The sequence below is a fragment of the Oncorhynchus clarkii genome, unplaced genomic scaffold, assembly GCF_045791955.1.
Source record: "Oncorhynchus clarkii lewisi isolate Uvic-CL-2024 unplaced genomic scaffold, UVic_Ocla_1.0 unplaced_contig_9983_pilon_pilon, whole genome shotgun sequence".
NCBI lineage: Eukaryota > Metazoa > Chordata > Actinopteri > Salmoniformes > Salmonidae > Oncorhynchus > Oncorhynchus clarkii.
The window spans coordinates 3350-75438 of record NW_027258426.1 but is presented as its reverse complement, the minus strand read 5'-3'; the positions used below and the strand labels follow the sequence as shown (position 1 = coordinate 75438).

Sequence of the window (72089 nt, the reverse complement as noted above, 5' to 3'; positions counted from 1 at the left end):
TTGGGCGGTAAGCAAATTGGAGTGGGTCTAGGGTGTCAGGTAGGGTGGAGGTGATATGGTCCTTGACTAGTCTCTCAAAGCACTTCATGATGACGGATGTGAGTGCTACGGGGCGGTAGTCATTTAGCTCAGTTACCTTAGCTTTCTTGGGAACAGGAACAATGGTGGCCCTCTTGAAGCATGTGGGAACAGCAGACTGGTATAGGGATTGATTGAATATGTCCGTAAACACACCGGCCAGCTGGTCTGCGCATGCTCTGAGGGCGCGGCTGGGGATGCCATCTGGGCCTGCAGCCTTGCGAGGGTTAACACGTTTAAATGTCTTACTCACCTCGGCTGCAGTGAAGGAGAGACCGCATGTTTTCGTTGCAGGCCGTGTCAGTGGCACTGTATTGTCCTCAAAGCGGGCAAAAAAGTTATTTAGTCTGCCTGGGAGCAAGACATCCTGGTCCGTGACTGGGCTGGGTTTCTTCCTGTAGTCCGTGATTGACTGTAGACCCTGCCACATGCCTCTTGTGTCTGAGCCGTTGAATTGAGATTCTACTTTGTCTCTGTACTGGCGCTTAGCTTGTTTGATAGCCTTGCGGAGGGAATAGCTGCACTGTTTGTATTCGGTCATGTTACCAGACACCTTGCCCTGATTAAAAGCAGTGGTTCGCGCTTTCAGTTTCACACGAATGCTGCCATCAATCCACGGTTTCTGGTTAGGGAATGTTTTAATCGTTGCTATGGGAACGACATCTTCAACGCACGTTCTAATGAACTCGCACACCGAATCAGCGTATTCGTCAATGTTGTTATCTGACGCAATACGAAACATCTCCCAGTCCACGTGATGGAAGCAGTCTTGGAGTGTGGAGTCAGCTTGGTCGGACCAGCGTTGGACAGACCTCAGCGTGGGAGCCTCTTGTTTTAGTTTCTGTCTGTAGGCAGGGATCAACAAAATGGAGTCGTGGTCAGCTTTTCCGAAAGGGGGGCGGGGCAGGGCCTTATATGCGTCGCGGAAGTTAGAGTAACAATGGTCCAAGGTCTTTCCTCCCCTGGTTGCGCAATCGATATGCTGATAAAATTTGGGGAGTCTTGTTTTCAGATTAGCCTTGTTAAAATCCCCAGCTACAATGAATGCAGCCTCCGGATAAATTGTTTCCAGTTTGCAGAGAGTTAAATAAAGTTCGTTCAGAGCCATCGATGTGTCTGCTTGGGGGGGGATATATACGGCTGTGATTATAATCGAAGAGAATTCTCTTGGTAGATAATGCGGTCTACATTTGATTGTGAGGAATTCTAAATCAGGTGAACAGAAGGATTTGAGTTCCTGTATGTTTCTTTCATCGCACCATGTCACGTTAGTCATAAGGCATACGCCCCCGCCCCTCTTTTTACCAGAAAGATGTTTTTTCCTGTCTGCGCGATGCGTGGAGAAACCTGTTGGCTGCACCGCTTCGGATTGCGTCTCTCCAGTAAGCCACGTTTCCGTGAAGCAAAGAACGTTACAGTCTCTGATGTCCCTCTGGAATGCTACCCTTGCTCGGATTTCATCAACCTTGTTGTCAAGAGACTGGACATTGGCAAGAAGAATGCTAGGGAGTGGTGTGCGCTGTGCCCGTCTCCGGAGTCTGACCAGTAGACCGCCTCGTTTCCCTCTCTTTCGGAGTCGTTTTTTTGGGTCGCTGCATAGGATCCACTCCGTTGTCCTGTTTGTAAGGCAGAACACAGGATCCGCGTCGCGAAAAACATATTCTTGGTCGTACTGATGGTGAGTTGATGCTGATCTTATATTCAGTAGTTCTTCTCGACTGTATGTAATGAAACCTAAGATGAAAAAACCTATAGGCATATAGCAGGGGTCTCCAACCTTTTCTAGCATGAAAAATGTAACATGTCGCAAGCTATATTTTATATTTTCCCAAATTGTCAGTTTTGTACTCGATTACAATTGTTCATAGATTAAATTGGATATTCTGAGTCCATGTCAATGCTTAAATCACATCAGAATATATTGTTGGGGTCAGAAAGGAAATGAATCAATGAAGGAATGTGCCGGCCTATGCTGCTGCTGCTCATTTCAGGTGTTGTTAAGCCAGTAGGAACTAACCAGGGATGACGGGATTTAACTGGGATCTTTCAGGTGTCGAATGCTTGTTATACAGTATTTGTTCATGACGGTTTAGGCCTTGTTGTGGCTTGTAAGGCTCTGATTGTCCAAAAGGGTTCCAACAAGACTTCTACTGTTTTTCTCTGCAGTCATCCATCCGGTGACTTGTCGTGTCGTCCTGAACAGAACTGCAGAGTTTATTTTCCTTCCATTTGCTCTGGAAGATGCTTCTTTCAAGATAGGCTAGTCAGCCGTGTGGTTCCCAGTGGGGTGATGATGGTTCCCAGTGGGGTGATGATGGTTCCCAGTGGGGTGGTGATGGTTCCCAGTGGGGTGGTTATGGTTCCCAGTGGGGTGGTTATGGTTCCCAGTGGGGTGGTTATGGTTCCCAGTGGGGTGGTGATTGTTCCCAGTGGGGTGGTTATGGTTCCCAGTGGGGTGGTTATGGTTCCCAGTGGGGTGATGATGGTTCCCAGTGGGGTGATGATGGTTCCCAGTGGGGTGGTTATGGTTCCCAGTGGGGTGGTTATGGTTCCCAGTGGGGTGGTTATGGTTCCCAGTGGGGTGGTTATGGTTCCCAGTGGGGTGGTTATGGTTCCCAGTGGGGTGGTTATGGTTCCCAGTGGGGTGGTGATGGTTCCCAGTGGGGTGATGATGGTTCCCAGTGGGGTGATGATGGTTCCCAGTGGGGTGATGATGGTTCCCAGTGGGGTGATGATGGTTCCCAGTGGGGTGGTGATGGTTCCCAGTGGGGTGATTATGGTTCCCAGTGGGGTGATGATGGTTCCCAGTGGGGTGATGATGGTTCCCAGTGGGGTGGTTATGGTTCCCAGTGGGGTGGTTATGGTTCCCAGTGGGGTGGTTATGGTTCCCAGTGGGGTGGTTATGGTTCCCAGTGGGGTGATGATGGTTCCCAGTGGGGTGATGATGGTTCCCAGTGGGGTGATGATGGTTCCCAGTCGGGTGATGATGGTTCCCAGTCGGGTGATGATGGTTCCCAGTCAGGTGATGAGAGCAGTGTAATATGATGGTCCCACTTAATTTCGCTTTCTAGATACTTTACTGAGGACAGCTAATCAGCCGTACCAGTGATTGTCCGGGAGGTGAGTTTATCGTCTCTACCTTGTGTTGAGATTCAAAGTTCAAACCACTTTAAATGTGCAGCTTGATGCTTTTCTGGTCTGCTATGTTCATTTCTTAATTCTTCATTTATACAGCATGTTTGAAAGGGGCAATTCCGTCAGGCTGACACGCTCTCTGACCTCACGCGGAGTCGTGACTGTAACGGTTTTCTTCTGTTGAAGGAGAGGAGGACCAAAATGCAGCGTGGTTAGTGTTCAACATCTTTAATATAGACGATAAACGAGAACACTACAAAATACAAAACAACAAATGTGAAAACCGAAACAGTCCTATCTGGTGCAATGACACAAAGACAGAAGACAACCACCCACAAAACAGGCTACCTAAATATGGTTCCCAATCAGAGACAATGACTAACACCTGCCTCTGATTGAGAACCATATCAGGCCAAACATAGAAATAGACAAACTAGACATACAACATAGAATGCCCACTCAGCTCACGTCCTGACCAACACTAAAACAAAGAAAACACAAAAGAACTATGGTCAGAACGTGACACGTGACTTGTCACTTGTACAAAGTTATGTAAAACAATTCTCTTATTGTTTCTCAAATCACATCCCTCTCTTAACAAAAACACTTTCATAATTTTTCAAATTACATGTACAACGTATGGAAACTTGGTACATGTAGTGGGTATACTTTCCAAGTTACAGTATTTCCTTTGTTATATTTTTTAATGACATCACAAAATAATAAAATGACATTAGTGCTCTATAGATCGCCTCTGACCATTCCCCACGGTCTACGTTAGAAATATTGTTCCAGTAGTTGCTTTTGAGCGTGTTATAGTTTCGGCGGGAAAAAGTATCTTGGAAACAAATTACATTCCTTAGGTGAATATTGGAGAGGGAGACCTGAAAGCTCCACCCTTGATTTACGACAGGACGTGAGTTGTTAATCACCACTAGTTCGCCCCCCCCCCCCCCCCACCCCCCCCCCCCCCCCCCACCCTGCGGGGGTCTGATTGAAGTTATTCACCTGATCTGACCTATTTAGATTCTCGTGGTCAGTCATTGACAAATGATTCTGACCGTGTGGTCTAATGATTCTGACTGTGTGGTCCTCCAGAGATCCCTGACCCCAGCAGTTGGTCGTTGACCCCTGGATCGTCCTACGTGTATTACTGCTGCAACGAGACAGTGCACGGCGTGGAGTACAACTTCATCCCCGAAACCCACGGAGCCGTCCTGGTCTCTGACATGTCATCTAACTTCCTGTCCCGACCCGTCGATGTCTCCAAGGTAAGGTTGAGCTTTTCACTTGGTTACCACGACACAACCACGCTGCAAAGTCAAAATCGGCTACATCATTTCGTGTTTTACCTTTATTTAACCTTTATTTAACTAGGCAAGTCCCTTTTAAGAACAAATTCTTCTTTACAATGACGGCCTAGGAACAGTGGGTTAATTGCCTTGTTCAGGGGAACAGTGGGTTAACTGGTCTAGGAACAGTGGGTTAACTGGTCTAGGAACAGTGGGTTAACTGGTCTAGGAACAGTGGGTTAACTGCCTTGTTCAGGGGAACAGTGGGTTAACTGCCTTGTTCAGGGGAACAGTGGGTTAACTGCCTTGTTCAGGGGCAGAACGACAGATGTACATCATTAAAATGCATGGAAATGAGATTTGAGGTGCTGATTTGAGGTTATGGTTATGCAGCATAATGTATGGTAAAGGAAAGCTTACCAACTACTGCATGTTTTTGTTTTTTAGCATGTTATTTTACCCTGCAGAAATGACCTAAAACATTTGAAGGGTAATAACCCAGTAATAACTTCCTGTGTGTTGGTGTTTATTCCATGTGTTATTAATAGTTTGGGCTGATCTTCGCTGGGGCTCAGAAGAACGTGGGCTGTGCTGGTGTTGCTGTGGTGATCGTGAGAGAGGATCTCATTGACCACGCCCTGACGGAGTGTCCCATTGTCCTTAACTACCAAGTGCAGGCTAAGAACAACTCCCTGTACAACACACCAGCCTGCTTCAGGTAACACACACACAGTGCCCTGCTTCAGGTAACACACACACAGTGCCCTGCTTCAGGTAACACACACACACAGTGCCATGCTTCAGGTAACACACACACACAGTGCCCTGCTTCAGGTAACACACACACACACAGTGCCCTGCTTCAGGTAACACACACACACAGTGCCCTGCTTCAGGTAACACACACACACAGTGCCCTGCTTCAGGTAACACACACACACAGTGCCTTGCTTCAGGTAACACACACACAGTGCCCTGCTTCAGGTAACACACACACACACAGTGCCCTGCTTCAAGTAACACACACACACAGTGCCCTGCTTCAGGTAACACACACACACACAGTGCCCTGCTTCAGGTAACACACAGTGCCCTGCTTCAGGTAACACACACAGTGCCCTGCTTCAGGTAACACACACACACAGTGCCTTGCTTCAGGTAACACACACACACAGTGCCTTGCTTCAGGTAACACACACACACAGTGCCTTGCTTCAGGTAACACACACACACAGTGCCCTGCTTCAGGTAACACACACACACAGTGCCCTGCTTCAGGTAACACACACACACAGTGCCCTGCTTCAGGTAACACACACACACAGTGCCCTGCTTCAGGTAACACACACACACACAGTGCCCTGCTTCAGGTAACACACACACACAGTGCCCTGCTTCAGGTAACACACACACACAGTGCCCTGCTTCAGGTAACACACACACACAGTGCCCTGCTTCAGGTAACACACACACACAGTGCCCTGCTTCAGGTAACACACACACACAGTGCCTTGCTTCAGGTAACACACACACACAGTGCCTTGCTTCAGGTAACACACACACACAGTGCCCTGCTTCAGGTAACACACACACACAGTGCCTTGCTTCAGGTAACACACACACACAGTGCCTTGCTTCAGGTAACACACACACACAGTGCCCTGCTTCAGGTAACACACACACACAGTGCCTTGCTTCAGGTAACACACACACACAGTGCCTTGCTTCAGGTAACACACACACACAGTGCCCTGCTTCAAGTAACACACACACACAGTGCCTTGCTTCAATTACTGCAGGTTTACAGCAGGAATCGGTGTGCAGGCTTCTGGACCCCACCCTTCACTGCCATATAGTGGACCCATATAGTGGACCCCACCCTTCACTGCCATATAGTGGACCCATATAGTGGACCCATATAGTGGACCCCACCCTTCACTGCCATACAGTGGACCCATATAGTGGACCCCACCCTTCACTGCCATACAGTGGACCCATATAGTGGACCCCACCCTTCACTGCCATATAGTGGACCCATATAGTGGACACATACAGTGGACCTCACCCTTCACTGCCATACAGTGGACCCCACCCTTCACTGCCATACAGTGGACCCATATAGTGGACCCCACACTCCACTGCCATACAGTGGGCCCATATAGTGGACCCCACACTCCACTGCCATACAGTGGACCCATACAGTGGACCCATACAGTGGACCCATTCAGTGGACCCATATAGGGGACCCCACACTTCACTGCCATATAGTGCTATTGGTTTTATTATTGATTAGAATATGTTGAGCCAGATCCTAATTGGTAATTTAATAGATTATTTAATGGCATAGAAAGCCATGGAGTTCCCCGTGGAGCTGCAGGTTGGAGTTCCCCGTGGAGCTGCAGGTTGGAGTTCCCCGTGGAGCTGCAGGTTGGAGTTCCCCGTGGAGCTTCAGGTTGGAGTTCCCCGTGGAGCTGCAGGTTGGAGTTCCCCGTGGAGCTGCAGGTTGGAGTTCCCCGTGGAGCTGCAGGGGGAACTCCAACCTTATTTGCAAATTATGGTGGAAATTAAGTTTTTGGTCACCTACAAACAAGCAAGATTTCTGGCTCTCACAGACCTGTAACTTCTTCTTTAAGAGGCTCCTCTGTCCTCCACTCGTTACCTGTATTAATGGCACCTGTTTGAACTTGTTATCAGTATAAAAAACACCTGTCCACAACCTCAAACAGTCACACTCCAAACTTCACTATGGCCAAGACCAAAGAGCTGTCAAAGGACACCAGAAACAAAATTGTAGACCTGCACCAGGCTGGGAAGACTGAATCTGCAATAGGTAAGCAGCTTGGTTTGAATAAATCAACTGTGGGAGCCATTATTAGGAAATGGAAGACATACAAGACCACTGATAATCTCCCTCGATCTGGGGCTCCACGCAAGATCTCACCCCGTGGGGTCAAAATTATCACAAGAACGGTGAGCAAAAATCCCAGAACCACACGGGGGGACCTAGTGAATGACCTGCAGAGAGCTGGGACCAAAGTAACAAAGCCTACCATCAGTAACACACTACGCCACCAGGGACTCAGACGTGCCAGACGTGTCCCCCTGCTTAAGCCAGTACATGTCCAGGCCCGTCTGAAGTTTGCTAGAGAGCATTTGGATGATCCAGAAGAAGATTGGGAGAATGTCATATGGTCAGATGAAACCAAAATATAACTTTTTGGTAAAAACTCAACTCATCGTGTTTGGAGGACAAAGAATGCTGAGTTGCATCCAAAGAACACCATACCTACTGTGAAGCATGGGTGTGGAAACATCATGCTTTGGGGCTGTTTTTCTGCAAAGGGACCAGGACGACTGATCCGTGTAAAGGAAAGAATGAATGGGGCCATGTATCGTGAGATTTTGAGTGAAAACCTCCTTCCATCAGCAAGGGCATTGAAGATGAAACGTGGCTGGGTCTTTCAGCATGACAATGATCCCAAACACACCACCCGGGCAACGAAGGAGTGGCTTCGTAAGAAGCATTTCAAGGTCCTGGAGTGGCCTAGCCAGTCTCCAGATCTCAACCCCATAAAAAATCTTTGGAGGGAGTTGAAAGTCCGTGTTGCCCAGCAACAGCCCCAAAACATCACTGCTCTAGAGGAGATCTGCATGGAGGAATGGGCCAAAATACCAGCAACGGTGTGTGAAAACCTTGTGAAGACTTACAGAAAACGTTGGACCTCTGTCATTGCCAACAAAGGATATATAACAAAGTATTGAGAAACTTTTGTTATTGACCAAATACTTATTTTCCACCATAATTTGCAAATAAATTCATTAAAAATCCTACAATGTGATTTTCTGGATTTTTTTTCTCATTTTGTCTCATAGTTGAAGTGTACCTATGATGAAAATTACAGGCCTCTCTCATCTTTTTAAGTGGGAGAACTTGCACAATTGGTGGCTGACTAAATACTTTTTTGCCCCACTGTATGTCTCCACGACACCATGTTTCCAGTAGGATTATGATGTCCCTTGATGTTTTTTTCTGGATGTTTTAGAACCAAAATACAAAGAGTATAGGCCCTATAATACAACATATTAGGAACACCTGCTCTTTCCATGAGACTGACCAGGTGAATCCAGGTGGAAGCTATGATCCCTTATTGATCTCACTTGTTAAGTCAACTTCAATCTGTGTAGATGAAGGGGAGGAGACAGGTTTAAAGAAGGATTTTTAAGCCTTGAGACAATTGAGACATGGATTGTGTTCGTGTGCCATTCAGAGGGTGAATGGGGCAAGACCAATAGATTTAAGTGTCTTTGAACGGGGTATGGTAGAAGGTGCCAGGCGCACCGGTTTGTGTCAAGAACTGCAACGCTGCTGGGTCTTTTTTAGTTTCCTGTGTGTATCTAGAACGGTCCACTACCCAAAGGACATCCAGCCAACTTGACATAACTGTGGGAAGCATTGGACTCAACATGGGCCAGCATCCCTGTGGAACGCTTTCGACATCCTGTAGAGTCCATGACCTGACGAATTGAGGCTGTTCTGAGGGCAAAATGATAGGGTGAAACTCAATATTAGGAAGATGTTCCTAATGTTTTGTATACTCAGTGTATCTCTCTCTCTCTCTCTCTCTCTAGTATCTACATCATGAGTCTGGTTCTGGAGTGGATAAAGAACAACGGAGGTGTTGACGCCATGGAAACGCTCAACAAGAAGAAGTCCAGTATGATCTATGATATCATCAACTCCTCCAACCACTTCTACACGTTAGTATCCTTTCAGGGGGGGGGGGGGGGGGGGGGGGGAGAGGCGAGGGAGAAAGTGGAGAGGGAGAGAGAGTGGGGGGTGGGGGGGGGGAGAGGCGAGGGAGAAAGTGGAGAGGGAGAGAGAGTGGAGAGGGAGGGAGGGAGAGAGTGGAGAGGGAGGGAGGGGAAGAGAGTGGAGAGGGAGGGAGGGAGAGAGTGGAGAGGGAGGGAGGGGAAGAGAGTGGAGAGAGAGGGAGGGAGAGGGAGGGAGGGAGGGGGAGAGGGAGGGAGAGGGAGGGAGCGAGCGAGAGGAATTCTGAACAGAAAATAACATTCAGTAGGAGTAGGCTCAAACCTGTCTCCATGGTAACTGCCGTGTATTGGAAAGTGTTACAAGGTGTTCGGTATACGAGATGGAGTTTGTAAAGTGTATACCTGTGTAACATGCTGTGAGCGTGCCTGTCTCCATGGTAACTGGTGTGTGTGTTAGGTGTCCGGTGGACGTGGCGTGTCGTAGTCGTATGAACGTTCCGTTCCGCGTGGGGAAGAAACAGGGTGACGAAACTCTGGAGAAGGAGTTCCTGGATGGAGCCTCCAAACTGGGGATGATCTCACTGAAGGGGCACAGGTACACACACGCACGCATGCACGCACACACACACACACACAGGTACACACACACACACACAGGTACACAAACACAGGTACACACACACACACACAGGTACACACACACACACAGGTACACACACACACACACAGGTACACACACACACACACACACACAGGTACACACACAGTGTGCATGTGTGACTGATGGGTCAGGGGGGCCTTGCGTCTGTGTCTCTGCTCAAGGTGTGTTTGTGTCATTTAATAACCATGTAAACAGTGGTGGACAAAGTACCCAGCTGTCCTACTAGAGTAAAAGTAAAGACACCTTAATAGAAAATGACTCAAGTGGAACTTACCCAGTAAAATACTACTTGAGTAAAAGTCCAAAAGTATTTGGTTTTAAATATACTGAAGTATCAAAAGTAAATGTAATCGCTAACATGGACTCAAAAGTAAAAGTGTAAACCATTTCAAATTCCTTAAATGAAACAAACCAGACGACACCATGAAAATGATGGATAGCCAGGGTCACGCTCCAACAACAGTTGTGTGTCGCCCTATGGAACTCCCTGTCACGGCTGGGTGTGACACAGCCTGAGATCGAACCCGGGTCTGTAGTGACGCCTCAACACTGCGGATGCAGTGCCTTAGACCCCTTAAACGCTGCTGTTGGCTTTGATTGGCGGGTCCTTTTTAAAGGGGAGTTTTCTGATTTTCTTTAAATGTCCGTTCGCAAAGTTTCCTCAAGTAGACTGGACTCTCTTTAGTAATAATTACAACGCTCTTGACATGATGTCATCTTGTAAAGGGGCTGTTTTCACTTCCTTTGCATTACATCTCATTACGGCGGCATCTCTTAAGAACGGTGGAGTGACCGCAGCACGGTTTGTGATGTTATGTGACTATTTCTGGAAAAGTGTTAGAAAACCCAGCGACGGTGAAATAGGATCTGTGAGAAGTGTTTTGCAGGGATGTTCTCTGTTTAGTGAGTCTGCATAAAAGCCAACAGACAAGGACGGCAGATCTTCATGTTGACTCGGTTAATGTTGTCGATATGAAAATGTAACAGATCCTCTCCAACCTGGCATTTATTCCTGTTTTATTCATATTTATAAGTAATAACCTGAATAATAATAATAATAATAAGAAATGTGATTATAATTATGAAGTGTAGTGGCTTGTTTCAAATAGGTTATTAAGAAACATATCCCTGTCAACAAGTACTAACAGAATGGTGACCTCCCCTTTTAGGCCCTGTCTGTCTAACACTAACCCTGTCAACAAGTACTAACAGAATGGTGACCTCCCCTTTTAGACCCTGTCTGTCTGTCTAACCCTGTCAACAAGTACTAACAGAATGGTGACCTCCCCTTTTAGACCCTGTCTGTCTAACACTAACCCTGTCAACAAGTACTAACAGAATGGTGACCTCCCCTTTTAGACCCTGTCTGTCTAACACTAACCCTGTCAACAAGTACTAACAGAATGGTGACCTCCCCTTTTAGACCCTGTCTGTCTGTTTAACCCTGTCAACAAGTACTAACAGAATGGTGACCTCCCCTTTTAGACCCTGTCTGTCTGTTTAACCCTGTCAACAAGTACTAACAGAATGGTGACCTCCCCTTTTAGACCCTGTCTGTCTAACCCTGTCAACAAGTACTAACAGAATGGTGACCTCCCCTTTTAGACCCTGTCTGTCTAACCCTGTCAACAAGTACTAACAGAATGGTGACCTCCCCTTTTAGACCCTGTCTGTCTGTCTAACCCTGTCAACAAGTACTAACAGAATGGTGACCTCCCCTTTTAGACCCTGTCTGTCTGTCTAACCCTGTCAACAAGTACTAACAGAATGGTGACCTCCCCTTTTAGACCCTGTCTGTCTGTCTAACCCTGTCAACAAGTACTAACAGAATGGTGACCTCCCCTTTTAGACCCTGTCTGTCTAACCCTGTCAACAAGTACTAACAGAATGGTGACCTCCCCTTTTAGACCCTGTCTGTCTGTCTAACCCTGTCAACAAGTACTAACAGAATGGTGACCTCCCCTTTTAGACCCTGTCGGTCTGTCTAACCCTGTCAACAAGTACTGACAGAATCGTGACCTCCCCTTTTAGACCCTGTCTGTCTGTCTGTCTAACCCTGTCAACAAGTACTAACAGAATGGTGACCTCCCCTTTTAGACCCTGTCTGTCTGTCTGTCTAACCCTGTCAACAAGTACTAACAGAATGGTGACCTCCCCTTTTAGACCCTGTCTGTCTGTCTAACCCTGTCAACAAGTACTAACAGAATGGTGACCTCCCCTTTTAGACCCTGTCTCTCTGTTTAACCCTGTCAACAAGTACTAACAGAATGGTGACCTCCCCTTTTAGACCCTGTCTGTCTGTTTAACCCTGTCAACAAGTACTAACAGAATGGTGACCTCCCCTTTTAGACCCTGTCTGTCTAACCCTGTCAACAAGTACTAACAGAATGGTGACCTCCCCTTTTAGACCCTGTCTGTCTGTTTAACCCTGTCAACAAGTACTAACAGAATGGTGACCTCCCCTTTTAGACCCTGTCTGTCTAACCCTGTCAACAAGTACTAACAGAATGGTGACCTCCCCTTTTAGACCCTGTCTGTCTGTCTAACCCTGTCAACAAGTACTAACAGAATGGTGACCTCCCCTTTTAGACCCTGTCGGTCTGTTTAACCCTGTCAACAAGTACTAACAGAATGGTGACCTCCCCTTTTAGACCCTGTCTGTCTGTCTGTCTAACCCTGTCAACAAGTACTAACAGAATGGTGACCTCCCCTTTTAGACCCTGTCTGTCTGTCTGTCTAACCCTGTCAACAAGTACTAACAGAATGGTGACCTCCCCTTTTAGACCCTGTCTGTCTGTTTAACCCTGTCAACAAGTACTAACAGAATGGTGACCTCCCCTTTTAGACCCTGTCTGTCTAACCCTGTCAACAAGTACTAACAGAATGGTGACCTCCCCTTTTAGACCCTGTCTGTCTGTTTAACCCTGTCAACAAGTACTAACAGAATGGTGACCTCCCCTTTTAGACCCTGTCTGTCTAACCCTGTCAACAAGTACTAACAGAATGGTGACCTCCCCTTTTAGACCCTGTCTGTCTGTCTAACCCTGTCAACAAGTACTAACAGAATGGTGACCTCCCCTTTTAGACCCTGTCGGTCTGTTTAACCCTGTCAACAAGTACTAACAGAATAGTGACCTCCCCTTTTAGACCCTGTCTGTCTGTCTGTCTAACCCTGTCAACAAGTACTAACAGAATGGTGACCTCCCCTTTTAGACCCTGTCTGTCTGTCTAACCCTGTCAACAAGTACTAACAGAATGGTGACCTCCCCTTTTAGACCCTGTCTGTCTAACCCTGTCAACAAGTACTAACAGAATGGTGACCTCCCCTTTTGGACACTGTCTGTCTAACACTACTCCTGTCAACAAGTACTAACAGAATGGTGACCTCCCCTTTTAGACCCTGTCTGTCTAACCCTGTCATCAAGTACTAACCGAATGGTGACCTCCCCTTTTAGACCCTGTCTGTCTAACACTAACCCTGTCAACAAGTACTAACAGAATGGTGACCTCCCCTTTTAGACCCTGTCTGTCTGTCTGTCTAACCCTGTCAACAAGTACTAACAGAATGGTGACCTCCCCTTTTAGACCCTGTCTGTCTGTCTGTCTAACCCTGTCAACAAGTACTAACAGAATGGTGACCTCCCCTTTTAGACCCTGTCTGTCTGTCTAACCCTGTCAACAAGTACTAACAGAATGGTGACCTCCCCTTTTAGACCCTGTCTGTCTGTTTAACCCTGTCAACAAGTACTAACAGAATGGTGACCTCCCCTTTTAGACCCTGTCTGTCTGTTTAACCCTGTCAACAAGTACTAACAGAATGGTGACCTCCCCTTTTAGACCCTGTCTGTCTAACCCTGTCAACAAGTACTAACAGAATGGTGACCTCCCCTTTTAGACCCTGTCTGTCTAACACTAACCCTGTCAACAAGTACTAACAGAATGGTGACCTCCCCTTTTAGACCCTGTCTGTCTGTTTAACCCTGTCAACAAGTACTAACAGAATGGTGACCTCCCCTTTTAGACCCTATCTGTCTAACCCTGTCAACAAGTACTAACAGAATGGTGACCTCCCCTTTTAGACCCTGTCTGTCTAACCCTGTCAACAAGTACTACCAGAATGGTGACCTCCCCTTTTAGACCCTGTCTGTCTAACCCTGTCAACAAGTACTACCAGAATGGTGACCTCCCCTTTTAGACCCTGTCTGTCTAACCCTGTCTGTCTGTCTAACCCTAACCCTGTCTGTCTGTTTAACCCTAACCCTGTCTGTCTGTTTAACCCTAACCCTGTCTGTCTGTTTAACCCTGTCTGTCTGTCTGTTTAACCCTAACCCTGTCTGTCTGTCTGTTTAACCCTAACCCTGTCTGTCTGTCTAACCCTAACCCTGTCTATCTAACCCTAACCCTGTCTGTCTGTTTAACCCTGTCTGTCTAACCCTAACCCTGTCTGTCTGTCTGTTTAACCCTAACCCTGTCTGTCTGTCTAACCCTAACCCTGTCTGTCTGTCTAACCCTAACCCTGTCTGTCTGTCTAACCCTAACCCTGTCTGTCTGTTTAACCCTAACCCTGTCTGTCTGTTTAACCCTGTCTGTCTAACCCTGTCTGCCTGTCTAACCCTAACCCTGTCTGTCTGTTTAACCCTAACCCTGTCTGTCTGTCTGTCTAACCCTAACCCTGTCTGTCTGTCTGTTTAACCCTAAATCTGTCTGTCTGTCTGTTTAACCCTAACCCTGTCTGTCTGTTTAACCCTAACCCTGTCTGTCTGTCTAACCCTAACCCTGTCTGTCTGTTTAACCCTGTCTGTGTAACCCTAACCCTGTCTGTCTGTTTAACCCTGTCTGTCTGTCTGTCTAACCCTAATCCTGTCTGTCTGTCTGTCTAACCCTGTCTGTCTGTCTAACCCTGTCTGTCTGTCTGTTTAACCCTAACCATTTCTGTCTGTCTGTCTGTCGATCTGTCTCTACTTGCTCATGGTGTTTGTGTCTCCCCCTACAGGTCAGTGGGAGGAATACGTGCGTCTCTCTACAACGCTGTGACAGTGGAAGACGCTCAGGCTCTGGCCAATTACATGAAGGAGTTCCTCAAGGAGCACCAATAGGAGAAGGCCATACACCATGCTGGACCAATCAGAGCAGGCTATGCTGCTGGATCTGTGGGACCAGGGTTCAGTAAGGTGAAACATTCACAACGTTACAGATGGAGATGCACTGAATAGAGCCAATCATATTGCACCTGACAGCCAATCATATTGTACCTGACAGCCAATGAAATGATATTAGTTACATGCGCTGAATACAACAGGTGTAGACCTAACAGTGAAATGCTTACTTACGAGCCCCTAACCAACAGTGCAGTTTAAAACATATGGATAAGAATAAGAGATAATACTAACAAGTAATTAAACACACTGACCCCAGACCAGCTCAACTCACTGACCCCAGACCACATGTTGTATCAGCTCAACTGACCCCAGACCAGCTCAGCTCAACTTACCCCAGACCAGCTCAACTCACTGACCCCAGACCAGCTCAACACACTGACCCCTGACCACATGTTGTATCAGCTCAACTCACTGACCCCAGACCAGCTCAACTCACTGACCCCAGATCAGCTCAACTCACTGACCCCAGAACAGCTCAACTCACTGACCCCAGACCAGCTCAACTCACTGACCCCAGACCAGCTCAACTCACTGACCCCAGACCAGCTCAACTCACTTAATTTGAACTACTGGCCACAGTCAGTCGTAGATATCTCCAATCTCTCCAGACTGTTTAACTCTCTGTGTTACTAGTAGTAGAACCCATGGGTTCGGGGTGCCATGTGGGTCAGACACCATAGAGGATATATATATATATAGCTCTGGTGAGGTGCACTTTTTACCAGAGTGTTGGAAAGGCAATGTCACATCTCCTTAATTAACCACTTTGACATTGTCTCTGTCGCTCGTTAGCTCCAGCTGTGTCACGTCAGTGGATTTACTCCAGACGATTAGGGCATTGATTTACATAGATAAATGTTGAATCTGTTTTTCTGTCTAAAGTGTCATTGACATTCCATTAAAGACTAACTCTGTAACTTGTAACGTTATTCCTGTCTTGTATTGTATGAGACACTGACACAGGGATGAATCCACGATACTGAACAGGCCACTAGGTGGAGTTACTGACACAGGGATGAATCCACGATACTGAACAGGCCACTAGGTGGAGACATTGACACAGGGATGAATCCACGATACTGAACAGGCCACTAGGTGGAGACACTGACACAGGGGTGAATCCACGATACTGAACAGGCCACTAGGTGGAGACACTGACACAGGGGTGAATCCACGTTACTGAACAGGCCACTAGGTGGAGACACTGACACAGGGGTGAATCCACGATACTGAACAGGCCACTAGGTGGAGACACTGACACAGGGGTGAATCCACGTTACTGAACAGGCCACTAGGTGGAGACACTGACACAGGGATGAATCCACGTTACTGAACAGGCCACTAGGTGGAGACACTGACACGGGGGTGAATCCACGTTACTGAACAGGCCACTAGGTGGAGTTACTGACACGGGTGAATCCACGATACTGAACAGGCCACTAGGTGGAGTTACTGACACAGGGATGAATCCACGCTACTGAACAGGCCACTAGGTGGAGACACTGACACAGGGATGAATCCACGATACTGAACAGGCCACTAGGTGGAGACACTGACACAGGGGTGACTCCACATTACTGAACAGGCCACTAGGTGGAGTTACTGACACAGGGGTGAATCCACATTACTGAACAGGCCACTAGGTGGAGTTACTGACACAGGGGTGAATCCACGTTACTGAACAGGCCACTAGGTGGAGACACTGACACGGATGAATCCACGATACTGAACAGGCCACTAGGTGGAGACACTGAAACAGGGATGAATCCACGTTACTGAACAGGCCACTCCAACTGGACCCAATTGGACATGACCTCTGTTAATATGTGTGAGTGTGATGAGAACTGAGCAAGCTTGTTATTTCTTTCAGCCAATTACAACTCAATAAAACGTATAGCTTCTGTCCAGCTGGAAATGGGTTCCGGCTGTTCCCCTCAAGTGCGCCTGCTGCTGAGGAGGGAGGGGCTGCATTTCAATCTCAAAGTAGACAGCCCCCGGCCATAAACACTCAGTCATTGAATGACATTTTACATCGTCACATCCAAGTGTACCTTAAAACTTCTTATGGCTGCAATCCCGTTAACGGGATGATATGACAACAACCAGTGAAAGTGAAATCTCATAATTAAAATTCCTCAAACATACATGTATCTTATACCGTTTTAAAGGTAATCTTGTTGTTAATCCCACCACCGTGTCTGATTTCAAATAGGCTTTACAGCGAAAGCACCACAAACGATTATGTTAGGTCACCACCAAGCCACAGAAAAACACAGCCATTTTTCCAGCCAAAGAGAGGAGTCACAAAAAGCACAAATAGAGATAAAATTATGAGAATTCCTTTGTGTCTAGAGAAGCAAGGTCGATATCATGTGGAATGCGCATGACCAGGAAATGGCTCTCTGCCAGTAACCTGACTCATTCAGCTCTTATTCAGTCCCACAACACAGTAGAAGCCTCATTCAAGTTTCTAAAGATGGTTGACATCTAGTGGAAGTCCTAGGAAGTGCAACTTCATCCATATCCCACTGTGAATTCAATAGGGCCTGTGATGAAAATCGATCAACCTCAGATTTCTCACTTACTGTTTGGATTTCTTCTCAGGATTTTGCCTGCCATCTGAGTTCTGTTATACTCACAGACATCATTCAAACAGTTTTAGAAACTTCAGAGTGTTTTCTATCCAATAATAATAATAATATGCATATATAAGCAACTGGGACTGAGGAGCAGGCCGTTTACTCTGGGAACCTCTGGGCACCTTTCATACAAGCTACTCAATACTGCCCCTGCAGCCATAACAAGTTAAATGTCTCTTGCAAAAGTAAGTATACCCATGATCGGAGAGGCAACGTCTTTGGTGGAAATCTGGAAGTTGAGCTTAAAAACAACCAACCTTAAGCTATTAATGTATCTAGTAAGCTAACGTATCTAGCTAGCACTCCTGTCAAGTAGCTAGTACCCATAGCTGAGTAGCTAGCTTTATAGTTTGGTCGTTTCAGAATTCCCCAAAATCTGTTTATGAATCTAGCTACATTTTACAGGCTCCTCACTATGAGACTAAGCCAATTTGCCAACGCTAAAATCAATTTCTATATTTTTTTTTTGCAAGCTAGCTTCATACTTTTTTCTGATATGCCCGAAAATGCAGCCTTGTTGATTCAATTCGACACTTTGCGGCCACCAGAGTTTGACATGTGACTACAGTTTGCATTGAATTGTGGGTCATATCAACCCCACAACCAAAGTTGTTCACTTGCTCCCTCAAGCTAAATTGAGGGACAATTGGAACTCTACTTAATATGGCAATCAAACTGCATCCGGTTTTCGACCGGGATTCCCCCGGGGGAAAGTGCCTAGCGCTGAGGGAGTAAAAATAACGTGTTTGGAATGCAGCCTCTCTCTCAGGTTCTCTCTTCCTTGTATATTTATTTTGTAAATATTCATATCATTCACTGGACTCCTAAGCCTATAGTCCTATACATGCAAATGTCCTGATACACTAAGTGCTCAACTTAGTGAGCAATAAAATGCAAATTAATTACTTAAAAATCATACAATGTGATTTTCTGGATTTTTGTTTTAGATTCCGTCTTTCACAGTTGAAGTGTACCTATGATAAAAATTACAGACCTCTACATGCTTTGTAAGTAGGAAAACCTGCAAAATCGGCAGTGTATCAAATACTTGTTCTCCCCACTGTATACATATATATAAATATAATAAAATATAGGCCAAAACACACATCGCGACAAAAGAGACACCACAACACTACATAAAGAGAGACCTAAAACAACAACATAGCATGGCAGCAACACATGACAACACAACATGAAACATGGTAGAAACACAGCATGGTAGCAACACAACATGGTAGCAACACAACATGGTACAAACATTATTGGGCACAGACAACAGCACAAAGGGCAAGAAGGTAGAGACAACAATACATCACACAAAGCAGCCACAACTGTCAGTAAGTGTCCATGATTGAGTCTTTGAATGAAGAGATAGAGATAAAACTGTCCAGTTTGAGTGTTTGTTGCAGCTCGTTCCAGTCGCTAGCTGCAGCGAACTGAAAAGACGAGCAACCCAGGGATGTGTTTGCTTTGGGGACCTTTAACAGAATGTGACTGGCAGAATGGGTGTTGTATGTTGGAGGATGAGGGCTGCAGTAGATATCTCAGATAGGGGGGAGTGAGGCCTAAGAGGGTTTTATAAATAAGCATCAACCAGTGGGTCTTGCGACGGGTATTCAGAGATGACCAGTTTACAGAGGAGTATAGAGAGCAGTGATGTGTCTTATAAGGAGCATTGGTTATCAAAATGTCACGCCAGGGTATGTAACACAGACCTTATTTTAAGTGTTTTTAAAATCCTCTATGGGAAAAACGATTGGAACCGTTTTCCTGTTTGACTGCTAGGTTTTATGGATATTATGACACCTCCACTGTGGGGCTCTATACCAGTATATTCTTATCAACCTAGCCATTACGAAAATGATATTCTATCAAATAAGCCTAATGTAGCTAATTAGCAACTCACTCTCTCATTGACCTCCATACAAAAATGATTGGAAAGATTTTGGGCTGTGTAAAATCTCTTGCTTCGCCTTTTCCTTTCTGCAATTGGGCAATATAGTATAATATCTCTTTCCCTTTGCTTTTGGGCACTAGAGTCAAAGATTTTCATAACTAAACCAGGATAGACCACAGCCTGTCATTTCCAATGGGAATAAATGAGTAATAGTAGACAGAAAAAGCAAAGAGGTGGGTCGATCCAAGCACGAGCTTGCGAGATCCTATTGGCGCGTTCTAGCAAGCATCTGCATATTATTCCCTTTAGGGAACACCTATATTCGACTTTGCACTCCGAAACAAAGCATTTTTTTAAAACTTTTGCAAAGGGAAAAGTCTACAAAACGTACACTCTGTTCATAACATATTGTAGTTTTGGGAACAGAAAACTGTTTTGAGATCTAATGCTTCATCGAATAATTTCTTCTTCTTCCAAAAGCCAGTTTGTAACAAAAAATAAACAAAATAATCCTCTCAAACTGCCGGGTATTGGGCTTCCTCTCACTACCATATTTGGTAGTGAGTGGAAACGCCAGGTGGATGCTTCATATTTAGACATCCGGTAAAATATCTGTCTCATTGTTCTATCTGTGATAGATTCTCCCAACTCTATATCTATGGTACTTCCGCAAACTCGAATACAATTCAAAACTTCCGGTTTAGTCAAACGACGAAGTCTATTTTGATATTTTGTCTAGCTAGCGACATAGTTTATTAAATAAGTTTAATAGTAATTTATTAACACCTCAATCAAAATGGGGAAGCGTCAACATCAGAAGGATAAAATGTAAGTTCTGAACATAATATTTTCAAGTATGTAACGTCAAAAAGCTTGATAAAGTAGCCAGCCAAATAACGTTACTACACTAACAGAGAGCAAAGAAACAGATTAGCCGCTAGCTATCTGCTTTAGCAGAGAGGAAGATACGAAGCGAGACATGTGTCCTTTTTGTATGGACGTCTATGCCAGTGTTGAATTACGTGAGGGTTATTTGATCGGTGATACGTTTCGTAGTTAATGTTTAGGCTGTTATAAATGTACAGATGTAGGTGGACGCACGTGGTATTCCGGCAACTGAGAAAAAAACGACTTATTTGTGCCTGTTGATCACAAACGCACGTCTCCTCTCAAGCCCCGTTTCCATTGACACTTTGAAGTCAACCCGGTTTGGGTGGGCTGGGGGCCCTTGGTGGGCTGCCTCCAGAATAATGTAATGTTGCTAGGTAGCCAATATGTGACTACAGCTGGCTTCGCTAACTAACTTGGTAAGATGTTGAAGAATTATGTTCACCCTCTCGCCGTGTTGTATCCAACGTTTTCCCTATAGTCGTGCCAGACAGACTCAGACCCTTGTATTTAGCTTGCTAAACGGTTATCATCGTCGCTAGCGTAATTCCTACCATGCCAATGTATTGGCTGTTAATATATAAGGTTTGATATGACGTAGCTTTCAATACGACCTGGCCAGCTAAAATTCCAGTTGGCTCGCTTCAACTCTGATTTGCTATCTAACGTTAGGTCTCTAACATTCGAGGGCAACCTGTTCTCATAAAAGTTGAATTTAGTTTCCGGTGGTAATTCGTGTCATGTCTTATTACTGTAGCACTGTTTGTCCATATGCTAGCTAACAGCAACAAGTCCAGACGAGCTAGCTAGCTAAACACGGTGCCGTCAGCTAGCTGGTGGTTGCATAGTAACGGCGTCACCAGACCGAATTCTGGTCGAGCTGGCACCAGTTGTGACGCGGGCCCCGGATTTCCGGGTTTCCGCTCCATTCGAACCCTAATTCGAATTTGGCCCTAATTTTAAGTGCTAATTAAAATAATGATTCATTGGCTAGAATGATTCCCACCCGATGTCGCCTGCCTTCAATCGTTGAGGACATGTCAATATAATAATTGATGCTAGCAATATAATAATTGGTGCTAGCTAGTAACTACCTAGCTTTTGCTAAACTTAACTTTAGCTAACTATTTATTATTTGCCCGAATTTTATTCAATTTAAGTCCGGTTGACAGACCGTCATCAAAACTTTTAGGTAGTGTTTAATTTGTGATAGGGAGAACTTCGTCAGCGTTTTGTAACTTTAGCCTGTGTGTATGCTAGCCATGCTGGATCATTGACTTAATGTTGTTTTCTGACCATGTTGCCATCTAACCAAGTTTTCCAATTGAGTTTGATAGTAACATCTTTTTTTATCCTGCTTCTAAAGTTCAAGGACTGTGTCACAGTTTGTTTATTTTCGTTTTGTCTCCAGGTACATCACATGTGCTGAGTACACCCATTTCTATGGAGGGAAAAGATCAGGTAGGAGTAGGATTCTTTGCTATTGTCCCTTATTAAGAGGTGGAGTAGAACCCAGTTGTTCACTACTCAACATACTGAATCATGTTGATGATTAGGAACAGTTCTTCACTAACAATGTTGATGCATTCTGTCTTTTTTTAAATATATATCTTTAAGAAATTCCAAAGTCAAATTTTCGACGTCTTCCATTTGACCATTGCAGGTAAGACATCACTTCACCAGTCCTAAAGTACAGTTTGTAAGAGGCAAAAAGACCTTAGCGACCTTAGTGTTGAATGTAAGGTCTTTGCAGTGATGCTATATTTTAATTGTGTGTACTCAATAATCTTGCCCCTGTCCCATTTCAGCTTGTCTCTGCAGCCGTTTGAATATCCCATGTGCACTCCCGAGGGAATCGTCTTTGACCTGCTGTGAGTAGGGATCTATATGTAGTTCTATGATATACCCTGGCTGGTTTACTCCGGAAGGTTGTTTACTGATGGAAATGTGAAGCTGAAATCTGTAATAGTACTGTCATTTTGAAGCCTGGTCTATAACCAACGTATGTACGTATGACAGAACTACAAGTAGCTACGCATAAATGGCTTTGCGTATCAAAACCCACGTAGGTGTGAACAGCCCCTCGATTTATCTCGACGCAGGATCACCATTTTGCTAAGCATTCTTGCTTTGTATACGTAGAGTAAGTATAAACCAGCCTGTAGTGTTGACCAACCCCCTCTGTGTCCTGTGCTTTTAGGAGCATCGTTCCTTGGATAAAGAAGTTTGGCACCAATCCCATCTCTGGAGAGGTAAGTAGTCAACCAACCACAACAGGATTGTTCCTGGCAGGTCTAAGAAATAGATTATTTTAAGCATGACAGTACCTCTCCCAGCCACTGGAGGGAGTCAACCTCCACAGCATGTTGAGACGGTCGTCTGAGTCAGAGATCTATATATAATGACGAGATGCTCATGACTCCGTCCCAACAATCGGAGTCGTTATCCCAAAGGCGGGAAGGCAAGGCGACAAGCTTCGGTCCAAAATAAGCCCATAGTAACGCATTGGACTTATTTTGGACAGATTTAGGTTATAGAGTGAAACCTCTGGCTTGGCCTCTTCCTCTCTGGCTGAGTGCATGTCTTTCCATGTGGACTTTACAGGGAAGCCCCCCTAGCACACCAGCTACCATTCTTTCCTCAATTAAAGTAACTGAGTTTCAACTTTGTAGATAAAACACATGTCCAGGTCACGCCATGACAGGTTTATAATAATAATAATAATTGCATGTGCACCAACTGATAGATGAGACGTGCTCGTATCAATCAGCCTGCACATGTGTCAGTGTGTGGGTGAGAGAGCGACACTTAATGTGTGTCCGTCCAGCTGGATCCTGCTGTCAGGATTGATTAGTCTGGCTGCAGAGAGATGTTTCTAGACCAGGGAGGTAAATAACCCTGGTCCCGGAGTGCTGAAGGTACAAAACATGTATGGTTGAAACCCGACCTGGAAAACCAGGCGTATTGAATTAATTAAGACAATCATTGAACTGATCAATTAGGTCAGGTGTGGTGCCAAGTTGGACCCAAATCCTACTGTACCTGTGGTTGTCTATCCCTGTTCTAGATACGTCTAGACTAGTCCTGCTGAGGCTGTGGTTGTCTATTCCTGTTCTAGATACGTCTGGACTAGTTCTGCTGAGACTGTGGTTGTTTATCCCTGTTCTAGATACTTCTGGACTAGTCCTGCTGTGGTTGTTTATCCCTGTTCTAGATAAGTCTGGACTAGTCCTGCTGTGGTTGTCTATCCCTGTTCTAGATAAGTCTGGACTAGTCCTGCTGTGGTTGTTTATCCCTGTTCTAGATAAGTCTGGACTAGTCCTGCTGTGGTTGTCTATCCCTGTTCTAGATAAGTCTGGACTAGTCCTGCTGTGGTTGTTTATCCCTGTTCTAGATACGTCTGGACTAGTCCTGCTGAGGCTCTTGCTCTCTCTCCACTTGTGAAGGAATAATTCAGGTGTCGTTCCACCTCAAAGCACAAGAAAGAGGATTTCAGCTTCCACCATCTGAGCCTGTTCTGAAATCGTTTCTGTAGTTAGTAACAGATGATTATAATTTCTGAAGCATTATTTTGTAAAAGTTTTTAATGTGATCTCTGATAAATTAAGGTAATTGATTGCACCCAAATTGGCATTTAAATAATAAAAAATAATTATAGTATTTGGATAGTATTCAATATTATATCCAACATCCAATTTGGACCAAACTTCTTCCTTCTAATGGGTAAGTTGTATCAAATGGACCCCCCCCCCCCCCCACACACACACACACCAATCCCACCCCAACAACACTTAAATTAAATACAAAAACGACCAGTATACAGTATCAGTTCTTTGTTTGACAAGTAGTATGGAGCTGCGTCTTGGCGTATTGGTTCTTCATACTATCTAATGTATTCTCGTTCGTGAAGATAGACGGTGCATTCGGAAAGTATTCAGACCCCATGACTTTTCACACATTTTGTTAGCCATATAATAAAATGTATTAAATAGTTGTTTTCCTCATTAATCTACACACACTACCCCATAATGACAAGGCAAAAACAGATTTTTAGAAATGTTTATACATTTATAATTAAAAATATAGAAATATCACATTTCCGACTTCAACTGTATGTAAGTTTACATACACCTCAGCCAAATACATTTAAACTACATTTTTCACAATTCCTGAAATGTAATCCTAGTAAAAATTCCCTGTCTTAGGTCAGTTAGGATCACCACTTTATTTTAAGAATGTGAAATGTCAGAATAATAGTAGAGAATCTTTTCTTTCATCACATTCCCAGTGGGTCAGAAGTTTACAAACACTCAATTAGTATTTGGTAGCATTGCCTTTAAATCATTTAACTTGGGTCAAACGTTTCATGTGGCCTTCCACAAGCTTCCCACAATAAGTTGGGTGAATTTTGGCCCATTTCCTCCTGACAGAGCTGGTGTAACTGAGTCAGGTTTGTAAGGCCTCCTTTCTCACACATGCTTTTTCAGTTCTGCCCACACATTTTCTATTGGATTGAGGTCAGGGCTTTGTGATGGCCACTCCAATACCTTGACTTTGTTGTCCCTTAGCCACTTTGCCACAACTTTGGAAGTTTCTTTGGGGTCATTGTCCATTTGGAAGACCCATTTGTGACCAAGCTTTAACTTCCTGTCTGATGTCTTGAGATGTTGCTTCAATATATCCACAACTTTCCTTCCTCATCATTCCATCTATTTTGTGAAGTGCACCAGTCCCTCCTGCAGCTAAGCACCCCCACAACATGATGCTGCCACCCCCGTGCTTCACGGTTTGGATGGTGGTCTTCTGCTTGCAAGCCTCCCCCTTTTTCCTCCAAACATAACGATGGTGATTATGGCCAAACAGTTCTATTTTTGTTTCATCAGACCATGGCTGTTTTGGAGCAGTGGCTTCTTCCTTGCTGAGCTGCCTTTCAGGTTATGTCGATATAGGACTTGTTTTACTGTGGATATAGATACTTTTGTACCTGTTTCCTCCAACATCTTCACAATGTCCTTTGCTGCTGTTCTGGGATTGATTTGCACTTTTTGCACCAAAGCACGTTCATCTCTAGGAGACAGAACACGTCTCCTTCCTGAGCGGTATGACGGCTGCATGGTCCCATGGTGTTTATACTTGCTTACTATTGTTTGTACCGATGAACATGGTACCTTCAGGCATTTGGAAATTGCTCCCAAGGATGAACCAGACTTGTGGAGGTCTCCAATTTATTTTATGAGGTCTTGGCTGATTTCTGTTGATTTTCCCATGATGTCAAGCAAAGAAGCACTGAGTTTGAAGGTAGGCCTTGAAATACATCCACAGGTACACCTCCAATTGACTCAAATTATGTCAATTAGCCTATCAGAAGCTTCTAAAGCCAAGACATAATTTTCTGGAATTTTCCAAGCTGTTTAAAGGCACAGTCAACTTAGTGTATGTAAACTTCTGACCCACTGGAATTGTGATACAGTGAAATAATCTGTCTGTAAACAATTGTTGGAAAAAATGATTTGTCATGCACAAAGTAGATGTCCTAACCGACTTGCCAAAACTATAGTTTGTTAACAAGAAATTAGGGTAGTGGTTGAAAAAGGAGTTTTAATGACTCCAACCTAAGTGTATGTAAACTTCAGACTTCAACTGTGAGTATTCAGACCCTTGACTCAGTACTTTGTTGAAGCACCTTTGGCAGCGATTACAGCCTCTAGTCTTCCTGGGTTTGACGCTGCAAGCTTGGCACATCTGTATTTGGGAAGTTCCTCCCATTCTTCTCGGCTGATACTCTCAAGCTGTCAGGTTGAATGGGGAGCGTTGCTGCACAGCTATTCTCAGGTCTCCACATATGATCGCTCGGGTTCAAGACTGGGCTCTGGCTGGGCCACACACGGACATTCATAAACTTGTCCCGAAGCCACTCCTGCGTCTATCTAAAAAAAAATATATATATTTTTTTAAACCACTCAGAGTAAATTAGTCATTTTAGTCTCCAGCATTATTTACCATAAAGTACCCGTATTTGACCATTAGAGGCCGCTGTTCCTGGTACAGCTCCACACTGTCAATTTAGCTGGTCTCTTGTGTGTTTTAAAATGTATTAGAACATTGCCTCTTCAACTTAGGGTAGAAAACCAATTGGCTCCTTTATAAATAATGAATCATCAATTTGAGCCAGTACATTATTAGATGTTCTTTACCATTCGGCCATCAGATTTGCCACCAACTCTCCTTATAGCTTACAATTGGCTCATTCATCCCCCTCCTCTCCCCTGTAACTATTCCCCAGGTCGTTGCTGCAAATGAGAACGTGTTTTCAGTCAACTTACCTGGTAAATTAACGGATAAATAAAAAATAAAATAAGACGCATCACTGCTCTCTATACTCCTCTGTAAACTGCTCATCTCTGTATACCCGTCACAAGACCCACTGGTTGATGCTTATTTATAAAACCCTCTTAGGCCTCACTCCCCCCTATCTGAGATATCTACTGCAGCCCTCATCCTCCACATACAACACCCGTTCACTCCCCCCTATCTGAGATAACTACTGCAGCCCTCATCCTCCACATACAACACCTGTCCTGCCAGTCACTTTCTGTTAAAGGTCCACAAAGCAAACACATCCCTGGGTAGCTCCACTTTTCAGTTCACTGCAGCTAGCGACTGGAACGAGCTGCAACAAATACTCAAACTGGACAGTTTTGTCTCTTCATTCAAAGGCACATTCTCATTCCTTCTCTTCTCCCTCAGAAACTGGAAGCGAAGTCCCTCATCAAGCTGAACTTCGCCAAGAACAACGATGGTAGGTTTTTCAGTGATATTCAAAGCATTCCGAACGACCTTCATTCTCAACTTTAGTCTCAAGTCTAACTGACGACAGGACCGTCATCGTAGGACAGACTGCTAACTGACAGCGGGGCCGTCATCGTAGGACAGACTGCTAACTGACGACAGGACCGTCATCGTAGGACAGACTGCTAACTGACAGCGGGGCCGTCATCGTAGGACAGACTGCTAACTGACAGCGGGGCCGTCATCGTAGGACAGACTGCTAACTGACCGCAGGGCCGTCATCGTAGGACAGACTGCTAACTGACCGCGGGGCCGTCATCATAGGACAGACTGCTAACTGACCACGGGCCGTCATCGTAGGACAGACTGCTAACTGACCGCGGAACCGTCATCGTAGGACAGACTGCTAACTGCCTGCGGAACCGTCATCGTAGGACAGACTGATAACTGACCACAGGAGCGTCATCGTAGGACAGACTGCTAACGGACCACAGGACGGTCATCGTAGGACAGACTGCTAACTGACCGCGGGAGCGTCATCGTAGGACAGACTGCTAACTGACCGCAGAACCGTCATCGTAGGACAGACTGCTAACTGACCGCAGAACCGTCATCGTAGGACAGACTGCTAACTGACCGCGGGGCCGCCATCGTAGGACAGACTGCTAACTGACCGCGGGGCCGTCATCGTAGGACAGACTGCTAACTGACCACAGGAGCGTCATCGTAGGACAGACTGCTAACTGACCGCGGGGCCGTCATCGTAGGACAGACTGCTAACTGACCACAGGAGCGTCATCGTAGGACAGACTGCTAACTGACCACAGGAGCGTCATCGTAGGACAGACTGCTAACTGACCACAGGAGCGTCATCGTAGGACAGACTGCTAACTGACCACAGGAGCGTCATCGTAGGACAGACTGCTAACTGACCGCGGGGCCGCCATCGTAGGACAGACTGCTAACTGACCGCGGGGCCGTCATCGTAGGACAGACTGCTAACTGACCACAGGAGCGTCATCGTAGGACAGACTGCTAACTGACCGCGGGGCCGTCATCGTAGGACAGACTGCTAACTGACCGCGGGGCCGTCATCGTAGGACAGACTGCTAACTGACCACAGGAGCGTCATCGTAGGACAGACTGCTAACTGACCACAGGAGCGTCATCGTAGGACAGACTGCTAACTGACCGCGGGGCCGCCATCGTAGGACAGACTGCTAACTGACCGCGGGGCCGTCATCGTAGGACAGACTGCTAACTGACCGCGGGGCCGTCATCGTAGGACAGACTGCTAACTGACCACAGGAGCGTCATCGTAGGACAGACTGCTAACTGACCACAGGAGCGTCATCGTAGGACAGACTGCTAACTGACCGCGGGGCCGCCATCGTAGGACAGACTGCTAACTGACCGCGGGGCCGTCATCGTAGGACAGACTGCTAACTGACCACGGGAGCGTCATCGTAGGACAGACTGCTAACTGACCACAGGAGCGTCATCGTAGGACAGACTGCTAACTGACCGCGGGGCCGTCATCGTAGGACAGACTGCTAACTGACCGCGGGGCCGTCATCGTAGGACAGACTGCTAACTGACCGCGGGGCCGTCATCGTAGGACAGACTGCTAACTGACCGCGGGGCCGTCATCGTAGGACAGACTGCTAACTGACCACGGGACCGTCATCGTAGGACAGACTGCTAACTGACCACGGGACCGTCATCGTAGGACAGACTGCTAACTGACCACAGGAGCGTCATCGTAGGACAGACTGCTAACTGACCGCGGGGCCGTCATCGTAGGACAGACTGCTAACTGACCGCGGGGCCGTCATCGTAGGACAGACTGCTAACTGACCACGGGGCCGCCATCGTAGGACAGACTGCTAACTGACCACAGGGCCGTCATCGTAGGACAGACTGCTAACTGACCGCAGGAGCGTCATCGTAGGACAGACTGCTAACTGACCACGGGGCCGTCATCGTAGGACAGACTGCTAACTGACCGCGGGGCCGTCATCGTAGGACAGACTGCTAACTGACCGCGGGGCCGTCATCGTAGGACAGACTGCTAACTGACAGCGGGGCCGTCATCGTAGGACAGACTGCTAACTGACCGCGGGGCCGTCATCATAGGACAGACTGCTAACTGACCACGGGCCGTCATCGTAGGACAGACTGCTAACTGACCGCGGAACCGTCATCGTAGGACAGACTGCTAACTGCCTGCGGAACCGTCATCGTAGGACAGACTGATAACTGACCACAGGAGCGTCATCGTAGGACAGACTGCTAACGGACCACAGGACGGTCATCGTAGGACAGACTGCTAACTGACCGCGGGAGCGTCATCGTAGGACAGACTGCTAACTGACCGCAGAACCGTCATCGTAGGACAGACTGCTAACTGACCGCAGAACCGTCATCGTAGGACAGACTGCTAACTGACCACAGGAGCGTCATCGTAGGACAGACTGCTAACTGACCACAGGAGCGTCATCGTAGGACAGACTGCTAACTGACCACAGGAGCGTCATCGTAGGACAGACTGCTAACTGACCACAGGAGCGTCATCGTAGGACAGACTGCTAACTGACCACAGGAGCGTCATCGTAGGACAGACTGCTAACTGACCGCGGGGCCGCCATCGTAGGACAGACTGCTAACTGACCGCGGGGCCGTCATCGTAGGACAGACTGCTAACTGACCACAGGAGCGTCATCGTAGGACAGACTGCTAACTGACCGCGGGGCCGTCATCGTAGGACAGACTGCTAACTGACCGCGGGGCCGTCATCGTAGGACAGACTGCTAACTGACCACAGGAGCGTCATCGTAGGACAGACTGCTAACTGACCACAGGAGCGTCATCGTAGGACAGACTGCTAACTGACCGCGGGGCCGCCATCGTAGGACAGACTGCTAACTGACCGCGGGGCCGTCATCGTAGGACAGACTGCTAACTGACCACGGGAGCGTCATCGTAGGACAGACTGCTAACTGACCACAGGAGCGTCATCGTAGGACAGACTGCTAACTGACCGCGGGGCCGTCATCGTAGGACAGACTGCTAACTGACCGCGGGGCCGTCATCGTAGGACAGACTGCTAACTGACCGCGGGGCCGTCATCGTAGGACAGACTGCTAACTGACCGCGGGGCCGTCATCGTAGGACAGACTGCTAACTGACCACGGGACCGTCATCGTAGGACAGACTGCTAACTGACCACGGGACCGTCATCGTAGGACAGACTGCTAACTGACCACAGGAGCGTCATCGTAGGACAGACTGCTAACTGACCGCGGGGCCGTCATCGTAGGACAGACTGCTAACTGACCGCGGGGCCGTCATCGTAGGACAGACTGCTAACTGACCACGGGGCCGCCATCGTAGGACAGACTGCTAACTGACCACAGGGCCGTCATCGTAGGACAGACTGCTAACTGACCGCAGGAGCGTCATCGTAGGACAGACTGCTAACTGACCACGGGGCCGTCATCGTAGGACAGACTGCTAACTGACCGCGGGGCCGTCATCGTAGGACAGACTGCTAACTGACCGCGGGAGCGTCATGGTAACTACCCTGCTTTTTAATTTGGCCAGGTAAATACCACTGTCCCGTCCTGTACACAGTCTTCACAAACAACTCCCATATCGTCACCAACAAGCTCACTGGAAATGTGTTCTCTCACGAGGTAAGATATTCCGGGGGGTTTTAACACACACACACACACACACACGAGGTTAACGCGATGGGCCAGTAAGCGAAAGGTCACTGGATCGAACCAGGAAGATAAAAATCTGCCGACGTGCATTAGAGCAAGACTCTCAACCCTGACTGCCCCAGGGTCGCCGTAGGTGATGACTGACCCTGGCCGTGACCCCACTCTCTGAGGGCGTCTCAAGGGGGAGTTGGGGATATGCAACAAAAACACATTTCCAATTCACATGTATATTAATACACACTGGTGTGAAATAGGACAAATCTAGGGAAAGGAAACGGGGGGGTACTTAGTCAGTTATAATGGTTTTACCACAGCTACAACACTATTAAAAGGGAAAGGGGGATACCTAGTCAGTTATAATGGTTTTACCACAGCTACAACACTATTAAAAGGGAAAGGGGGTTACCTAGTCAGTTATAATGGTATTACCACAACTACAACACTATTAAAAGGGGGGTACCTAGTCAGTTATAATGGTATTACCACAACTACAACACTATTAAAAGGGAAAGGGGGGTACCTAGTCAGTTATAATGGTTTTACCACAGCTACAACACTATTAAAAGGGAAAGGGGGGTACCTAGTCAGTTATAATGGTATTACCACAGCTACAACACTATTAAAAGGGGGGTACCTAGTCAGTTATAATGGTTTTACCACAGCTACAACACTATTAAAAGGGAAAGGGGGATACCTAGTCAGTTATAATGGTTTTACCACAGCTACAACACTATTAAAAGGGGGGTACCTAGTCAGTTATAATGGTTTTACCACAGCTACAACACTATTAAAAGGGAAAGGGGGGTACCTAGTCAGTTATAATGGTTTTACCACAGCTACAACACTATTAAAAGGGGGTTACCTAGTCAGTTATAATGGTTTTACCACAGCTACAACACTATTAAAAGGGGGGTACCTAGTCAGTTATAATGGTTTTACCACAGCTACAACACTATTAAAAGGGAAAGGGGGGTACCTAGTCAGTTATAATGGTTTTACCACAGCTACAACACTATTAAAAGGGGGTTACCTAGTCAGTTATAATGGTTTTACCACAGCTACAACACTATTAAAAGGGGGGTACCTAGTCAGTTATAATGGTTTTACCACAGCTACAACACTATTAAACTGGGGGTACCTAGTCAGTTATAATGGTTTTACCACAGCTACAACACTATTAAAAGGGGGATACCTAGTCAGTTATAATGGTTTTACCACAGCTACAAATCTATTAAAAGGGGGTTACCTAGTCAGTTATAATGGTTTTACCACAGCTACAACACTATTAAAAGGGGGGTACCTAGTCAGTTATAATGGTTTTACCACAGCTACAACACTATTAAACTGGGGGTACCTAGTCAGTTATAATGGTTTTACCACAGCTACAACACTATTAAAAGGGGGTTACCTAGTCTGTTATACAAATGAATGAATTCAACTGAAATGTGTCTTCCACTATTCCTCTGGAATATAAGGGGCAGCACGTAGCCTAGTGGTTAGAGTGTTGGACTAGTTACCAGCAGGTAGCCTAGTGGTTAGAGCGTTGGACTAGTAACCAGCAGGTAGCCTAGTGGTTAGAGTGTTGGACTAGTAACCAGCAGGTAACCTAGTGGTTAGAGTGTTGGACTAGTAACCAGCAGGTAACCTAGTGGTTAGAGTGTTGGACTAGTAACCAGCAGGTAGCCTAGTGGTTAGAGTGTTGGACTAGTAACCAGCAGGTAGCCTAGTGGTTAGTGTTGGACTAGTAACCAGCAGGTAGCCTAGTGGTTAGAGTGTTGGACTAGTAACCAGCAGGTAGCCTAGTGGTTAGTGTTGGACTAGTAACCAGCAGGTAGCCTAGTGGTTAGAGTGTTGGACTAGTAACCAGCAGGTAGCCTAGTGGTTAGGGTTGGACTAGTAACCAACAGGTAGCCTAGTGGTTAGTGTTGGGCCAGTAACCAGCAGGTAGCCTAGTGGTTAGAGTGTTGGACTAGTAACCAGCAGGTAAACTAGTGAATAGAGAGTTGGACTAGTAACCAGCAGGTAGCCTAGTGGTTAGTGTTGGACTAGTAACCAGCAGGTAGCCTAGTGGTTAGTGTTGGACTAGTAACCAGCAGGTAGCTTAGTGGTTAGTGTTGGACTAGTAACCAGCAGGTAGCCTAGTGGTTAGAGTGTTGGACTAGTAACCAGCAGGTAAACTAGTGGATAGAGAGTTGGACTAGTAACCAGCAGGTAGCCTAGTGGTTAGTGTTGGACTAGTAACCAGCAGGTAGCTTAGTGGTTAGAATCTGTCATTCTGTCCCTGAACAAGGCAGTTAACCCACTGTTCCTAGGCCGTCATTGAAAATAAGAATTTGTTGACTTGCCTAGTTAAATAAAGGTTAAATTAGCACCCACATGATGATGATGATGATAATTCCACACGTTGTTTCTAAGAAGTGTCTTTACCTCAGGCTGTGGAACAGCTCAACGTCAAGACGAAGAGTTACAGAGACCTGCTCTCTGATGAACCTTTCACCAGACAGGACATCATCACCCTGCAGGTATTCAATATGGACGTGTCTGTTCTGAGCCTGAAGCCTGCTATAAGCATCATGGGAAATGTAGGATTCAGGTTGTAAAATGTAGTCCTGAGTCCTTAACTGTTTCTGATGTTTGTTTCTACACGACAGGATCCAACCAACCTGGATAAGTTCAATGTCTCAGACTTCTTCCACGTCAAGAACAACCTCAAAGTACTGGACCCTGGTGGGTAACTGTTGGGCCTGAGTCCCAAATGGTCAACTATTCCCTAGCTATTGCACCATAGTGCACTACTTTAGATCAGAACCCTATGTAGGGGGCCATAGGGCTCTCGTCTAAAGTAGGGGACCATAGGACTCTCGTCTAAAGTAGGGGGCCATAGGACTCTCGTCTAAAGTAGTGGGCCATAGGACTCTGGACTGAAGTAGTGGGCCATAGGACTCTGGACTGAAGTAGGGGGCCATAGGACTCTCGTCTAAAGTAGTGGGCCATAGGACTCTGGACTGAAGTAGGGGGCCATAGGACTCTGGTCTGAAGTAGGGGGCCATAGGACTCTCGTCTAAAGTAGGGGGCCATAGGACTCTCGTCTAAAGTAGTGGGCCATAGGACTCTGGACTGAAGTAGGGGGCCATAGGACTCTCGTCTAAAGTAGGGGGCCATAGGACTCTCGTCTAAAGTAGTGGGCCATAGGACTCTCGTCTAAAGTAGTGGGCCATAGGACTCTCGTCTAAAGTAGGGGGCCATAGGACTCTCGTCTAAAGTAGGGGGCCATAGGACTCTCGTCTAAAGTAGTGGGCCATAGGACTCTGGACTGAAGTAGGGGGCCATAGGACTCTGGTCTGAAGTAGGGGGCCATAGGGCTCTGGTCTGAAGTAGGGGACCATAGGGCTCTGGACTGAAGTAGGGGACCATAGGGCTCTGGACTGAAGTAGGGGGCCATAGGACTCTGGACTGAAGTAGGGGGCCATAGGACTCTGGACTGAAGTAGGGGGCCATAGGACTCTGGACTGAAGTAGGGGGCCATAGGACTGGACTGAAGTAGGGGGCCATAGGACTCTGGACTGAAGTAGGGGGCCATAGGACTCTGGACTGAAGTAGGGGGCCATAGGGCTCTGGTCTGAAGTAGGGGGCCATAGGACTCTGGACTGAAGTAGGGGGCCATAGGGCTCTGGTCTGAAGTAGGGGGCCATAGGACTCTGGACTGAAGTAGGGGGCCATAGGGCTCTGGACTGAAGTAGGGGGCCATAGGGCTCTGGTCTGAAGTAGGGGGCCATAGGGCTCTGGACTGAAGTAGGGGGCCATAGGGCTTTGGACTGAAGTAGGGGGCCATAGGACTCTGGACTGAAGTAGGGGGCCATAGGGCTCTGGTCTGAAGTAGGGGGCCATAGGGCTCTGGTCTGAAGTAGGGGGCCATAGGGCTCTGGTCAGAAGTAGGGGGCCATAGGGCTCTGGTCTGAAGTAGGGGGCCATAGGGCTCTGGTCTGAAGTAGGGGGCCATAGGGCTCTGGTCTGAAGTAGGGGGCCATAGGGCTCTGGTCTGAAGTAGGGGGCCATAGGGCTCTGGTCTGAAGTAGGGGGCCATAGTGCTCTGGTCTGAAGTAGGGGGCCATAGTGCTCTGGTCGGAAGTAGGGGGCCATAGTGCTCTGGTCGGAAGTAGGGGGCCATAGGGCTCTGGTCGGAAGTAGGGGGCCATAGGGCTCTGGTCGGAAGTAGGGGGCCATAGGGCTCTGTTCTGAAGTAGGGGGCCATAGGGCTCTGGTCTGAAGTAGGGGGCCATAGGGCTCTGGTCTGAAGTAGGGGACCATAGGACTCTGGACTGAAGTAAGGGGCCATAGGGCTCTGGTCTGAAGTAGGGGGCCATAGGGCTCTGGACTGAAGTAGGGGGCCTTAGTGCTCTGGTCTGAAGTAGGGGGCCATAGGGCTCTGGTCTGAAGTAGTGCACTATATAGGGGGCCATAGGGCTCTGGTCTGAAGTAGGGGGCCATAGGGCTCTGGTCTGAAGTAGGGGGCCATAGGGCTCTGGTCTGAAGTAAGGGGCCATAGGGCTCTGGTCGGAAGTAGGGGGCCATAGGGCTCTGGTCGGAAGTAGGGGGCCATAGGACTCTGGTCTGAAGTAGGGGGCCATAAGGTTCTGGTCTGAAGTAGTGCACTATATAGGGGGCCATAGGGCTCTGGACTGAAGTAGGGGGCCATAGGACTCTGGTCTGAAGTAGGGGGCCATAGGGCTCTGGTCTGAAGTAGGGGGCCATAGGACTCTGGTCTGAAGTAGGGGACCATAGGGCTCTGGTCTGAAGTAGGGGGCCATAAGGTTCTGGTCTGAAGTAGTGCACTATATAGGGGGCCATAGGGCTCTGGACTGAAGTAGGGGGCCATAGGACTCTGGTCTGAAGTAGGGGGCCATAGGGCTCTGGTCTGAAGTAGGGGGCCATAGGACTCTGGTCTGAAGTAGGGGACCATAGGGCTCTGGTCTGAAGTAGGGGGCCATAGGGCTCTGGTCTGAAGTAGGGGGCCATAGGGCTCTGGTCTGAAGTAGGGGGCCATAGGGCTCTGGTCTGAAGTAGGGGGCCATAGGGCTCTGGTCTGAAGTAGGGGACCATAGGGCTCTGGTCTGAAGTAGGGGACCATAGGACTCTGGTCTGAAGTAGGGGACCATAGGGCTCTGGTCTGAAGTAGGGGGCCATAGGGCTCTGGTCTGAAGTAGGGGGCCATAGGGCTCTGGTCTGAAGTAGGGGGCCATAGGGCTCTGGTCTGAAGTAGGGGGCCATAGGGCTCTGGTCGGAAGTAGGGGGCCATAGGGCTCTGGTCTAAAGTAGGGGGCCATAGGGCTCTGGTCGGAAGTAGGGGGCTATAGGGCTCTGGTCTAAAGTAGTGCACTATATAGGGGGTAGGGGATGTTTGATGGAAGGACCTCTCTGTATGTTCCTGTTTGAGATGGCGTTGAGGAGGAAGTTGTTTTTCTAAACTCCAATGTTTTTGCTGTGTGTAGATGAGGAGAAGGCTAAGCTGGACCCTGGTTACCACCTGAACAGTACGAACATGGAGACCAGAGAGACCCTGGCTGAGCTCTATAAGGATTATAAAGGAGACGCTCTACTGGCCTCCACCATGAAGGAACCACAGGCCAAGAAGACAGACAAACTTAACGCGGTGATGACACTGACCCCTGTCTGTCTGTCTGTCTGTCTGTAACCTTCTCTATCCTGTCTGTCTGTCTGCCTGTAACCCTCTCTATCCTGTCTGTCTGTCTGTAACCCTCTCTATCCTGTCTGTCTGTAACCCTCTCTATCCTGTCTGTCCTGTCTACCTGTAACCCTCTCTATCCTGTCTGTCCTGTCTACCTGTAACCCTCTATCCTGTCTCTGTCTGTCTGTAACCCTCTCTATCCTGTCTGGTCTGTCTGTCATTAATAAGGTAACAATGATAGTAGTAGTGGAAACAGACTGTGCTCTGTGGGCAGCCTGACTGTGCTCTGTGGGCAGCCTGACTGTGCTCTGTGGGCAGCCTGACTGTGCTCTGTGGGCAGCCTGACTGTGCTCTGTGGGCAGCCAGGTTTGTCTGTGACGACCGGTCTCTATAGCCAGACTGTCCTCTCTGGAGGCCTGTAGAGCTGTAGGGCTGTAGGGCTGTAGGCCTGTAGAGCTGTAGGGCTGTAGGCCTGTAGGGCTGTAGGCCTGTAGAGCTGTAGGCCTGTTGTAGAGCTATAGGCCTGTAGAGCTATAGGCCTGTAGAGCTATAGGCCTGTAGAGCTATAGGCCTGTAGAGCTATAGGCCTGTAGAGCTATAGGCCTGTAGAGCTATAGGCCTGTAGAGCTGTAGGCCTGTTGTAGAGCTATAGGCCTGTAGGGCTGTAGGCCTGTAGAGCTGTAGGGCTGTAGGCCTGTAGAGCTGTAGGCCTGTTGTAGAGCTATAGGCCTGTAGAGCTATAGGCCTGTAGAGCTATAGGCCTGTAGAGCTATAGGCCTGTAGAGCTATAGGCCTGTAGAGCTATAGGCCTGTAGAGCTGTAGGCCTGTAGAGCTGTAGGCCTGTAGAGCTGTTGTAGGGCTGGAGAGCTGTAGGGCTGGAGAGCTGTAGGGCTGGAGAGCTGTAGGATTGTAGGGCTGGAGAGCTGTAGGATTGTAGAGCTGTAGATCTGTTGTAGAGCTGTAGATCTGTTGTAGAGCTGTAGATCTGTTGTAGAGCTGTAGGCCTGTAGAGCTGTTGGAGAGCTGTTGGGCTGTAGATCTGTTGGGCTGTAGGGCTTTAGGATTGTAGAGCTGTAGATCTGTTGGGCTGTAGAGCCTAGGTGTTCAGTGTCGTAGGCAAGGTGTTATTGACAGGACCAATGACTCACCTCCCTCCCTCGGGTTTACAGGCAGAGTATCTAGGGGCTAAGGGTTTAGTGTGTAGGGTACTAACTGTTTTCTCTCCCTCCCCTAGGCTCATTACTCTACTGGCAGAGTGTCTGCTTCCTTCACCTCCACAGCCATGACCCCTGCTACCGAACACACTGCGGGTTAGTAGTCTCTGGTAACAACACACTGGGTTAGTAGTCTCTGGTAACAACACACTGGGTTAGTAGTCTCTGGTAACAACACACTGGGTTAGTAGTCTCTGGTAACAACACACTGCGGGTTAGTAGTCTCTGGTAACAACACACTGGGTTAGTAGCCTCTGGTAACAACACACTGCGGGTTAGTAGTCTCTGGTAACAACACACTGGGTTAGTAGTCTCTGGTAACAACACACTGGGTTAGTAGTCTCTGGTAACAACACACTGGGTTAGTAGTCTCTGGTAACAACACACTGGGTTAGTAGTCTCTGGTAACAACACACTGGGTTAGTAGTCTCTGGTAACAACACACTGGGTTAGTAGTCTCTGGTAACAACACACTGGGTTAGTAGCCTCTGGTAACAACACACTGGGTTAGTAGTCTCTGGTAACAACACACTGGGTTAGTAGTCTCTGGTAACAACACACTGGGTTAGTAGTCTCTGGTAACAACACACTGGGTTAGTAGTCTCTGGTAACAACACACTGGGTTAGTAGTCTCTGGTAACAACACACTGGGTTAGTAGCCTCTGGTAACAACACACTGGGTTAGTAGTCTCTGGTAACAACACACTGCGGGTTAGTAGTCTCTGGTAACAACACACTGGGTTAGTAGTCTCTGGTAACAACACACTGGGTTAGTAGTCTCTGGTAACAACACACTGCGGGTTATTAGTCTCTGGTAACAACACACTGGGGGTTAGTAGTCTCTGGTAACAACACACTGGGTTAGTAGTCTCTGGTAACAACACACTGGGGGTTAGTAGTCTCTGGTAACAACACACTGGGGGTTAGTAGTCTCTGGTAACAACACACTGCGGGTTAGTAGTCTCTGGTAACAACACACTGCGGGTTAGTAGTCTCTGGTAACAACACACTGGGTTAGTAGTCTCTGGTAACAACACACTGGGTTAGTAGTCTCTGGTAACAACACACTGGGTTAGTAGTCTCTGGTAACAACACACTGGGTTAGTAGCCTCTGGTAACAACACACTGGGTTAGTAGTCTCTGGTAACAACACACTGGGTTAGTAGTCTCTGGTAACAACACACTGGGTTAGTAGTCTCTGGTAACAACACACTGGGTTAGTAGTCTCTGGTAACAACACACTGGGTTAGTAGTCTCTGGTAACAACACACTGGGTTAGTAGCCTCTGGTAACAACACACTGGGTTAGTAGTCTCTGGTAACAACACACTGCGGGTTAGTAGTCTCTGGTAACAACACACTGGGTTAGTAGTCTCTGGTAACAACACACTGCGGGTTAGTAGTCTCTGGTAACAACACACTGGGGGTTAGTAGTCTCTGGTAACAACACACTGGGTTAGTAGTCTCTGGTAACAACACACTGGGTTAGTAGTCTCTGGTGGTAACAACACACTGGGGGTTAGTAGTCTCTGGTAACAACACACTGGGTTAGTAGTCTCTGGTAACAACACACTGGGTTAGTAGTCTCTGGTAACAACACACTGGGTTAGTAGTCTCTGGTAACAACACACTGGGTTAGTAGTCTCTGGTAACAACACACTGGGTTAGTAGTCTCTGGTAACAACACACTGGGTTAGTAGTCTCTGGTAACAACACACTGGGTTAGTAGTCTCTGGTAACAACACACTGGGTTAGTAGTCTCTGGTAACAACACACTGGGTTAGTAGTCTCTGGTAACAACACACTGGGTTAGTAGTCTCTGGTAACAACACACTGGGTTAGTAGTCTCTGGTGGTCTCTCCACACAGAGAACAGCTCAGCAACATGTCTGTGTTTGAGGAACACATGTTTTTTCTGGTTGTTGTAGATGCCATCTCAGACGACACGGTGCGTTATTCCTATGTGAAGAAGAAAGGCTATGTTCGCCTCCACACCAACAAGGGAGACATCAACCTGGAGCTGTACTGTGACAAGGTGTGTGGTCCTTCGTAGTTCACTTTAGTCCAACATGGCTCTTGCCATGGTGGGATAGTGTGTTCCATTTCCCTCGTCCAGCCCTCCCCCTCTCTCCTCCCTCTTCCCTCTCTCCTCCCTCTTCCCTCTCTCCTCCCTCTTCCCTCTCTCCTCCCTCTCCTCCCTCTTCCCCCTCTCCTCCCCCTCTCCTCCCCCTCTCCTCCCCCTCTCCTCCCCCTCTCCTCCCCCTCTCCTCCCTCTCTCCTCCCTCTCTCCTCCCTCCTCCCTCCTCTCTCGCTCTCTCTCTCTCGCTCTCTCTCTCGCTCGCTCGCTCCCTCCATCCACCTCGCTCTCCTCCTCCCTCCATGCATGGTTTTCCCTCATAATCAATTAACTTCCAAAATAACATTGTCGCTGTTGTTCATTATAATTGGTGATTTTGTGAATGTATGAACCCCATCAGGTAGCCTGATTTTCAGATGTCACGAAAACAAGATTATCAGGGAAATCCTTCTTCCGACACAGCATGTTAGCATTTTTAAATCCAACTATTATATAAATCGTTCTATTCAGAATAATCATATTATTGTGTGCCAGCCGTGTTCCTATTGGTCAGTCACCGGGATTGGCTCGTATCACCAGCCACACTACACGATGAATGCACTGCCAGAACTTTGTGGGCGCCTACGACCTCACGGAACGAGGAGCCAAGACGTAGTGGTACTGAACCAGGAGCCAAGACGTAGTGGTACTGAACCAGCAGTCCTAGACCCTGTCTCACTGAACGAGGAGCCAAGACGTAGTGTTACTGAACCAGCCAAGACGTAGTGGTACTGAACCAGCCAAGACGTAGTGGTACTGAACCAGCCAAGACGTAGTGGTACTGAACCAGCAGACCTAGACCCTGTCTCACTGAACCAGCAGACCTAGACCCTGTCTCACTGAACCAGCCAATACGTAGTGGTACTGAACCAACAGACCTAGACCCTGTCTCACTGAACCAACAGACCTAGACCCTGTCTCACTGAACCAGCAGACCTAGACCCTGTCTCACTGAACCAGCAGACCTAGACCCTGTCTAACTGAACCAGCCAAGATGTAGTGTTACTGAACCAGCCAAGACGTAGTGGTACTGAACCAGCAGACCTAGACCCTGTCTAACTGAACCAGCCAAGACGTAGTGGTTCTGAACCAGCCAAGATGTAGTGTTACTGAACCAGCCAAGACGTAGTGGTACTGAACCAGCAGACCTAGACCCTGTCTCACTGAACCAGCCAAGACGTAGTGGTTCTGAACCAGCCAAGACGTAGTGGTACTGAACCAGCAGACCTAGACCCTGTCTCACTGAACCAGCCAAGGCGTAGTGGTTCTGAACCAGCCAAGATGTAGTGGTACTGAACCAGCAGACCTAGACCCTGTCTCACTGAACCAGCCCAAGATGTAGTGGTACTGTAGTGGTACTGAACCAGCAGTCCTAGACCCTGTCTCACTGAACCAGCCCAAGATGTAGTGTAGATGTAGTTCTATTCAGAATAATCATATTATTGTGTGCCAGCCGTGTTCCTATTGGTCAGTCACCGGGATTGGCTCGTATCACCAGCCACACTACACGATGAATGCACTGCCAGAACTTTGTGGGCGCCTACGACCTCACGGAACGAGGAGCCAAGACGTAGTGGTACTGAACCAGGAGCCAAGACGTAGTGGTACTGAACCAGCAGTCCTAGACCCTGTCTCACTGAACGAGGAGCCAAGACGTAGTGTTACTGAACCAGCCAAGACGTAGTGGTACTGAACCAGCCAAGACGTAGTGGTACTGAACCAGCCAAGACGTAGTGGTACTGAACCAGCAGACCTAGACCCTGTCTCACTGAACCAGCCAATACGTAGTGGTACTGAACCAACAGACCTAGACCCTGTCTCACTGAACCAACAGACCTAGACCCTGTCTCACTGAACCAGCAGACCTAGACCCTGTCTCACTGAACCAGCAGACCTAGACCCTGTCTAACTGAACCAGCCAAGATGTAGTGTTACTGAACCAGCCAAGACGTAGTGGTACTGAACCAGCAGACCTAGACCCTGTCTAACTGAACCAGCCAAGACGTAGTGGTTCTGAACCAGCCAAGATGTAGTGTTACTGAACCAGCCAAGACGTAGTGGTACTGAACCAGCAGACCTAGACCCTGTCTCACTGAACCAGCCAAGACGTAGTGGTTCTGAACCAGCCAAGACGTAGTGGTACTGAACCAGCAGACCTAGACCCTGTCTCACTGAACCAGCCAAGGCGTAGTGGTTCTGAACCAGCCAAGATGTAGTGGTACTGAACCAGCAGACCTAGACCCTGTCTCACTGAACCAGCCCAATATGTAGTGGTACTGAACCAGCAGACCTACACCCTGTCTCACTGAACCAGCCAAGATGTAGTGGTACTGAACCAACAGACCTAGACCCTGTCTCACTGAACCAGCAGACCTAGACCCTGTCTCACTGAACCAGCCAAGATGTAGTGTTACTGAACCAACAGACCTAGACCCTGTCTCACTGAACCAGCAGACCTAGACCCTGTCTCACTGAACCAGCAGACCTAGACCCTGTCTCACTGAACCAGCAGACCTAGACCCTGTCTCACTGAACCAACAGACCTAGACCCTGTCTCACTGAACCAGCAGACCTAGACCCTGTCTCACTGAACCAGCCAAGACGTAGTGGTACTGAACCAGCCAAGACGTAGTGGTACTGAACCAGCAGACCTAGACCCTGTCTCACTGAATCAGCAGACCTAGACCCTGTCTCACTGAACCAGCCAAGACGTAGTGGTACTGAACCAACAGACCTAGACCCTGTCTCACTGAACCAGCCAAGACGTAGTGGTACTGAACCAGCAGACCTAGACCCTGTCTCACTGAACCAGCAGACCTAGACCCTGTCTCACTGAACCAGCAGACCTAGACCCTGTCTCACTGAACCAGCAGACCTAGACACTGTCTCACTGAGCCAGCAGACCTAGACACTGTCTCACTGAGCCAGCAGACCTAGACACTGTCTCACTGAGCCAGCAGACCTAGACACTGTCTCACTGAGCCAGCAGACCTAGACACTGTCTCACTGAGCCAGCAGACCTAGACACTGTCTCACTGAGCCAGCAGACCTAGACCCTGTCTCACTGAACCAGCAGACCTAGACCCTGTCTCACTGAACCAACAGACCTAGACCCTGTCTCACTGAACCAGCAGACCTAGACCCTGTCTCACTGAACCAGCAGACCTAGACCCTGTCTCACTGAACCAGCAGACCTAGACCCTGTCTCACTGAACCAGCCAAGACGTCTGACAATCCTTTACGACCTATGACTTTGTCACACGGCGTGGACATGCTCTCTGGGACGGCAAAATCGTGGTGTATGACTGCTAAAAGAGAGGGGGGAGAGCCATTAACAAGCCTTCTGGAAATATGATGTGGAGTGACACAGGACAGGTCTTTAACTTTGTCTCGTACAGGACTGTGGTTTTAAAAACTCCTCCTGCTCTCTCGCCCAGGTTCCTAAAGCAGGAGAGAACTTCACCAAGCTGTGTAAGAAGGGTTACTATGACGGAACTGTCTTCCACAGATCTATCAGGAACTTCATGGTGAGACTAAACACACTACTGCTTCATTATGACTCCTGTCTCCGCTACTGATTCATTATGACTCACCTGTCTCAACACTACTGATTCATTATGACTCACCTGTCTCGACACTACTGATTCATTATGACTCACCTGTCTCAACACTACTGATTCATTATGACTCACCTGTCTCAACACTACTGATTCATTATGACTCACCTGTCATCACTACTGATTCATGATGACTCACCTGTCATCACTACTGATTCATGATGACTCACCTGTCATCACTACTGATTCATGATGACTCACCTGTCTCGACGCTACTGATTCATTATGACTCACCTGTCTAGAATTAACTATACTCACCACCTGTTACCACAACAAACACATTGTTAATTCATCAATATTTGTAAATAGATATATTTCCCAATGTGTTTCAGATCCAAGGAGGAGACCCAACTGGGACTGGTTTAGGTAAGTTTAGACCCTACAACATGAGTAATGGAGAGTAAAACCCCTTGACTACTGTGGGAGGGGGGGCCGTACGGTGGGGGAGGGGGGGCCGTACGGTGGGGGAGGGGGGGGGGCGTACGGTGGGCAGGGGGAGGGGGCCGTACGGTGGGGGAGGGGGGGGGCGTACGGTGGGCAGGGGGAGGGGGGGCCGTACGGTGGGGGAGGGGGGGGGCGTACGGTGGGCAGGGGGAGGGGGGGCCGTACGGTGGGGGAGGGGGGGGGCGTACGGTGGGCAGGGGGAGGGGGCCGTACGGTGGGCAGGGGGGGCCGTACTGTGGGGAGGGGGGGCCGTACGGTGGGCAGGGGGAGGGGGCCGTACTGTGGGCAGGTGGAGAGCTGCTCTAGCAGGCGTCGGAGGGGCCTTTATTGCGACCCCCAGTACTACCTATTAGACTAGTGTGTGTGTGCCAGCCAAAATATGTCTGGGACACTAAAATTACACCAAGAAAAAATAATGAGCTTTGTGATGTCTCTGAAACAACACATCTATTACTCGTAAGAGGTAACTAATGTGGTAAATTTAATAATTAAACATTTCGTGGCCCGAGTCTTTTAACCAAAATATCATAGAGACGACGTCAAAAATGTTCACCTGCCCCTTTAAGGGCGGGAGGTTACCGTGGTAACGTCACTGGAGTCATGTTAGTGCCTGTGAGATTGAGTCTGACGAGTAGAAGCCTTGTCTTTTCTTCCCTAGCTGATGAAAGTCAAAAGTTAGGAGAAAAACAACCTAGCTTGTGAACAAAACAATGTGAATATTCAAGAAACACAACGACAAAGTCTCACTGACCACCTTTCAACTAGGCTGGTGAAGTGGACATCTGACCACCTGCCAACTAGGCTGGTGAAGTGGACATCTGACCACCTGTCAACTAGGCTGGTGAAGTGGACATCTGACCACCTGTCAACTAGGCTGGTGAAGTGGACATCTGACCACCTGCCAACTAGGCTGGTGAAGTGGACATCTGACCACCTGTCAACTAGGCTGGTGAAGTGGACATCTGACCACCTGTCAACTAGGCTGGTGAAGTGGACATCTGACCACCTGCCAACTAGGCTGGTGAAGTGGACATCTGACCACCTGCCAACTAGGCTGGTGAAGTGGACATCTGACCACCTGCCAACTAGGCTGGTGAAGTGGACATCTGACCACCTGTCAACTAGGCTGGTGAAGTGGACATCTGACCACCTGCCAACTAGGCTGGTGAAGTGGACATCTGACCACCTGTCAACTAGGCTGGTGAAGTGGACATCTGACCCACCAACTAGGCTGGTGAAGTGGACATCTGACCACCTTTCAACTAGGCTGGTGAAGTGGACATCTGACCCGCCAACTAGGCTGGTGAAGTGGACATCTGACCCACCAACTAGGCTGGTGAAGTGGACATCTGACCACCTGTCAACTAGGCTGGTGAAGTGGACATCTGACCACCTGCCAACTAGGCTGGTGAAGTGGACATCTGACCACCTGCCAACTAGGCTGGTGAAGTGGACATCTGACCCACCAACTAGGCTGGTGAAGTGGACATCTGACCACCTGCCAACTAGGCTGGTGAAGTGGACATCTGACCCACCAACTAGGCTGGTGAAGTGGACATCTTTACCCGCCAACTAGGCTGGTGAAGTGGACATCTTTACCCACCAACTAGGCTGGTGAAGTGGACATCTGACCACCTGTCAACTAGGCTGGTGAAGTGGACATCTTTACCCGCCAACTAGGCTGGTGAAGTGGACATCTTTACCCGCCAGCTAGGCTGGTGAAGTGGACATCTTTACCCACCAACTAGGCTGGTGAAGTGGACATCTTTACCCACCAACTAGGCTGGTGAAGTGGACATCTTTACCCGCCAACTAGGCTGGTGAAGTGGACATCTTTACCCACCAAAATCGACCGCCATTTGTCAGGTTGCGGATGTTAATTTGTAGCCCTGGGTGGATGTGATCATGTCTGTATGTTTGGCAGAGAGCCAGCTGTGCGGAGGGAAATGTCAGCCAGGTGATAAATTATGCACTAATGTCACCAGGTGTGTTTATGGATGAGAGGAGACAATCAGGAGATGATTGGCCAGCTAGCTGTAAAATTATCCCAGCATGCACAGGACTGTAGAACACGCCTCCGTTCAATAGATTCTCCGTCGTCGTTGTGAAAAGACGAGATCCTAGCCAGCTTGTTTTGAAATGAATGTTTAACAAGGTCTGGTTTAGACAAGACACCGGTCCTGTTGGGCTGGGCGATATGGCCAAAATATCATTTCAAGGTATACATTATTTTATGTTTTTAAATGGATGTTATTTGGTGGCGACGCAGGGGGGCGGCGACGCAGGGGGGGAGGGTTGGCGACGCGGGGTGGGCGGCGACGCAGGGGGCGGCAGGGTTTTGATTTGATTTCCTTGTGTGTTTGAATAACGGGGTTGTTTAGTGGAGTTTTAACAGGAGACTCTCTCAGGGTTCATCTCTTGGGGTTTCAGTGCATTGAATTATTAGGTTTTGTGGCTTAATTTCCAATGGTGCCACCATTTCACTGCCCTGTAATTTAGATTTCCAGTCAAAGGGAGTCGACTGAGTTACTGCTCCTTTATGTAGGATCATTCTGGGTCTAGATGTTCTATTGGATTTTTCTCCCAATACTTAGAATCCTAATTACAAATTGGTTAATCTCACTCTGTCTTCCCCCCCCCTCGCTCGCGCTCTCTGTCTGCCACCCCCCTCGCTCGCGCTCTCTGTCTGCTCGCGCTCTCTGTCTGCCCCCCCCCCTCGCTCGCGCTCTCTGTCTGCCCCCCCCCCCTCGCTCACGCTCTCTGTCTGCCCCCCCCCCTCGCTCGCGCTCTGTCTGCCCCCCCCCCCCCCCCTCGCTCGCGCTCTCTCTGTCTGCCCCCCCTCGCTCGCGCTCTCTCTCTGACCCCCCCCTCGCTCTCTCTCTCTGTCCCCCCCTCGCTCTCTCTCTCTGTCTGACCCCCCCCTCGCTCGCTCTCTCTCTCTGTCTGACCCCCCCCTCGCTCGCTCTCTCTCTCTGTCTGACCCCCCCTCGCTCGCTCTCTCTCTGTCTGACCCCCCCTTGCTCGCTCTCTCTGTCTGACCCCCCCCCTGCTCGCTCTCTCTCTCTGTCTGACCCCCCCCTCGCTCGCGCTCTCTCTCTGTCTGCCCCCCCCTCGCTCGCTCTCTCTCTGTCTGCCCCCCCCTCGCTCGCTCTCTCTCTGTCTGCCCCCCCCTCGCTCGCGCGCTCTTTGTCTGCCCCCCCCTCGCTCGCGCTCTCTCTGTCTGCCCCTCGCTCGGGCTCTCTCTGTCTGCCCCCCCCTCGCTCTCTCTCTCTGTCTGACCCCCCCCTCGCTCTCTCTCTCTGTCTGACCCCCCCCTCGCTCTCTCTCTCTGTCTGACCCCCCCCCTCGCTCGCTCTCTCTGTCTGACCCCCCGCTCGCTCGCTCTCTCTCTGTCTGCCCCCCCCCCCCCCCCCCTGCTCGCTCGCTCTCTCTCTGTCTGACCCCCCACTCGCTCTCTCTGTCCCCCCTTCGCTTGCTCGCTCTCTGTCTGCCCCCCCCCCCTCGCTCTCTGCCCCTCTTCAGGAGGAGAGTCATTCTGGGGTAAGCCCTTCAAAGATGAGTTCCGTCCCAACCTGTCCCACACCGGACGAGGGGTTCTCAGCATGGCCAACTCAGGACCCAACACCAACAAGTCCCAGTTGTGAGTTGTCATTGTCTTATGTCCCAGTTATCCCTCTTTCCTCCTAAAGTGTGCACTGGTTCACTTCCCTTAACTGATTTGAAAGGAAATGGCTGGTATCAGAAATGTGGTGGAAACCTCCACTAGCCCAAGCCGCCTCGAATGGTTTAAAATTTGTGGGAAGTAGTGAACGAGTGTACACTTCAGCACTACACTTCTCTCCCCCCATTTCCTCCTGTTAGTGTGTCTCCCTCCCCCCTTTCCTCCTGTTAGTGTCTCTCTCCCCCCATTTCCTCCCGTTAGTGGAGCCGAAGAGACATTGACCTGATGACATTAGAGAGGCCATGCTGCTGAGATGTCATGACAGAGACATTGACCATACTTGAATGTGTTGTTTCCTTTCCCAGCTTCATCACCTTCCGGTCATGTCCCTACCTGGACAGGAAACATACCGTGTTTGGAAGGTAAGAGACGTACGGATTTCATTTAAAATATCTCTGTTGTATTGGTTGAATATGTGATGGAGATGGCATGTCTGTGCTCTGGGTACCAGACTGGCCAGAGAGCCCGGGTTCTAACCCCGGACCGGAGAGCCCGGGTTCTAACCCCGGACCGGAGAGCCCGGGTTCTAACCCCGGACCGGAGAGCCCGGTTTGGTTGTAATGGGGGGGGAGGAGGCATTGCTGTGCCCTCTTCGTGTGTTTGGATCATGATAGATCCTTTTGTACACTGCTCAAAAAAATTAAGGGAAAACTTAAACAACACAATGTAACTCCAAGTCAATCACACTTCTGTGAAATCAAACTGTCCACTTAGGAAGCAACACTGATTGACAATACATTTCACATGCTGTTGTGCAAATGGAATAGACAACAGGTGGAAATTATAGGCAATTAGCAAGACACCCCCAATAAAGGAGTGGTTCTGCAGGTGGTGACCACAGACCACTTCTCAGTTCCTATGCTTCCTGGCTGATGTTTTGGTCACTTTTGAATGCTGGCGGTGCTTTCACTCTAGTGGTAGCATGAGACGGAGTCTACAACCCACACAAGTGGCTCAGGTAGTGCAGCTCATCCAGGATGGCACATCAATGCGAGCTGTGGCAAGAAGATTTGCTGTGTCTGTCAGCGTAGTGTCCAGAGCATGGAGGCGCTACCAGGAGACAGGCCAGTACATCAGGAGACGTGGAGGAGGCCGTAGGAGGGCAACAACCCAGCAGCAGGACCGCTACCTCCGCCTTTGTGCAAGGAGGAGCAGGAGGAGCACTGCCAGAGCCCTGCAAAATGACCTCCAGCAGGCCACAAATGTGCATGTGTCTGCTCAAACGGTCAGAATGTCAAGCATCACTTCTGTAAGAAATCTGGCACCATCCCTACGGTGAAGCATGGTGGTGGCAGAATCATGCTGTGGGGATGTTATCAGCGGCAGGGACTGGGGAGACTAGTCAGGACCGAGGCAAAGATGAATGGATCAAAGTACAGAGACCTTGATTGCGCTCAGGACCTCAGACTGGGGTGAAGGTTCACCTTCCATCAGGACAAATAAATAATTTAATCAATTTTAGAAAAAGGTTGTAGCCTCACAAAGTGGAAAAAGTCAAGGGGTCTGAATACTTTCCAAAGGCACTGTATGTATGTGTCACTGTGTGTAGAGTGAAGGTAATCTAGAGTTTGTCCCCTTCTGGTTGCACACGTGACCATATTGGTAGAAATTAGGTGAAACTGATTTAAGTTTCCCTGCATTAAAGTCCCCAGCCACTAGGAGCGCCACCTCTGAATGAGCGTTTTCTTGTTTGCTTATGGCCTTTTTATACAGCTCAGATCGGTCTGCGGTGGTATATAGACGGCTACGAAAAATATAGATGAACTCTTGGTAAATAGTATGGTCTACAGCTGATCATGAGGTATTCTAACGGAGGAGAGAAGAACCTCGAGACTTCCTTAATATTAGTGATCACACACCAGCTGCTGCTAACAGAGACACACCCCTCCCCCCTTAAGCCGACGTTGTGGTTCTGTCCGGCCGACACGCAGAAAGGGAAGCTTTGTGTAGTTTTGAAGATATGTTGTCTTGTTTCTTCCCAGGGTGGTGGGAGGCTTCGAGGCTCTGACAGCCATGGAGAACATAGAGGCTGATCCTAAAACCGATAAACCCAAGGTACACACACACACACACACACACACCAGGGTTTCCGTTAGGAAAAATGTGGCGTGGCGTATTTAACCAGCAGCATTTTAAATTGACTGGACATTTTGAGAAATGTACAGGACCCATATGCATTGGGTGGATATGAAATAACATGAGAATATAGTAATTCATCTCAACAGTCGAGGAAGCAGTGATTCTTACCCACTTTGAGGATGTTAAGTTTACTTTTCATCAGCCAACGAGACGAGTAACGAACGGCAAAAATCGCTAGCCAATGTCAATCTACTGTCTGCCAGAGTAGAAAAGTGAACCTATTCTATTGGTCAGCTTGTTGAGAAAGAAATGGCCTATTCCAAAACAGACTCTGGGACAGTTGTGAGATGCTAGATCCCTAATTCATACAACCAGCAGGCCTAGGCTAATTAAAAAATTTTTAAAAAATTAAAGTTAAGTGTCTAATGAAACAGATCAGAACGTTTAGCTTAAAATGTTGCTCAACAATGTATTCACGTAAGCGCAGCAATGCGCGGTAGGCGATGCGTAAATGTGAGATCCATAGTGTAATTAACGGGAGAACACTGTCAACAGCATGTACACTGTACACCTGCAAGTGTACCGCATTCCACTAAATTATGCAAATTCACAGACTGATAAGCACGATCAGTCAAATGTATTTCCATCAATGGATATGCTAAAAAGCATTATTTTTCTTCTCTCGGACAATGGGCCAGCGGCAATCTTATTTATCGTCTTTTCTGTCTTTTTCTATTTTTATTACCGGCTAAAAGCCAGCTATTACCGGCTAACGGAAACTGACACACACACACACACTGTATGGAGCAGAGAAGTACAATCAATATCCCTCGTTTTATCTCCTTCCTCCTGTCTGCTGTTGTGATCCCCTGTTCACACCTGTTACCTGTCACTCACTTAAGTAGAAACAGACTCCCAGAATTCAGTTGTAACTTATCTAGAACTGACTGAAGACACCAGCGACCACTAACCCAGCGAGGGCTTAAACTGTACTCTCTCTTCTCTTTCTCCAGTCTGAGATCAAGCTGCTGAGTGCCACTGTGTTCGTGGACCCGTATGAAGAGGCAGATGCCCAGGTTGGTTTGTGTGTTTGGTCTATGAATTACAGTAATGTGTTGTCAGTTAGCTGCCTGACGCGTTTCAGCTGTTGTCAGTTAGCTGCCCGACGCGTTTCAACTGTTGTCAGTTAGCTGCCTGACGCGTTTCAACTGTTGTCAGTTGGCTGCCTGACGCGTTTCAACTGTTGTCAGTTGGCTGCCTGACGCGTTTCAACTGTTGTCAGTTGGCTGCCTGACGCGTTTCAACTGTTGTCAGTTGGCTGCCCGACGCGTTTCAACTGTTGTCAGTTGGCTGCCCGACGCGTTTCAACTGTTGTCAGTTGGCTGCCCGACGCGTTTCAACTGTTGTCAGTTGGCTGCCCGACGCGTTTCAACTGTTGTCAGTTGGCTGCCCGACGCGTTTCAACTGTTGTCAGTTGGCTGCCCGACGCGTTTCAACTGTTGTCAGTTAGCTGCCCGACGCGTTTCAACTGTTGTCAGTTAGCTGCCCGACGCGTTTCAACTGTTGTCAGTTAGCTGCCCGACGCGTTTCAACTGTTGTCAGTTAGCTGCCTGACGCGTTTCAACTAAACATACAATCAGGAGACCTGAGTTTCTGATGAGCACTGAGATTGGAAAATGCACTACCGTCTTGTGTGTGTAGATTGCAGCGGAGCGTCAGAAGGAGTTGGAGAAGCAGGAGGAGGATCGAGCTCAGACCAGTTTGTCTCAGAGGAAGACTAAAGCAGATCAGGCTCCCAAGACCTTCAAGGCTGGCATAGGGAAATACATCAACCCTGTGACCTCTACCACCACGTGAGGCTACACGCACACCAGACACGCACACCAGACACGCACACCAGACACGCGCACACCAGACACGCGCACACCAGACACGCGCACACCAGACACGCGCACACCAGACACGCGCACACCAGACACGCGCACACCAGACACGCGCACACCAGACACGCGCACACCAGACACGCGCACACCAGACACGCGCACACCAGACACGCGCACACCAGACACGCGCACACCAGACACGCGCACACCAGACACGCGCACACCAGACACGCGCACACCAGACACGCGCACACCAGACACGCGCACACCAGACACGCGCACACCAGACACGCGCACACCAGACCGCACACCACACCGCACACACACCGCACAACACACCGCACACACACCGCACAACACACCGCACAACACACCACACACACACCACACACACACACCACACACACACACCACACACACACACCATACACACCACACATACACACCACACATACACACCACACATACACATACACACCACACATACACACCACACATACACATACACACCACACATACACACCACACATACACACCACACACACACACCACACACCACACACCACACCGCACACACACCGCACACACACCACACACACACCACACACCACACACACCATTAACCCCATCCTGTGTGTGTGTAGGAAACGTCCAGCAGTAGAGGACAGCGGACCGTCCACCAGCGGAGCCAAGAAGGCCAAAGGAAAGACTGGCTTTGGAGACTTCAGCTCCTGGTAACTCCATGGACACGCAGCCCCGTGGACACGCAGCCCCGTGGACGCCTTCTGTGTCCCACCACTACTTTAGACCAGAGCCCTATGGCACCCTATTCCCTATATAGTGCTCTACTTTAGACCAAAGCCTATGGCACCCTGTTCCCTATATAGTGCACTACTTTAGACCAGAGCCTATGGCACCCTGTTCCCTATATAGTGCACTACTTTAGACCAGAGCCTATGGCACCCTTTTCCAGAAATAGTGCACTACTTTTGACTAGGGTCCATAGGACACTATGTAGTTATGGTCAAATATATAGGAACCAGGCTTTGGTCAAAAGTTGTGGTCTATGTAGGGAATAGGCTTGTACCCCCCTGATACCCTATTACCCCCTGTTACTATCAGTCACCCCCGGATACCCTATTACCCCCTGCTACTACCAGTCACCCCCTGATACCCTATTACCCCCCTGCTACTACCAGTTACCCCCTGCTACTACCAGTCACCCCCTGATACCCTATTACCCCCTGCTACTACCAGTTACCCCCTGATACCCTATTACCCCCTGCTACTACCAGTTACCCCCTGCTACTACCAGTCACCCCCTGATACCCTATTACCCCCTGCCACTACCGTCATCCCCTGAGACCCTATTACCCCCTGCTACTACCAGTCACCCCCTGATACCCTATTACCCCCTGCTACTACCAGTCACCCCCTGATACCCTATTACCCCCTGCTACTACCAGTCACCCCCTGCTACTACCAGTTACCCCCTGCTACTACCAGTCACCCCCTGATACCCTATTACCCCCTGCTACTACCAGTCACCCCCTGATACCCTATTACCCCCTGCCACTACCGTCATCCCCTGAGACCCTATTACCCCCTGCTACTACCAGTCACCCCCTGATACCCTATTACCCCCTGCTACTACCAGTCACCCCCTGATACCCTATTACCCCCTGCTACTACCAGTCACCCCCTGCTACTACCAGTTACCCCCTGCTACTACCAGTCACCCCCTGATACCCTATTACCCCCTGCTACTACCAGTCACCCCCTGATACCCTATTACCCCCTGCTACTACCAGTCACCCCTGATACCCTATTACCCCCTGCTACTACCAGTTACCCCCTGATACCCTATTACCCCCTGCTACTACCAGTTACCCCCTGATACCCTATTACCCCCTGCTACTACCAGTTACCCCCTGATACCCTATTACCCCCTGCTACTACCAGTTACCCCCTGCTACTACCAGTTACCCCCTGATACCCTATTACCCCCTGCTACTACCAGTTACCCCCTGCTACTACCAGTCACCCCCTGATACCCTATTACCCCCTGCCACTACCGTCATCCCCTGATACCCTATTACCCCCTGCTACTACCAGTCACCCCCTGATACCCTATTACCCCCTGCTACTACCAGTCACCCCCTGATACCCTATTACCCCCTGCTACTACCAGTCACCCCCTGCTACTACCAGTTACCCCCTGCTACTACCAGTCACCCCCTGATACCCTATTACCCCCTGCTACTACCAGTCACCCCCTGCTACTACCAGTCACCCCCTGATACCCTATTACCCCCTGCTACTACCAGTCACCCCCTGATACCCTATTACCCCCTGCTACTACCAGTCACCCCTGATACCCTATTACCCCCTGCTACTACCAGTTACCCCCTGATACCCTATTACCCCCTGCTACTACCAGTTACCCCCTGATACCCTATTACCCCCTGCTACTACCAGTCACCCCCTGATACCCTATTACCCCCTGCTACTACCAGTCACCCCCTGATACCCTATTACCCCCTGCTACTACCAGTCACCCCCTGCCATTCGCCTCATGGACATTTTATTTTTATTTTCTGAGTCATGTGAATTATATAGAATGTTGTCTTTCACTTAGTATGACATCATCAAATAATGTTGTCTTTCACTTAGTATGACATCATCAAATAATGTTGGCTTTCTAATGATGCATTTATTTTATTGTTTATTTGTGTTTTAATAAATTCAAGTTTTTCCAGTATTTTTATTAATGCTTCACAATTTGCACATTTTCATATCTTTCATCGGTTTCTTGTGAGGCCGAGCCCTGCTGTGTTTCAAATGGCACCCTATCCCCTATATAGTGCACTACTTTAGACAGGGCACTATGGCACCCAGCAGGCCCGTAGGGCAGGGGTCAGCAAAAGTGTATACAGTGCCTTGCGAAAGTATTCGGCCCCCTTGAACTTTGCGACCTTTTGCCACATTTCAGGCTTCAAACATAAAGATATAAAACTGTATTTTTTTGTGAAGAATCAACAACAAGTGGGACACAATCATGAAGTGGAACGACATTTATTGGATATTTCAAACTTTTTTAACAAATCAAAAACTGAAAAATTGGGCGTGCAAAATTATTCAGCCCCTTTACTTTCAGTGCAGCAAACTCTCTCCAGAAGTTCAGTGAGGATCTCTGAATGATCCAATGTTGACCTAAATGACTAATGATGATAAATACAATCCACCTGTGTGTAATCAAGTCTCCGTATAAATGCACCTGCACTGTGATAGTCTCAGAGGTCCGTCAAAAAACGCAGAGAGCATCATGAAGAACAAGGAACACACCAGGCAGGTCCGAGATACTGTTGTGAAGAAGTTTAAAGCCGGATTTGGATACAAAAAGATTTCCCAAGCTTTAAACATCCCAAGGAGCACTGTGCAAGCGATAATATTGAAATGGAAGGAGTATCAGACCACTGCAAATCTACCAAGACCTGGCCGTCCCTCAACTTTCAGCTCATACAAGGAGAAGACTGATCAGAGATGCAGCCAAGAGGCCCATGATCACTCTGGATGAACTGCAGAGATCTACAGCTGAGGTGGGAGACTCTGTCCATAGGACAACAATCAGTCGTATATTGCACAAATCTGGCCTTTATGGAAGAGTGGCAAGAAGAAAGCCATTTCTTAAAGATATCCATAAAAAGTGTTGTTTAAAGTTTGCCACAAGCCACCTGGGAGACACACCAAACATGTGGAAGAAGGTGCTCTGGTCAGATGAAACCAAAATTGAACTTTTTGGCAACAATGCAAAACGTTATGTTTGGCGTAAAAGCAACACAGCTGAACACACCATCCCCACTGTCAAACATGGTGGTGGCAGCATCATGGTTTGGGCCTGCTTTTCTTCAGCAGGGACAGGGAAGATGGTTAAAATTGATGGGAAGATGGATGGAGCCAAATACAGGACCATTCTGGAAGAAAACCTGATGGAGTCTGCAAAAGACCTGAGACTGGGACGGAGATTTGTCTTCCAACAAGACAATGATCCAAAACATAAAGCAAAATCTACAATGGAATGGTTCAAAAATAAACATATCCAGGTTTTAGAATGGCCAAGTCAAAGTCCAGACCTGAATCCAATCGAGAATCTGTAGAAAAAACTGAAAACTGCTGTTCACAAATGCTCTCCATCCAACCTCACTGAGCTCGAGCTGTTTTGCAAGGAGGAATGGGAAAAAATGTCAGTCTCTTGATGTGCAAAACTGATAGAGACATACCCCAAGCGACTTACAGCTGTAATCGCAGCAAAAGGTGGCGCTACAAAGTATTAACTTAAGGGGGCTGAATAATTTTGCACGCCCAATTTTTCAGTTTTTGATTTGTTAAAAAAGTTTGAAATATCCAATAAATGTCGTTCCACTTGATGATTGTGTCCCACTTGTTGTTGATTCTTCACAAAAAAATACAGTTTTATATCTTTATGTTTGAAGCCTGAAATGTGGCAAAAGGTCGCAAAGTTCAAGGGGGCCGAATACTTTCGCAAGGCACTGTATATATATATATATATATATATATATATATATTTCATTCATTCATTGCTGGATAGAAAAACATCAAGAAAGACTAAGATGAAAAAGTGTTTCATTTCAGAAATCTGATTCCCACAAATAAAATGTAAAGATGTGTAATCGTGTGTCAATCAAATAAAGGTGTGACATGATTATTAGAAAATACCAATCCATTTTGGGGCTTTTAGTTGTGGTCAATTTACAGTGTTCAAATTATAATTATGGTTCTGGCCACGCTGACAAAAATCAGCCCGAGGCTGAATCTAGTTGGGGCCATGTGAGACCGTTTGTTCTGCTGTGACGCTAGACGCCAACCCCCCCCCCCCCCCCTGATTGTCGGTCAGAAGGTACAGACAGCATTACTGAATAGCCTTAGTCTGGAGACGACCAAGTGGAGGCTGAGAGCTCTTCTCACAACATGCTGCTGAAGCTTGGAAGGACTTGTATTTGGTTATGAATTAATACGGGGGGGAGGGGTACTAAGCTAACCTATAGGTGGTGTGGTGTGGTACTAAGCTAACCTATAGGTGGTGTGGTGTGGTACTAAGCTAACCAATAGGTGGTGTGGTGTGGTACTAAGCTAACCTATAGGTGGTGTGGTGTGGTACTAAGCTAACCTATAGGTGGTGTGGTGTGGTACTAAGCTAACCTATAGGTGGTGTGGTACTAAGCTAACCTATAGGTGATGTGGGGGGGTACTAAGCTAACCTATAGGTGGTGTGGTGTGGTACTAAGCTAACCTGTGGGGGGGAGGGGGGGTACTAAGCTAACCAATAGGTGGTGTAGGGGGGGTACTAAGCTAACCTATAGGTGGTGTGGTGTGGTACTAAGCTAACCTATAGGTGATGTGGGGGGGTACTAAGCTAACCTGTGGGGGGGGTACTAAGCTAACCAATAGGTGGGGGGGGGGGGGGTACTAAGCTAACCTATAGGTGGTGTGGTGTGGTACTAAGCTAACCTATAGGTGGTGTGGTGTGGTACTAAGCTAACCTATAGGTGGTGAGGGGGGGGGGGGGGTACTAAGCTAACCTGTGGGGGGGAGGGGGGGGTACTAAGCTAACCTATAGGTGGTACTAAGCTAACCTATAGGTGGTGTGGTGTGGTACTAAGCTAACCTATAGGTGGTGGGGAGGGGGGGGGGGTAACTAAGCTAACCTATAGGTGGTGGGGAGGGGGGGGGGGGTAACTAAGCTAACCTATAGGTGGGGGGGGGGGGGGGGTACTAAGCTAACCTATAGGTGGTGTGGTGTGGTACTAAGCTAACCTATAGGTGGTGTGGTGGGGGGGTACTAAGCTAACCTATAGGTGGTGGGGAGGGGGGGGGGGGGGTAACTAAGCTAACCTATAGGTAGTGGGGAGGGGGGGGGGTACTAAGCTAACCTATAGGTGGGGAGGGGGGGGGGGGTACTAAGCTAACCTATAGGTGGTGTGGTGTGGTACTAAGCTAACCTATAGGTGGTGTGGTGTGGTAAATCAAATCAAAATCAAATCAAATTTTATTTGTCACATACACATGGTTAGCAGATGTTAATGCGAGTGTAGCGAAATGCTTGTGCTTCTAGTTCCGACAATGCAGTAATAACAAGTAATCTAACTAACAATTCCAAAACTACTGTCTTGTACACAGTGTAAGGGGATAAAGAATATGTACATAAGGATATATGAATGAGTGATGGTACAGAGCAGCATAGGCAAGATACAGTAGATGGTATCGGGTACAGTATGTACAAATGAGATGAGTATGTAAACAAAGTGGCATAGTATAGTATAAAGTGGCTAGTGATACATGTATTACATAAGGATACCGTCGATGATATAGAGTACAGTATATACGTATGCGTATGAGATGAATAATGTAGGGTAAGTAACATTTATATAAGGTAGCATTGTTTAAAGTGGCTAGTGATATATTTACATCATTTCCCATCAATTCCCATTATTAAAGTGGCTGGAGTTGAGTCAGTGTCAGTGTGTTGGCAGCAGCCACTCAGTGTTAGTGGTGGCTGTTTAACAGTCTGATGGCCTTGAGATAGAAGCTGTTTTTCAGTCTCTCGGTCCCAGCTTTGATGCACCTGTACTGACCTCGCCTTCTGGATGATAGCGGGGTGAACAGGCAGTGGCTCGGGTGGTTGATGTCCTTGATGATCTTTATGGCCTTCCTGTGACATCGGGTGGTGTAGGTGTCCTGGAGGGCAGGTAGTTTGCCCCCGGTGATGCGTTGTGCAGACCTCACTACCCTCTGGAGAGCCTTACGGTTGAGGGCGGTGCAGTTGCCATACCAGGCGGTGATACAGCCCGCCAGGATGCTCTCGATTGTGCATCTGTAGAAGTTTGTGAGTGCTTTTGGTGACAAGCCGAATTTCTTCAGCCTCCTGAGGTTGAAGAGGCGCTGCTGGGCCTTCTTCACGATGCTGTCTGTGTGAGTGGACCAATTCAGTTTGTCTGTGATGTGTATGCCGAGGAACTTAAAACTTGCTACCCTCTCCACTACTGTTCCATCGATGTGGATAGGGGGGTGTTCCCTCTGCTGTTTCCTGAAGTCCACAATCATCTCCTTAGTTTTGTTGACGTTGAGTGTGAGGTTGTTTTCCTGACACCACACTCCGAGGGCCCTCACCTCCTCCCTGTAGGCCGTCTCATCGTTGTTGGTAATCAAGCCTACCACTGTTGTGTCGTCCGCAAACTTGATGATTGAGTTGGAGGCGTGCGTGGCCACGCAGTCGTGGGTGAACAGGGAGTACAGGAGAGGGCTCAGAACGCAACCTTGTGGGGCCCCAGTGTTGAGGATCAGCGGGGAGGAGATGTTGTTGCCTACCCTCACCACCTGGGGGCGGCCCGTCAGGAAGTCCAGTACCCAGTTGCACAGGGCGGGGTCGAGACCCAGGGTCTCGAGCTTGATGACGAGCTTGGAGGGTACTATGGTGTTGAATGCCGAGCTGTAGTCGATGAACAGCATTCTCACATAGGTATTCCTCTTGTCCAGATGGGTTAGGGCAGTGTGCAGTGTGGTTGAGATTGCATCGTCTGTGGACCTATTTGGGCGGTAAGCAAATTGGAGTGGGTCTAGGGTGTCAGGTAGGGTGGAGGTGATATGGTCCTTGACTAGTCTCTCAAAGCACTTCATGATGACGGATGTGAGTGCTACGGGGCGGTAGTCATTTAGCTCAGTTACCTTAGCTTTCTTGGGAACAGGAACAATGGTGGCCCTCTTGAAGCATGTGGGAACAGCAGACTGGTATAGGGATTGATTGAATATGTCCGTAAACACACCGGCCAGCTGGTCTGCGCATGCTCTGAGGGCGCGGCTGGGGATGCCATCTGGGCCTGCAGCCTTGCGAGGGTTAACACGTTTAAATGTCTTACTCACCTCGGCTGCAGTGAAGGAGAGACCGCATGTTTTCGTTGCAGGCCGTGTCAGTGGCACTGTATTGTCCTCAAAGCGGGCAAAAAAGTTATTTAGTCTGCCTGGGAGCAAGACATCCTGGTCCGTGACTGGGCTGGGTTTCTTCCTGTAGTCCGTGATTGACTGTAGACCCTGCCACATGCCTCTTGTGTCTGAGCCGTTGAATTGAGATTCTACTTTGTCTCTGTACTGGCGCTTAGCTTGTTTGATAGCCTTGCGGAGGGAATAGCTGCACTGTTTGTATTCGGTCATGTTACCAGACACCTTGCCCTGATTAAAAGCAGTGGTTCGCGCTTTCAGTTTCACACGAATGCTGCCATCAATCCACGGTTTCTGGTTAGGGAATGTTTTAATCGTTGCTATGGGAACGACATCTTCAACGCACGTTCTAATGAACTCGCACACCGAATCAGCGTATTCGTCAATGTTGTTATCTGACGCAATACGAAACATCTCCCAGTCCACGTGATGGAAGCAGTCTTGGAGTGTGGAGTCAGCTTGGTCGGACCAGCGTTGGACAGACCTCAGCGTGGGAGCCTCTTGTTTTAGTTTCTGTCTGTAGGCAGGGATCAACAAAATGGAGTCGTGGTCAGCTTTTCCGAAAGGGGGGCGGGGCAGGGCCTTATATGCGTCGCGGAAGTTAGAGTAACAATGGTCCAAGGTCTTTCCTCCCCTGGTTGCGCAATCGATATGCTGATAAAATTTGGGGAGTCTTGTTTTCAGATTAGCCTTGTTAAAATCCCCAGCTACAATGAATGCAGCCTCCGGATAAATTGTTTCCAGTTTGCAGAGAGTTAAATAAAGTTCGTTCAGAGCCATCGATGTGTCTGCTTGGGGGGGGATATATACGGCTGTGATTATAATCGAAGAGAATTCTCTTGGTAGATAATGCGGTCTACATTTGATTGTGAGGAATTCTAAATCAGGTGAACAGAAGGATTTGAGTTCCTGTATGTTTCTTTCATCGCACCATGTCACGTTAGTCATAAGGCATACGCCCCCGCCCCTCTTTTTACCAGAAAGATGTTTTTTCCTGTCTGCGCGATGCGTGGAGAAACCTGTTGGCTGCACCGCTTCGGATTGCGTCTCTCCAGTAAGCCACGTTTCCGTGAAGCAAAGAACGTTACAGTCTCTGATGTCCCTCTGGAATGCTACCCTTGCTCGGATTTCATCAACCTTGTTGTCAAGAGACTGGACATTGGCAAGAAGAATGCTAGGGAGTGGTGTGCGCTGTGCCCGTCTCCGGAGTCTGACCAGAAGACCGCCTCGTTTCCCTCTCTTTCGGAGTCGTTTTTTTGGGTCGCTGCATAGGATCCACTCCGTTGTCCTGTTTGTAAGGCAGAACACAGGATCCGCGTCGCGAAAAACATATTCTTGGTCGTACTGATGGTGAGTTGATGCTGATCTTATATTCAGTAGTTCTTCTCGACTGTATGTAATGAAACCTAAGATGACCTGGGGTACTAATGTAAGAAATAACACGTAAAAAAACAAAAAACTGCATAGTTTCCTAGGAACGCGAAGCGAGGCGGCCATCTCTGTCGGCGCCGGAAGTGAGTACTAAGCTAACCTATAGGTGGTGTGGGGGGGAGGGGGGGGGTACTAAGCTAACCTGAGGGGGGGGGGGGGTACTAAGCTAACCTATAGGTGGTACTCAGCTAACCTATAGGTGGTGGGGAGGGGGGGGGGTAACTAAGCTAACCTATAGGTAGTGGGGAGGGGGGGGGGGGGGGTACTAAGCTAACCTATAGGTGGGGAGGGGGTGGGGGGTACTAAGCTAACCTATAGGTGGTGTGGTGTGGTACTAAGCTAACCTATAGGTGGTGTGGTGTGGTACTAAGCTAACCTATAGGTGGTGTGGGGGGGGGGGGGGGGGGTACTAAGCTAACCTGTGGGGGGGAGGGGGGGGTACTAAGCTAACCTATAGGTGGTGGGGAGGGGGGGTACTAAACTAACCTATAGGTGGGGGGGGGGGGTACTAAGCTAACCAATAGGTGGGGAGGGGGGGGGTACTAAGCTAACCTATAGGTGGTGTGGTGTGGTACTAAGCTAACCTATAGGTGGGGGGGGGGGGGGTACTAAGCTAACCTATAGGTGGTGGGGAGGGGGGGTACTAAGCTAACCTATAGGTGGTGTGGAGGGGAGGGGGGGTACTAAGCTAACCTGTGGGGGGGAGGGGGGGGTACTAAGCTAACCTATAGGTGATGTGGGGGGGAGGGGGGGGGGTACTAATGTGGAGGCTATATACAGGGTATTACGGTACAGAGTCTATGTGGAGGCTATATACAGGGTATTACGGTACAGAGTCAATGTGGAGGCTATATACAGGGTATTACGGTGCAGAGTCAATGTGGAGGCTATATACAGGGTATTACGGTACAGAGTCTATGTGGAGGCTATATACAGGGTATTACGGTACAGAGTCAATGTGGAGGCCATATACAGGGTGTACCGGTACAGAGTCAATGTGGAGACTATATACAGTGGGTACAGAGTCAATGTGGAGGCTATATAGAGGGGGTACAGAGTCAATGTGGAGGCTATATACAGGGTATTACGGTACAGCGTCAATGTGGAGGCTATATACAGGGGGTACCGGTACAGAGTCAATGTGGAGACTATATACAGAGTATTACGGCGGTACAGAGTCAATGTGGAGGCTATATACAGGGTGTTACGGTACAGAGTCTATGTGGAGGCTATATACAGGGGGCACCGGTACAGAGTCAATGTGGAGGCTATATACAGGGGGTACCGGTACAGAGTCAATGTGGAGACTATATACAGGGGGTACAGAGTCAATGTGGAGACTATATACAGGGGGTACAGAGTCAATGTGGAGGCTATATACAGGGGGTACAGAGTCAATGTGGAGACTATATACAGGGGGTACAGAGTCAATGTGGAGGCTATATACAGGGCGTACCGGTACAGAGTCAATGTGTAGGCTATATACAGGGGGTACCTGTACAGAGTCAATGTGGAGGCTATATACAGGGGGTACCTGTACAGAGTCAATGTGGAGGCTATATACAGGGGGGTGCCGGTATAGAGTCAATGTGGAGGCTATATACAGGGGGTACCGGTACAGAGTCAATGTGGAGGCTATATACAGGGTATTACGGTACAGAGTCAATGTGGAGGCTATATACAGGGCGTACCGGTACAGAGTCAATGTGGAGGCTATATACAGGGGGTACTAGTACAGAGTCAATGTGGAGGCTATATACAGGGGGTACCAGTACAGAGTCAATGTGGAGACTATATACAGGGTATTACGGTACAGAGTCAATGTGGAGGCTATATACAGGGTGTACCGGTACAGAGTCAATGTGGAGTCTATATACAGGGGGTACCAGTACAGAGTCAATGTGGAGGCTATATACAGTGGGTACTGGTACAGAGTCAATGTGGAGGCTATATACAGGGGGTACCGGTACAGAGTCAATGTGGAGGACATATACAGGGGGTACCGGTACAGAGTCAATGTGGAGGCTATATACAGGGGGTACCGGTACAGAGTCAATGTGGAGGCTATATATAGGGGGTACCAGTACAGAGTCAATGTGGAGGCTATATACAGGGGGTACCGGTACAGAGTCAATGTGGAGGCTATATACAGGGGGTTCTGGTACAGAGTCAATGTGGAGGCTATATACAGGGGGTACCGGTGCAGAGTCAATGTGGAGGCTATATATAGGGGGTACCAGTACAGAGTCAATGTGGAGGCTATATACAGGGGGTACCGGTACAGAGTCAATGTGGAGGCTATATACAGGGGGTTCTGGTACAGAGTCAATGTGGAGGCTATATACAGGGGGTACCGGTACAGAGTCAATGTGGAGGACATATACAGGGGGTACCGGTACAGAGTCAATGTGGAGGCTATATACAGGGGGTACCGGTACAGAGTCAATGTGGAGGCTATATATAGGGGGTACCAGTACAGAGTCAATGTGGAGGCTATATACAGGGGGTACCGGTACAGAGTCAATGTGGAGGCTATATACAGGGGGTTCTGGTACAGAGTCAATGTGGAGGCTATATACAGGGGGTACCGGTACAGAGTCAATGTGGAGGCTATATACAGGGGGTACCGGTACAGAGTCAATGTGGAGGCTATATACAGGGGGTTCTGGTACAGAGTCAATGTGGAGGCTATATACAGGGGGTACAGAGTCAATGTGGAGGCTATATACAGGGGGTACAGAGTCAATGTGGAGGCTATATACAGGGTGTACCGGTACAGAGTCAATGTGGAGACTATATACAGGGGGGTACCGGTACAGAGTCAATGTGGAGGCTATATACAGGGGGTACCGGTACAGAGTCAATGTGGAGGCTATATACAGGGGGTACCTGTACATAGTCAATGTGGAGGCTATATACAGGGGGTACCGGTACAGAGTCAATGTGGAGGCTATATACAGGGGGGTACCGGTACAGAGTCAATGTGGAGGCTATATACAGGGGGTACCGGTACAGAGTCAATGTGGAGGCTATATACAGGGGGTACCGGTACAGAGTCAATGTGGAGGCAGGGGGTACCGGTTAGTTGGGGTAATTTACGTATTATGTACATGTAGGTAGAGTTGAAGTGCCTATGCATAGTCTGGGTAGCCATTTGATTAGCTGTTCAGCAGTCTTATGGGTAGAAGCTGTTTAGAAGCCTTTTGGTCCGGTACCGCTTGCCGTGTGGTAGTAGAGAGAAGATTCCATGACTTAGGTGGCTGGAGTCTTTGACAATTTTTAGGGCCTTCCTCTGACACCGCCTGGTATAGAGGTCCTGGATGGCAGGAAGCTTGGCCTCTGTGATGTAATGGGCAGTACGCGCTACCCTCTGTAGTCCCTTGCAGTCGGAGGCCGAGCAGTTGCCATACCAGACAGTGATGCAACCAGTCAGGATGCTCTCGATGGTGCAGCTGAATAACTTTTTGAGGCTCTGAAGACCCATGACAAATAGGTGTTGACGTGCCCTCTTCACGACTGTCTTGGTGTGCGTGGACCATATTAGTTTGTTGGTGATGTGGACACCAAGGAACTTGAAGCTCTCAATCTGCTCCACTGCAGCCCCGTCGATGAGAATGGGGGAGTGCTCGGTCCTCCTTTTCCTGTAGTCCACAATCTCCTTAGTCTCGATCATGTTGAGTGAGAGGTTGTTGTCCTGGCACCACACGGCCAGGTCTCTGACCACCTCCCTATAGGCTGTCTCATCGTTGTCGGCAAACTTAATGATGGTGTTGGAGTCGTGCCTGGCCTTGCAGTCATGAGTGAACAGGGAGTACAGGAGGGGACTGAGTACGCACCCCTGAGGGGGCCCCCATGTTGAGAATCAGCATGGCAGATGTGTTGTTACCTACCCTCACCACCTGGGGGCGGCCCGTCAGGAAGTCCAGGATCCAGTTGCAGAGGGAGGTGTTTAGTCCCAGAGTCCTTAGCTTAGTGATGAGCTTTGTGGGGACTATGGTGTTGAACTCTGAGCTGTAGTCAATGAACAGCATTCTCACATAGGTGTTCCTTTTGTCCAGGTGTGAAAGGGCAGTGTGGAGTGCAATAGAGATTGCATCATCTGTGGATCTGTTGGGTCGATATGCAAATTGGAGTGGGTCTGGGGTTTCTGGGATAATGGTGTTGATGTGAGCCATGACCAGCCTTTCAAAGCACTTCATGGCTACAGACGTGAGTGCTACAGGTCTGTAGTCATTTAGGCAGGTTACCTTAGTGTTCTTGGGCACAGGGACTATGGTGGTCTGCTTATAACATGTAGGTATTACAGACTCGGACAGGGAGAGGTTGGAAATGTCAGTGAAAACACTTGTCAGTTGGTCAGTTGGTCAAAGTTATTTAGATTCGATTTACGGATGTGTCAATAGACTCTTAAGGAGTAATCTTCCTAATAATTAGAACCAAAAACAGACAGGGCAGCCAGCCCTTAGTCAGGCAGGGCTCCCGAGTGGCGCAGCGGGTCTCAGGTCTCAGTGCAAGAGGTGTCACTACAGACCCTGGTTCGATTCCAGGCTGTATCACAACCGGCCGTGATTGGGAGTACCATAGGGCGGCGCACAATTGGCCCAGCGTTGTTAGGGTTTGGCCGGGGTAGACCAGTCATTGTAAATAAGAATTTGTTTTTAACCGACTTGCCTAGTTAAATAAAGGTTAAATAAAAGTTAAATAAAAAAACGTAATCACGTATTGGTGGTCGTTTTACGTGTGGCGAGGAGGAGTTCCCTGTCATTGTCCTGTGTTATGTAACGAGCTCTGTGCCACTTGGTGTTACCTCTGACTCTCCGTCTCTGGTGGTTAACCTCTGACCCTCCGTCGCTGGTGGTTAACCTCTGACCCTCCGTCTCTGGTGGTTAACCTCTGACCCTCCGTCTCTGGTGGTTAACCTCTCGTGTCCGCTGTCCCACAGGGACGTTCTGAAAGAACACATTGAACTGTAACACAGGCACACGCCTGTAATGAGATGCTTTGTCATGACTTGTTACGAGGCACAGGTGATGCAGCTCAGCTCAGTACCCACCTGTCCAGCTCAGTCCTGAGAAGATTAGTAGTTGGTGTACGGTGACAGACACAGGACACACCATCCACATGGAATAATTGTTGGCCATTGATATAAATCTTCATTTTTCATGGCCAGAATGAATTAAAAGTGTGTGTGTGTGTGTGTGTGACAGCTGCATGGCCTGAGTTGAGCTACGCCCTGCTGAGACCGAGGGAACGTTCTAGCCCTACTGGTAATTATAGTCTGCTCTGCTGCTGAGACAGAGGGAACGTTCCAGCCCTACAGGTAATTATAGTCTGCTCTGCTGCTGACACAAAGGGAACGTTCCAGCCCTACAGGTAATTATAGCCTGCTCTGCTGCTGAGACAGAGGGAACGTTCCAGCCCTACAGGTAATTATAGCCTGCTCTGCTGCTGAGACAGAGGGAACGTTCCAGCCCTACAGATAATTATAGTCTGCTCTGCTGCTGGCACAGAGGGAACGTTCCAGCTCTACAGGTAATTATAGTCTGCTCAGCTGCTGACACAGAGGGAACGTTCCAGCTCTACAGGTAATTATAGTCTGCTCAGCTGCTGACACAGAGGGAACGTTCCAGCTCTACAGGTAATTATAGTCTGCTCTGCTGCTGACACAAAGGGAACGTTCCAGCCCTACAGGTAATTATAGTCTATTCTGCTGCTGACACAAAGGGAACGTTCCAGCCCTAATGGTAATTATAGCCTGCTCTGCTGCTGAGACAGAGGGAACGTTCCAGCCCTAATGGTAATTATAGCCTGCTCTGCTGCTGAGACAGAGGGAACGTTCCAGCCCTACTGGTAATTATAGCCTGCTCTGCTGCTGACACAGAGGGAACGTTCCAGCCCTACTGGTAATTATAGTCTGCTCTGCTGCTGACACAGAGGGAACGTTCCAGCCCTACAGGTAATTATAGTCTGCTCTGCTGCTGAGACCGAGGGAACGTTCCAGCCCTACTGGTAATTATAGTCTGCTCTGCTGCTGAGACCGAGGGAACGTTCCAGCCCTACTGGTAATTATAGTCTATTCTGCTGCTGATACAGAGGGAACGTTCCAGCCCTACAGGTAATTATAGTCTGCTCTGCTGCTGACACAAAGGGAACGTTCCAGCCCTACAGGTAATTATAGTCTATTCTGCTGCTGACACAAAGGGAACGTTCCAGCCCTACAGATAATTATAGTCTGCTCTGCTGCTGAGACAGAGGGAACGTTCCAGCCCTACTGGTAATTATAGTCTGCTCTGCTGCTGACACAGAGGGAACGTTCCAGCCCTACAGGTAATTATAGTCTGCTCTGCTGCTGAGACCGAGGGAACGTTCAAGCCCTACTGGTAATTATAGTCTGCTCTGCTGCTGAGACCGAGGGAAAGTTCCAGCCCTACTGGTAATTATAGTCTATTCTGCTGCTGAGACCGAGGGAACGTTCCAGCCCTACTGGTAATTATAGTCTGCTCTTCTGCTGACACAGAGGGAACGTTCCAGCCCTACAGGTAATTATAGTCTGCTCTGCTGCTGAGACCGAGGGAACGTTCCAGCCCTACTGGTAATTATAGTCTATTCTGCTGCTGAGACAGAGGGAACGTTCCAGCCCTACTGGTAATTATAGTCTATTCTGCTGCTGAGACTGAGGGAACGTTCCAGCCCTACTGGTAATTATAGTCTGCTCTGCTGCTGAGACCGAGGGAACGTTCCAGCCCTACTGGTAATTATAGTATATTCTGCTGCTTACACAGAGGGAACGTTCCAGCCCTACTGGTAATTATAGTCTATTCTGCTGCTGACAGGGGGAACGTTCCAGCCCTACAGGTAATTATAGTCTATTCTGCTGCTGACAGGGGGAACGTTCCAGCCCTACAGGTAATTATAGTCTATTCTGCTGCTGACAGGGGGAACGTTCCAGCCCTACAGGTAATTATAGTCTATTCTGCTGCTGACACAGAGGGAACGTTCCAGCCCTACTGGTAATTATAGTCTGCTCTGCTGCTGACACAGAGGGAACGTTCCAGCCCTACAGGTAATTATAGTCTGCTCTGCTGCTGAGACCGAGGGAACGTTCCAGCCCTACTGGTAATTATAGTCTATTCTGCTGCTGATACAGAGGGAACGTTCCAGCCCTACAGGTAATTATAGTCTGCTCTGCTGCTGACACAGAGGGAACATTCCAGCTCTACAAGTAATTATAGTCTGCTCTGCTGCTGAGACCGAGGAAACGTTCCAGCTCTACTGGTAATTATAGCCTGCTCTGCTGCTGAGACAGAGGGAACGTTCCAGCCCTAATGGTAATTATAGCCTGCTCTGCTGCTGAGACAGAGGGAACGTTCCAGCCCTACTGGTAATTATAGCCTGCTCTGCTGCTGAGACAGAGGGAACGTTCCAGCCCTACTGGTAATTGTAGTCTGCTCTGCTGCTGACACAGAGGGAACGTTCCAGCTCTATAGGTAATTATAGTCTGCTCTGCTGCTGAGACCGAGGGAACGTTCCAGCCCTACTGGTAATTATAGTCTATTCTGCTGCTGATACAGAGGGAACGTTCCAGCCCTACAGGTAATTATAGTCTGCTCTGCTGCTGACACAAAGGGAACGTTCCAGCCCTACAGGTAATTATAGTCTATTCTGCTGCTGACACAAAGGGAACGTTCCAGCCCTACAGGTAATTATAGTCTATTCTGCTGCTGAGACAGAGGGAACGTTCCAGCCCTACAGATAATTATAGTCTGCTCTGCTGCTGAGACAGAGGGAACGTTCCAGCCCTACAGGTAATTATAGTCTGCTCTGCTGCAGACACAGAGAGAACGTTCCAGCTCTACAGGTAATTATAGTCTGCTCTGCTGCTGAGACCGAGGGAACGTTCCAGCCCTACTGGTAATTATAGCCTGCTCTGCTGCTGAGACAGAGGGAACGTTCCAGCCCTAATGGTAATTATAGCCTGCTCTGCTGCTGAGACAGAGGGAACGTTCCAGCCCTACTGGTAATTATAGTCTGCTCTGCTGCTGAGACAGAGGGAACGTTCCAGCCCTACTGGTAATTATAGTCTGCTCTGCTGCTGACACAGAGGGAACGTTCCAGCCCTACAGGTAATTATAGTCTGCTCTGCTGCTGAGACCGAGGGAACGTTCCAGCTCTACAGGTAATTATAGCCTGCTCTGCTCCTGAGACAGAGGGAACATTCCAGCCCTACTGGTAATTATAGTCTGCTCTGCTGCTGACACAGAGGGAACGTTCCAGCCCTACAGGTAATTATAGTCTGCTCTGCTGCTGAGACCGAGGGAACGTTCCAGCCCTACTGGTAATTATAGTCTGCTCTGCTGCTGAGACCGAGGGAAAGTTCCAGCCCTACTGGTAATTATAGTCTATTCTGCTGCTGAGTCCGAGGGAACGTTCCAGCCCTACTGGTAATTATAGTCTGCTCTGCTGCTGACACAGAGGGAACGTTCCAGCCCTACAGGTAATTATAGTCTGCTCTGCTGCTGAGACCGAGGGAACGTTCCAGCCCTACTGGTAATTATAGTCTGCTCTGCTGCTGAGACCGAGGGAAAGTTCCAGCCCTACTGGTAATTATAGTCTATTCTGCTGCTGAGTCCGAGGGAACGTTCCAGCCCTACTGGTAATTATAGTCTGCTCTGCTGCTGACACAGAGGGAACATTCCAGCCCTACAGGTAATTATAGTCTGCTCTGCTGCTGAGACCGAGGGAACGTTCCAGCCCTACTGGTAATTATAGTCTATTCTGCTGCTGAGACAGAGGGAACGTTCCAGCCCTACTGGTAATTATAGTCTATTCTGCTGCTGAGACTGAGGGAACGTTCCAGCCCTACTGGTAATTATAGTATATTCTGCTGCTTACACAGAGGGAACGTTCCAGCCCTACTGGTAATTATAGTCTATTCTGCTGCTGACAGGGGGAACGTTCCAGCCCTACAGGTAATTATAGTCTATTCTGCTGCTGACAGGGGGAACGTTCCAGCCCTACAGGTAATTATAGTCTATTCTGCTGCTGACAGGGGGAACGTTCCAGCCCTACAGGTAATTATAGTCTATTCTGCTGCTGACACAGAGGGAACGTTCCAGCCCTACAGGTAATTATAGTCTGCTCTGCTGCTGACACAGAGGGAACGTTCCAGCCCTACAGGTAATTATAGTCTATTCTGCTGCTGACACAGAGGGAACGTTCCTACAGGTAACAAACCATCCCGGGTGGGGTGGTGTCCTCGGCATCTCCAGGGAACTTTTAATGCTAGTTGCATCACCAGAGCTGTGCTGTCTCGCCGTGCTGTCTCGCCGTGCTCCCTCACCGTGCTGTCTCTCCGTGCTCCCTCACCGTGCTGTCTCACCTTGCTGTCTCGCCGCGCTGTCTCGCCGTGCTCCCTCACAAATTTATTCACCGGATTCAGATTGTCAGTGATGTGAACGGCAAGGAACTTGAAACTTTCCACCTTCTCCACTACTGTCCTGTCGATGTGGACAGGGGGGTGTTCCCTCTGCTGTTTCCTGAGTTCCACGATCATTTCCTTTGTTTTGTTGACATTGAGGGAGAGGTTATTTTCCTGGAGAGCCCTCACCTCCTGTAGGCCGTCTCGTCATTGTTGATAATCAGGCCTACTACTTTTGTGTCGTCTGCAAACTTGATGATTGAGTTGAAGGTGTGCATGGCCACGCAGTCATGGGTGAACAGGGAGTACAGGAGGGGGCCGAGCATGCACCCTTGTGGGGCCCCAGTGTTGAGGATCAGCAAAGTGGAGATGTTGTTTCCTACCTTCACCAACTGGGGTCGGCCCGTCAGGAAATCCAGGATCCAGTTGCACAGGGCCGGTTTCTGGTTTGGGTAGTTTTTAATAGTCACCGTGGGAACAATATCCCATATACACTTCCTGATGATCTCAGTCAGCATGTCCATGTAACAATTGCCTGTTTTCTTAATTACCTTTCATATTCACGTCAGTCATTAACCGAAAAAGTGCTACTTTGATCTTCCCTACTGAGCATCATACACGGTCACAAAACAAAAAGGTATGTGGTGCGCTAGCGCGGTGCGTTACTCTGACCCGGCGCGGTGCGTTACTCTGACCCGGCGCGGTGCGTTACTCTGACCCGGCGCGGTGCGTTACCCTGACCCGGCGCGGTGCGTTACTCTGACCCGGCGCGGTGCGTTACTCTGACCCGGCGCGGTGCGTTACTCTGACCCGGCGCGGTGCGTTACTCTGACCCGGCGCGGTGCGTTACTCTGACCCGGCGCGGTGCGTTACCCTGACCCGGCGCGGTGCGTTACCCTGACCCGGCGCGGTGCGTTACCCTGACCCGGCGCGGTGAGTTACCCTGACCCGGCTCGGTGCGTTACCCTGACCCGGCGCGGTGCGTTACCCTGACCCGGCGCGGTGCGTTACTCTGACCCGGCGCGGTGCGTTACTCTGACCCGGCGCGGTGCGTTACTCTGACCCGGCGCGGTGCGTTACTCTGACCCGGCGCGGTGAGTTACCCTGACCCGGCGCGGTGCGTTACTCTGACCCGGCGCGGTGCGTTACCCTGACCCGGCGCGGTGCGTTACCCTGACCCGGCGCGTGCGTTACCCTGACCCTGCGCGGTGCGTTACCCTGACCCGGCGCGGTGAGTTACCCTGACCCGGCGCGTTACTCTGACCCGGCACGGTGCGTTACCCTGACCCGGCGCGGTGCGTTACCCTGACCCGGCGCGGTGTGTTACCCTGACCCGGCGCGGTGCGTTACCCTGACTCGGCGCGTGCGTTACCCTGACCCTGCGCGGTGCGTTACCCTGACCCTGCACGGTGCGTTACAGTCAGCATTAACTATC

General features: G+C 48.7%; 2 protein-coding genes across 2 annotated transcripts; both read left to right on the top strand.

Annotated features, from left to right (window-relative positions):
* Positions 1–4311: 4311 nt before the first annotated feature.
* Positions 4312–15183, top strand: LOC139396915 (phosphoserine aminotransferase-like; the record flags this gene model as incomplete). Its single annotated transcript, XM_071143844.1, has 5 exons — positions 4312–4484; positions 5054–5223; positions 9135–9263; positions 9733–9870; positions 14930–15183. Coding segments are annotated over 5 exons (713 nt in total), but the record flags the coding sequence as incomplete, so codon positions are not given.
* Positions 15184–20314: 5131 nt separating this feature from the next.
* Positions 20315–54553, top strand: LOC139396913 (RING-type E3 ubiquitin-protein ligase PPIL2-like). Its single transcript, XM_071143843.1, has 20 exons — positions 20315–20459; positions 21931–21980; positions 22137–22182; positions 22328–22390; positions 22720–22771; positions 27267–27318; positions 30912–31003; positions 33466–33555; positions 33685–33760; positions 36523–36683; positions 37955–38030; positions 39861–39967; positions 43486–43575; positions 43998–44031; positions 47632–47749; positions 48136–48192; positions 49813–49885; positions 50923–50985; positions 51611–51762; positions 52437–54553. The coding sequence occupies exons 1-20, from the start codon at positions 20428–20430 to the stop codon at positions 52528–52530; spliced, it is 1578 nt and encodes a 525-aa protein (XP_070999944.1). The 5' UTR covers positions 20315–20427; the 3' UTR covers positions 52531–54553.
* Positions 54554–72089: the final 17536 nt, after the last annotated feature.

Coding starts and splice junctions, on each gene's coding strand:
- LOC139396913 (XM_071143843.1), top strand. CDS start 20,428: ATGGGGAAGCGTCAACATCAGAAGGATAAAAT. Junction 38,031..39,860: donor TGCTACCGAACACACTGCGG/GTTAGTAGTCTC, acceptor TGGTTGTTGTAG/ATGCCATCTCAGACGACACG. Junction 49,886..50,922: donor CTAAAACCGATAAACCCAAG/GTACACACACAC, acceptor CTCTTTCTCCAG/TCTGAGATCAAGCTGCTGAG.